Raw genomic sequence first — 72,089 nt, 5'->3', positions numbered from 1 at the left:
GCTAGTACAAACTAGGATGGGAGTAGAGAGAACGCTCGGTTGTGACCTTGCATCTGTAGTATGCCTTGTCAGTATGAGAGGATACTAGTGGCCGCATAGGGATCACTAGGGGGTCAGGGTCCTGAGAGACTACCAGGGTAACTCTAGTGTGATTTGTGCGATGACACTTGCCCGCTTACATAGTAGGTTTCCTACATGTCTTGTGTGCCTCTAGGTATAGATGTCAACCTATCTTGGAACCCTTGAGTTAGAATGCTTTTAGGATTTCCTGGACTTAGAGAGTATTTTGATATTTGGTTTGATATCATGTTTGGGACTTGAGACTATCTCCTTAACGCGATTGGAGTGGGCTATTTAGGTTCCACGCAATCGGGTGGTACTACTTTTTCACTCTTACCATTGAGATCTGTCTATAGTCACTGTGGCTAGAGCTTTCTTGTCTGCATTTACTTTCATTTTTTTTATGTATCATTATGATGGATGGTTATATTTCATGAAGGATGTTATATCTTTTATGATGGATGGATGTATCATGTATGGTGGATGGTTTCATTTATTTTATTGTATTTGTATCATGGATCCAAAGAAGATGATGTATTTCTATTCCTACATATGTATATTCTTTTAAGCCTTTCATACCTTGTGACATGTACAGTGGATGATTGAGCATTCTGAATTTAATTTGCCAAGAGGCATTTGGAACAAATGTATATTATTTAAATGGACATTGGACTTTATAATTATTCTTTCATATGGATGTGATATTTGATGGACTTAGTACTAATTAAATTTAAATGTGATTCAATGTCATGGGATCCTTAAGGAATATAACCTGTTATGTATGCTTTTAGTTGATGGTATGTTATTACTTCCACTACTATGTGTTTGATGTGTATGTTATTCTTCTTGTTCAAAAAAAAAAATGTTGGCAAACTTAGTAAAACTCTAGGTTATTTATTTTGGATCCCTTGGCGAGGCGTTACAGATGTACTCAAGTTTAATGATATCTTGATCTACCATATCTCTGATGTGGTGATAGGCAATTTCAATATGTTTTGACCAATTGTGAAACACTGGATTAGCTAATAGTTTAATACAACTATGGTTATCACAATGAATGATGGTAGACTTCAAGCTTCTCTGAACAGATCAAATAAGAACTTTCGTAGCCATGCAACTTCTCTAGCTCCAAAGGAGGTGGCTGTTTATTCTACTTCTGTAGAGCTTAGTGCAACTGAGGACTATTTCTTATTGAACCAGGAAATCATCCTAGACCCAAGACTAAAGCAACATCTTGAAGTACTCTTATGCTTAGTAGAATTGTCTGCACAATCTAAATCTAAAAAACTATGAAGATTTATCTCGACTTGATCATATCTAATTCCCATGCCAATAGTTCCTCTTAGATATCTTAGAATATGTTTAGCTGCCATCAAGTTGTGATATCCCCATTTGACATATAATTTAATAATAAAATAAGTATTATAAATTAGGGTCTATAATATTAAAAGAATAAATAATATATAGGAATAATATAATAATACTAAAATATAAATTATTATAGATCCTAATAATATAAATACTATCATATAATTATATATATAGTAATTAGATATTAAATAATATACTATTAAATATATATATATATATCCATATTATGATATAAATAAATAATATATATATCACGAATACTATTAGAATAATGATATCACGATAGATATGAATAATTGAACTTATATTGTATACTCTATATGTTAATATAATATATATATTAATATAATAATATTAATATAACTATTAAATATTCAAATAATGATTATATTAATAATATATCAATATAATATATATTAATATAATTATATTTATTATATTATATATTAATATAATTATATTATTAATATAATTGTTATATTATTATAAAAAGACACAATTCTTACCATCGAAATATATAAAGAGGGAATAAAAACTTTAGTAAAGGATCGTCAAGAAGAAAAAATATAAAATATATACACAACAGGGTTTAAAATATAATGGCTCTGAAACGGGTCACTACAAATGGTACCAGAGCAAGAAATCCTACCATCCTGTGAATTATATAGTGAAGTTTCCATTCACACAATAATATATGAATATGGTGAAATGTATTAGCAAAGAAAATCTTGCACATATTGGGAGAAAGATCAACACGGCTTTTCAAATAATACGAGATATGTAGACAAGCGTAGCAGAGAATAAGGGCATAAGAAGAGTGACCAAATATATGTCGCATAGGAGGATTAAAAGAATTAAATCCAACCAATCCCTCTAAAACCATTATAGATCCAACTAGTTGGAACATGGTTGTCAAAATCTCTGCCATCAGCAAGGAAATCGCTCTTATCCAAAGCATACAAATAGCTATTATTCCCCATATCTAGACTAGAATCACAAAATATAAATAGAGCATCAACACTCACACAAAGAACAATCATACACAAGGAATTTAACACAAGCCTAGGCCTAAGAGGCCTTGCTCCTATTGGCTTAGCCATAGATGGCTCAAGTTAATATCTTTCTGCAATGGAGGTGAGGAATATCCAGTAATGATGATGGAGTAGTAATGGTAGGCAGTGCAGGCTGCAATGAACGTGGATGTAGAAGCCAATTTTAAACACTTATTAATGACTTGTTGAGTCCTTTATTCCAGTTCTTCAAAACTTATTATGAGGCTACCAAAGTTTGGATGCAGTAATGAGAGCAGCCCTACGATGAACTCATCATTCTGCTTAAGCACAATTTAATTTGATCACTACCACTTGGAGATACGACAAAACTGCATAAAAAAATACAAACATATTTGGTCACTATACATTTCAGATTGGGACTGGATGTCAACTTCATACATAGTCACCATTTTCTGGAAGCAATTAATGTGTTCCATGCTTTATATATGGCCAAACTATCTCTAGATAGTCAACATAGGAGCAACAACGTTGAATGAGCCAAATTCCTGTCAGCCTAATAAGGCACCACATAATCAACAATTTTGAATACAATAACTAGTACAATTAACAACATTGAAAGAAATTCAGAATGAACGTGGATTAAGGATGCACACCAAATTTTTGGTAAATAAGAGCTATGGATGAATGACAAAATTCAACAATACTAGTGCTAGAGAATACTGACTATATTGAGATACAACACAAAGATGATGCTCATATTTAATTTGATGGATGATTCATGTCTACAGATTATACAATGAGCACAATTATGAGTTAGCCAAAGAGAATGACACATATGATACTAAAGTAACCCTCTCATGAATTTCAAAATCTATCCATCTATACATTGGATAAGAGGAGGGAGTTAAATGATTGATAGTAATTAAGATGAAGATTGAAAAGTCCTTTGAATCATTGTAGAGAAATAGAGAAGCTACTAAATAATGATAGTGTTTATCAATTACATGTTTGCATATGAATTGAGGGAGTAAAGAATTTGATAGCTCAGGCAGATACTATTAGACTTCGAGATGCATGACATACATTTGGATGGAAAACTAACACCTGTCAAACTACTTATCGAATCTCAAATCACCATATGGTGATTGATACTCTATAGGGGACATTAAAATAATATGACTTACCAATTAGGTTATTATTGTTATCTGGAATGAAAGATATTGGTAGAGCTGAGTGTGTGCTCATCAGAATCTAGAGAATAAATATCATCTTTCAGGGGTAATTATGTATACTACTAGTTGACAACATTCACTTGAATAATATCTATTAGGTTTTACAAACATTCTTATCATGGGTAATAATTTATTATTATTTATTCCTTAAAACCTCAACTCAACACATATTAAATGTTGTGGTGGTTTGATCAAAATTTGAAAAGCTATGATGGATGGATAGAAATTGTTGTTTGGTGTGACAAATTGGATAGTTCAGTTTGCAATTGATTTTAGAGAAAGCAATTTGGTGCAAGAGCACCCACATAAAATATTTTGGACGTGATTTTTGTACGAGCTGACTTGAGGAATTTATCTCGATTTCATCATTAGGATAAGATCATTTCTTGGGGTTCATTCAAACCATTGTGGGGTCATTCTTCTCCCTATTCTATATTGATCCAGAGTATTCTGTAAGTTGTTCTTCCTATTTTGTAATAATCTAGAATGTTTCATAGACCGTCCTAGCAAGTATAAATAGAGTTTTTTGGTTAGGTCAAGTTTTTGGATACGAAGTTAGGGGGAGAAGAAATTTGTAGGAGAGCAAGTGTATCTACTGTTCATTTGATAAATCAATTAGAAGAATTTTATTATCTATCTCTTGATGGTACTGGTTCCCTTTTGTTTTTGCTTCCGTTGAGTTTATCTCTAGATCATTTATGGTATCAAATCTTGGGGAAAGCTCCTAAGGCACTTGGGAAAAGCTTGTGGAAAGCTTTCAGCTTCTAAGGCAAATTGGATTTTGTAATAGGTTGAGGAAGGAACCTGTAAGTGTGTCCAAAAGACTAGGTTGAGTGAAGAGAACCTAGATAAGAGACAATGGTCAGAAGAGGAGATTTATCTCATGATCAGAAGATACTATTCGATGCATGGGTTTCATATTGGGATTTTTAGAATAAGAAGAAGGAAGAAGCAAGGAAAAGAGTGGAAGAGAAAAGAAAAAAAAGTGAAGATGAAGCTAGAATAGATCAAGAGATAAAAGAATGAATTGAATTCCTAACGCAGGAATTGAAAAAGCACAAAGAAAATTCAGTGTGACTAAAAGAGGAATTGTAGAAAAATATGGAAAAAGAAAATATAGATCTAGAGCATCAACCAATTCAAATTACAGAAGCATGTACTGAGACATTGGAAGAGAAGAGTTGTCTGTTGAAATAACAACCTGATCACATTGATGCTAATATACCAGATGACCATATCGATGCTGACATACCAAATGAACACGGTGAAGCAGATATACAAGGTGAAAAAATATATATATTATGAAACTTATGATACAGAAGTTCTTGAAGATAGAAAAGAGGTTAAAATGGTTGATGAGCATTATGATGAAATGGTTCATAAAGAGCTAGATGTGATGGTCCTTAATGTATCCAAGAAATGGCATTTGAAGTTAAGAAAGAAGGTGGTCTGGCCTATCAAAAGGATACTAGCAAATGGGAAGAAGACTTGTGATGAAGCTAAGAGGATAGAGGAGGCTCCAATAGTGATGAATTTGTCTCCAAGCATGGAGATATTGTACCATAAAGACATCATAGCAAAGGAGTTGGCAGCAAATTGGTGAAGTCATATTTAATGAGGTTCCATCTAATCCATTCATTGTAGGTTTGCAGGAGTTGGCAAAAGTTTACATATTTATGATAGTTGATTTGGATACTAGTCAAGAGTACAAATAGAAAATACCAAAGAATTGAAAGGCACAAAAGAGGAAGGCCAACCCAAGGGACTTGGATACTATTGTCCCTGGGAGTATGGTGGAGGAGCACCCACATAAAATATCTTGGACATGATTTCTGCACGAGCTGACTTGAGGAATTTATCCTAATTTTGTCATTAGGATAAGATCTTTTCTTGGGATTCATTCAGACCATTGTGGGGTCATTCTTCTCCCTATTCTATATTGATCCAGAGTATTCTGTAAGTCGTTCTTCCTATTTCGTAATAATCTAGAATGTTTTGTAAACCATCCTAGCAAGTATAAATAAAGTTTTTAGGTTTAGGTTTAGGTCAAGTTTTTGGATACAAAGTTAGGGGGAGAAGAAATCCATAGGAGAGCAAGTGTATCTATTGTTCATTTGATAAATCAATTAGAAGAATTTTATTATCTATCTCTTGTTGGTGTTGGTTCCCTTTTGTTTTTTGCTTCTGTTGAGTTTATCTCTGCATCAAAATTTCTAGTCAATCACATTAAGGAATAGGTATTATAAATTAGGGTCTATAATATTAAAAGAATAAATAATATATAGGAATAATATAATAATACTAAAATATAAATTATTATAGATCATAATAATATAAATACTATCATATAATTATATATAGTAGTTAGATATTAAATAATATACTATTGAATATTAATAGATACATATATATATATATATATATCCATATTATGATATAAATGAATAATATTTATATCACGAATACTATTAGAATAATGATATCACGATAGATATCTTATGAATAATTGAACTTATATAGTATAATCTATATGTTAATACAATATATATTAATATAACTATAAAATATTAAAATAATGATTATATTAATAATATATTAATATAATATGTATTAATATAATTATATTTATTATATTATATATTAATATAATTATTATATTATTATAAAAATACACAACTCTTACCATCAAAATATATAAAGAGGGAATAAAAACTTTAGTAAAGGATCATCAAGAAGAAAAAATATAAAATATATACATAGTAGGGTTTAAAATCTAATGGCCTTGAAAGAGGTCATTACACAAGTGAATCTTCTTTGGTGAAACCATGAATTGATTCAAGGTGTTAGTAGCATAGCATATGTGAGGATGAGTATTTACTAAATACATCAATGAGCCAATGATTTTTTGGTAGAGAATAGGATCAACAAGTTCAGATTTATCCATGTCATCCTTCAGTTTATGTAGAATAAGTTCCATAGGAGTAGAAGTTGGTATGTGGTCCATCATTCCAAACTTAGTTAGAATATCAATAGTACATTTTCCTTGGTTTAGAAAGATGTAGTTTTCCTTTTTCCAAACTTCCAATCCTAGGCAGTACTGAAGAAGACCTAAATCTTTCATGGCAAATTTAGCTATCAATTCTTGTTTGCATTTTCTTATTAAATGTTCTTTGCCTATAATTAATAATTCATTAACACATAACACCAGAATATACATATCATTTCCATCTACTTTGAAAAATAGATTAAGATAAGCTTTATTTTAGAATACCCTAGCTTTGTAAGATAATTGTCTATTCTTTCATACCACACTCTTGGAGCTTCTTTGAGCCCATATAGTGCTTTCTTTAACTTGCATACATGAGTATTCTTGTTGTTCAATATAAACTTCTTCCTTAATTTCACCATTTAGAAAAGTTTTCTTAACATCCATTTCATGGACTTTCCATTCTTTAGATGCTGCACTGGCCAAGATGGTTCTAACTAATGTATACCTAGCCACTGCAGTAAAAGTTTGCTCATAATTGATACCTTCCTTCAATGAGAGACTTCGTGCTACAAATCTAGCTTTGTATTTCTCAATGTTTCCATCAAGAGCATGCTTGATTTTGTATAGCCATTCGGAAGAAACTACTGATTTGTTTTTAGGTCTAAGTATAATGTCCCATACATAATTTTTTAATATTGAATTGTATTCTTGAATCATGGCTTCCTTCCAAGGTAGACTTGATAATGCTTCTTTAGTGTTAGAAGCTTTTGATTTGATAAGTTATGTTACTAATGCAACATAACAAGACTGAGTTCTTTCTTTCTTGCTTTCTTTTAATACTTCATCAAGTTCGACATGATTTTCTTCTATGAATTTTCTCGCCCAAAGTGGTCTTTTTTTATTGTTGTTATTTTCAGCATCGTCAGAAGAAGGTATAGGAAATGAAGTGTCGTTCTCCCTCTCATTCTCTATTGGATGATCTTCATTTGTCTCAATGGTAGGTTCTATGAATATCTCATCATTATTTTTAGAAAGGTTGAAGGCAACATCTTCTTCCAATTTAACATCCTTGTTGATTTCAATTGTTCTTTGACTTGGGATATAGACCCTGTAGCCTTTTGAGTTTTCACTATACCCGATAAGAATTCCTTTCTTTCCAGATGGTTCTAGCTTTCTTCTCTTTCCTTTAGGAATGTGTACATAGACTAGACAATCAAATATCCTTTGGTGACTTAGATCTTGTTGATGCTTGTAAATACTTCTTCTAGAGTGGTATTGTCTAAGACTGAGTGCAAACATCAATTTTGAATGTAAATAGCAGTGTTAGATGCTTCAACCCAGAATGAAGTATGAAGGTTTTGATCGTGCATCATAGCTTTAGCTGATTCAACAATTGGTCTATTCTTGCATTCTGCAACTCCATTCTGTTGAGGATTATAAAGTACAGAAAACTCCCTCTTAATCCCAACAGTAATGCAAAAATATTTTAAAAATTTAGAGATGTACTCTCCTCCATTATCTGATCTTAAAGTTTTGATTTTCTTTCCTAACTGATTTTCTATTAGAGCTTTGAGTTCTTTGAATTTTGAGAGTACTTCACTAGATTCCTTTTGTTTTAGGAAATAGATCCAAGTTCTTCTAGAATAATCATCAATAAAGATTACATAATAAAGGCACCCATTTAGAGAGGGTACAGACATGGGACCACATAGGTCAGAGTGAGTGAGTTCAAGAATTGCTTTAGATTTATGAACACTTTTGGGAAAGATTTTCTTAATATTTTTACCTAGGGTACAACCTTTGCAAAGACCTAAGTGATCTGATTTTAGATTAGGTAATCCTTTGAAAATATTTCCTATTGTTGATAATGCTTGGAAATGTAGGTGACGTAGTCTCCCATGCCATATTCTTGAAGACTTTGAGATTTCATGACTTAGTGCAAAAAAAATTTGATTACAGAGATTATATAAACTCCCATCTCTAACACCAATAGTGATAGCTTTCTTGATGTTAGTTTTTTTTCAGACAAGACAAAACTCTGTCTACTTGAAAAGCAATTTTGTATCCATGATCAAAAAGGCCAAATATAGAAGCTACATTTCTTTTAATTCTAGGTACATTTTTGAGTTGAAGAGTAATGCCAGAATCTAGTTGAATAGAGAAAGACCCAATACCTTTAATTGGATGTGTGGAGCTATCCCCGATGGTTACCTCTTCTAAGTGGCATTCTGAAGAGTTTTTGATTTTGTCTCTAACACCTGTTATGTGTCGAGATGCTCCACTGTCTATGATCCAAGTATTTTTGTTTGAGTTCAACTCACTGGAGAGTGCTAGATAAAATGCATGATTTTCTTCTACTTCCTCCTTTTCTTCTTTTATTAATGCTAGAGCAGCTTGAATTCTTTTATGTTTAGGGAAAACATTATGAGAGTGACCAATTTTGTCACATTTAAAACATCTCACCTTTGACCAATCTCTTTCCTTATAAGGTTTGTTGGATTCTCTCTTATTTTGATTGAATTTTTCTTTCCAATTGAAACTTGCTTGAAGTGCATGAATGTCTCCCTCTTGATTAGGCTTATCCCCCTTGAGACTAATCTTGATTCCTCTTGAGTGCATTCATACTTGAGTAATTCAAATTTTTGAAACTCAAGTTGAGATAAAAGTTTCCCAAGATAGAGGAAGTCCCCTTAGGAAAATCATGGTAAGTTCTATATCATCAACTTGACTTCCAATTATGGAAAGATGGTCTTTTATTTCAGAAATTCTTAGAAAATAAGAAGTAATAGTTGCCCCGCTGTTCATTTTTATGTATAATAAATCATGTTTTAATGTCAACAACCTGTTAGTATTATTTATTTCAAATGTATTCTTGATAGTGGAGAACATTTCAAACGTTGAAGAAAGGCTAGAAATAGACGAGAGAATATGATCTTTGACAGAGTTTATAATTATTTTCACGTCTTTATTGTTGTGCCTTTTCCACGTTGTTTTGTCTGGATCATTTTCTGGAATAGTTTTATTTGTTTCTACACATTCTTCTAATTCCATTTCTCTTAGGATTATCATGACATGAATCTTCCATGAAGAAAAGTTTGACGCCCCCTCTAATCTATCCTCTAACCTTACATGGTTAACCATTTTTGAAGAATTTTAAAAAAATGGTAACGTCTGAATAAAATATAAATTTTATATAAGTTCTAAATAATATTCCTTATCAATATGGCTCTGATACCATGTTAATTTTATAGGATCCCTGATAGAAATAATAACAAATTTATATCAGGATTTTACTTACTTGATTATCTTGAATGTTACAGGTAGATACCTTCAAATATGTTTCTCATATGTTGTGACTAGAAAGTCGAATGCTGATAGTAATGTATTTGTAATCTGCAATGTTTCTTTATTAATCCTGGGACCGCAAGTATATTATGTCTTTCATATTGCCTTGTCCACCGATGAGAACGAAGAACAATTATATATATAATTGTGAGGAGTTGTGACCCCATAGGGGCATGACTCTAGGTGGCCAAAGGCCATGTAGGGTCATGACCCTACGTGGTCATAAACTAATGTTTTTTTAACCATTAACATACAATGGTTTAATCATGCCCAAATATATGTTGGATAATGATCTTAATACTTATCGAAGGCAATACAAGTAAAACCCAATCCCTGATCAGAGATGATGGATAATTCTGAAAGTAATCCAATGCAGTTGAAATGACAAAACCCGATGTGAATCGGTAACAGCAATAATATGCTTGATTTGTGATATTGCTATCACGATTTAACTATGTGATTTTGAGTCAAACTCATTGACCCATATTTCATGAGTAGTGACTCAACATGAATCCATCTCTCATGAGAATAAATGGAACACTTAGCACTCATTGGATCTAGGTAATGCTCACATGGGTGAAGCACTGCGACTTCCCGGGAGGTAACCCATCCCGATACTACTCTAGCTTGAGCGCGCTTAACCACAGAGTTTCCTCCATGGTTAAACCCAAATCTTGCAACCTCATTTGCAAAATCTTCACCAAGCGTTGTACCTTATGAACCATTCATTAGAAAGCCCCTTAAACTCATCAGTTGATTAGAAAGCCCCTTAAGCTCATCAATAATGCTATCTGCAATGTCAGGATCGTAAAATTAGGAATGAGCTGATAGAAATATCAAACTGTTTTTATAAAGGGCATCCTATTAAATTTGTAGCAGGGCAGCCCAATTTTAATGAAAATAGCAATCAGCAGATACAGTCAATTAAATGGTTGGAATGTGAAAATATTCCATCAGAACTAAATGATATCAATATAATGAAAAGAATAAGCAAATCTCAAGGAACTCTAATAGGATTCGAAGTAAATAATTATAAAACAAGTAAGATAAGATTCTTAGTCTCAATAATAACAGAACAAAGTGAACCCATAAGTAGAAAAATCATAATGAACAGATACACACACATGTGTGTGTGTGTGTGCGTGCGTGCATGCGTGGGTGCGTGCGTGCGTGTGTGTGTGTAAACTTTTATTGAATATATAGGAGAAATAAACAAAATAAGTAAAATAATAGGAGAAAACTTTAAAAATATAAACATAAAGAATAACCTAAAGGAAGCATTAAGGATCATCAAAAAAAGGGAGAAAAAGCTAGAAGAAAATAGGGAAAAAAGAAAATCAAAGAACAAAGAGAATACAAACAACCAAGACCTGAAGGTAAAAGAGGCAGAGCAAGAAGACCAAAAGGTAAAAACAGGAAGAGTAGAAAATACAGAGTATAGATGGAAGACAAACATGGATTACCAAATTTCAATGGATAAATATAGAAACTGCAAACACTGTAGAATAGAAAAGGAAATGCTAGAAGAAATAGAGCTCAATGCGAAAAAATTGAATATGCTTTCCCATGAGGTATTGCTCCTACATAATGATCTGGAAGATTAATTTATCATAGCATATATCAATCATGTAGAACATAAAGGCAAGGCAATCATGAGGTATGAATCAGAAAAGAATATAGAAAGAGGAAGCAATACAAAGACAAAACTATTACAAGAGATATATATCGAACAGAATGCAAAAGATAGCAATAGAGAGATAGCTATGGAGAACAACAAAATAATGGCATTAGAGGAAAATATTAATCAAGAAAAAAATCATATAGAAAAGGGAGAAGCATCAATGGGAAAATATCATCAAAGCCCTTGTATCCCGCCAACTGAATCAACTCAATGAAGCAATGTTACCATCAGGGAAAAATCAAAGGAAAAAAGTTATAAGTCTTGGCAAACACCTAACAATGGGATGGATATGTTTGATCTGGATAAGGAAAAGATAAGTAGTATAGAAGACAAAAGAGAGATAGAGTTATTGATACTAGTAGAGATAGAAACCATAATCAAAGAAACAGAACAAAATAGCAGTCAAACAAGAAAATTAGGAGAAGAAAAGGAATACTAGGGAGAAGAAAATTCACCATGGGAAGAATTCAGAATCATAGAGGAAAAATCCCAGAAGGAAGAAGGATTAGAAAAGACTTTCCATCCTTTAAATGCTACAATGTCCAAGATGGTTCTAACTGATGTATACCTTGCAACTGGAGCAAAATTTTCCTCATAATCGATACCTTCCTCCTGTGAGAAACCTCGTGCTACAAATCTAGCTTTGTATTTCTCAATGCTACCATCAAGTGCATGCTTGATTTTGTATAGCCATTTGGAAGAAACTACTGATTTGTTTTTAGGTGTAAGTACAATGTCCCATACATCATTTTTATATTGAATTGTATTCTTCAATCATGGCTTCCTTCCAAGGTAGACTTGATAACACTTCTTTAGTGTTAGAAGGTTGTGATTTGATAAGTTATATGTTACTAATGCAACATAACAAGACTGAGTTCTTGCTTTCTTGCTTTCTTTTAATACTTTATCAGGTTCAACATGATTTTCTTCTATGAATTTTCTCGCCCAAAGTGGTCTCTTTTTATTGTTGTTATTTTCAACATCATCAGAAGTAGGTATAGGAGATGAAGTGTTGTTCTCCCTCTCATTCTCTATCAAATGATCTTCATTTGTCTCAATGGTAGGTTCTGTGAATATCTCATCATTATTTTTAGAAAGGTTGAAGGCAAAATCTTCTTCAAATTTAACGTCCCTGTTGATTTCAATTGTTCTTTGACTTGGGATATAGACCCTGTAGCCTTTTGAGTTTTCACTATACCCGATGACAATTCCTTTCTTTCCAGATGGTTCTAGCTTTGTTCTCTTTTCTTTAGGAATTTGTACATAGACTAGACACCCAAATATCCTTAGCTGACTTAGGTCTAGTTTGATGCTTGTAAATACTTCTTCTTGAGTGGTATTGTCTAAGACTAAGTGTGGACATCGATTTTGAATGTAAACAGCAGTGTTAGATGCTTCAACCCAGAACAAAGTATGAAGGTTTTGATTGTGCATCATAGCTTTAGCTTATTCAATAATTGATCTATTCTTGTGTTATAGAACTCCATTCTACTGAGGATTATAAGGTACAGAAAACTCCCTCTTAATCCCAACAGTAATGCAAAAATATTTAAAAATTTTAGAGATGTACTCTCCTCCATTATCTAATCTTAAAGTTTTGATTTTCTTTCCTAACTGATTTTCTATTAGAGCTTTGAGTTCTTTGAATTTTGAGAGTACTTCACTAGATTCCTTTTGTTTTAGGAAATAGATCCAAGTTCTTCTAGAATAATCATCAATAAAGATTACATAATAAAGGCGCCCATTTAGAGAGGGTACAGACATGGGACCACATAGGTCAGAGTGAATGAGTTCAAGAATTGTTTTAGATTTATGAACACTTTTGGGAAAGATTTTCTTGATATTTTTACCTAGGGTACAGCCTTTGCAGACACCTAAGTGATCTGATTTTAGATTAGGTAATCCTTTGAAAAAAATTTCTATTGTTGATAATGCTTGGAAATGTAGGTGACATAGTCTCCCATGCCATATTCTTGAAGACTTTGAGATTTCATGACTTAGTGCAAAAAAAAATTGATTACAAAGATTATATAAACTCCCATCTCTAACACCAATAGTGATAGCTTTCTTGATGTTAGTTTTATTCAGGCAAGACAGAACTCTGTCTACTTGAAAAACAATTTTGAATCCTTGATCAGAAAGGCCAGATATAGAAACTAGATTTTGTATTCTAGGTACATTTTTGAGTTGAAGAGTAATGCCAGAATCTAGTTGAATAGAGAAAGACCCAATACCTTTAATTCGATGTGTGGAGTTATCCCCAATGGTTACCTCTTCTAAGTGGCATTCTGAAGAGTTTTTGATTTTGTCTCCAAAACCTGTTATGTGTCGAGATGCTCCACTATCTATGATCCAAGTGTTTTTGTTTGAGTTTAACTCACTAGAGAGTGCTAGGTAAAATGCATTATTTTCTTCTACTTCCTCCTTTTCTTCTTTTATTTATGCTAGAGCAGCTTGAAGTCTTTTATGTTCAAGGCAAACATTATGAGAGTGACCAATTTTGTCGCATTCAAAACATCTCACCTTTGACCAATCTCTTTCCTTATAAGGTTTGTTGGATTCTTTCTTATTTCAATTGAATTTTCCTTTCCTATTGAAACTTTCTTGAAGTGCATGAATGTCTCCCTTTTGATTTAGGCTTATCCCCCTTGAGACTAATCTTGATTCCTCTTGAGTGCATTCATACTTGAGTAATTCAAATTTTGGAAGCTCGGGTCGAGATAAAAGTTTCCCAAGATAGAGGAAGTACCCTTAGGGAAATCATGGTAAGTTCTTTATCATCAACTTGACTTCCAATTTTGGAAAGTTGATCTTTTAGTTTAGAAATTCTTAGAAAATAGGAAGTAATAGTTGCCCCACTATTCATTTTTATGTATAATAAATCATGTTTTAATGTCAGCAACCTGCTAGTATTATTTATTTCAAATGTATTCTTGATAGTGGAGAACATTTCAAATATTGAAGAAAGGCTAGAAATAGACGAGAGAATATGATCTTTAACAGAGTCTATAATTATTTTCACGACTTTATTGTTGTGCCTTTTCCACGTTGTTTTGTCTAGGTCATTTTCTAGAATAGTTTTATTTGTTTCTACACATTCTTCTAATTCCATTTCTCTTAGGATTATCATGACATGAATCTTCCATGAAGAAAAGTTTGAAGCCCCCTCTAATCTATCCTCTAACCTTACGTGGTTAACCATTTTTGAAGAATTTTTTAAAATGGTAATGTCTGAATGAAAAATAAATTTTATATAAGTTCTAAATAATATTTCTTATCAATATGGCTTTGATACCATGTTAATTTTATAGGATCCCTGATAGAAATAATAACAAATTTATATCAAGATTTTACTTACTTGACTATCTTGAATGTGACATGTAGATACCTTCAAATATGTTTCTGATATGTTGTGACTAGAAAGTCAAATGCTGACAGTAATGTATTTGTAATCTACAATGTTTCTTTATTAATCCTGGGACTGCAAGTCTATTATATCTTTCGTATTGCCTCATCCACCGATGAGAATAATTATATATATAATTGTTAAGAGTTGTGACCCCGTAGGGCTGTGACTCTAGGTGGCCAAAGGCCACGTAGGGTCTTGACCGTACGTGGTAAAAAATTTATGTTTTGTTAGCTATAAACATACAATGGTTTAATCATGCCCGAATATATGTTCGATAATGATCTAAATACTTATCGAAGACAATACAAGTAAGACCCAATCCCTAATCAAAGATGATGGATAATTACGAAAGTAATCCAATGCAGTTGAAATGACAGAACCCGATGTGAATCGGCTAGAGCAGTAATATGCTTGATTTGTTATATTGCTATCAAGATTTAACTATGTGATTTTTAGACAAACTCATTGACCCATAAATCATGAGTAGTGATTCAACATGAATCCATCTCTCATGAGAATAAATAGAACACTTAGCACTCATTGGATCTAGGTGATGCTCATAGGGGTGAAGCACTAGGACTTCCCGAGAGGTCACCCATCATAGTACTACTCCAGCCTAACTTAACTACAAAGTTTCCTCCATGGTTAAACCCAAAGCTTGCAATCCCATTTGCAAAACATTCACCAAGTGTTGTGCCTTATGAACCATTCATTAGAAAGCCCCTTAAGCTCATCAATATTGGTATCTACAATGTCAGGATCATAAAATTAGGAATGAGCTGATAGAAATATCTAATTGTTTTTATAAATGGCATCATATTAAATTTATAGCATGGCAAACCAATTTTAGTGAAAACAACAATCAGCAGATACAGTCAATTAAATGGTTGGAATGTGCAAATATTCCACCAAAACTAAATGATATCAATATAATAAAAAGAATAAGCAAATCTCTAGGAACTCTAATAGGATTCGAAGTAAATAATTACAAAACAAGAAAGATAAGATTCTTAGTCTCAATAAAAATAGAACAAAGTGAATCCATAACTATAAAAATCATAACGAACAGATCTATCTATAAATTAACCTTTATTGAATATATAGGAGAAATAAATAAAATAATAGGAGCAAACTTTAAAAGTACAAACATAAAGAATAACCTAAATGAAGCATTAAGGATCATCAGAAAAAGGGAGAAAAAGGTAGAAGACAACTTGGAAAAAAGAAAATCAAAGAACAAAGAGAATACAAACAAGTAACACCTAAAGGTAAAAGAGGCAGAGCAAGAAGACTAGAAGGTAAACACAAGAAGAGTAGAAGATGCAGAGTATAGATGGAAGACAAATATGGATTACCAAATCTCAATGGATAAATATAGAAACTACAAAGACTATAGAATAGAAAAGGAAACACTAGAAGAAATAGAGCTCAACGTGAAAAATTTGAATATGCTTTCCCATGAGGTATTGCTCCTACAAAATGATCTAGAAGATCAATTTATCATAGCAGATATCAATCATGCAAAACATAAAGGCAAGGTAGTCATGAGGTCTGAATTAGAAAAGAATATAGAAAGAGGAAGCAATACAAAGACAAAACTATTACAAGAGATGTATACAAATCTAAATGCAAAAGATAGCAATAGAGAGATAGCTATGGAGAACAATATAATAATGGGATTAGAGGAAAATGTTAATCAAGAAAAAAATTATATAGAAAAGGGAGAAGCACCAATGGGAAAATATTATCAGAGCCCTTGTATCCCACTAGCTGAATCAACTCAATGAAGCAATGTTACCATCAAGGAAAAAAAAAATTTAAAAAGTTATAAGTCCTGACAAACACCTAACAATGGGATGGATATGTTTGATCTGGGTAAGGAAGAGATAAGTTGTACAGAAGACAGAAAAGAGACAGAGTTATTGATACCAGTAGAGATAGAAACCATAATCAAAGAAACAGAATAGAATGGTAGTCAAACAAGCAAATTAGATGAAGAACAGGAATACTAGAGAGAAGACAATTCACCATGGGAAGAATTCATAATCATAGAGGAAAAATCCCACAGGGAAGAAGGATTAGAAAAGGCTTTCCATCCTTTAGTTGTTGCAATGGCCAAGATGGTTCTAACTGATGTATACCTTGCAACTGGAGCAAAAGTTTCCTCATAATCGATACCTTCCTTTTGTGAGAAACCTCGTCTACAAATCTAGCTTTGTATTTCTTAATGCTACCATCAGAAGCATGCTTGATTTTGTATAGCCATTTGGAAAAAACTACTTATTTATTTTTAGGTCTAAGTACAATGTCCCATATATCATTTTTTAATATTGAATTGTATTCTTCAATCATGGCTTCCTTCCAAGGTAGACTTGATAATGCTTCTTTAGTGTTAGAAGGTTCTGATTTGATAAGTTATGTTACTAACACAACATAACAAGATTGAGTTCTTGTTTTCTTCCTTTTAATACTTCATCAGGTTCAACATGATTTTCTTCTCTGAATTTTCTGGCTGAAAGTAGTCTCTTTTTATTGTTGTTATTTTCAACATCATTAAAGTAGGTATAGGAGATGAAGTGTTGTTCTCCCTCTCATTCTCTATCGGATGATCTTCATTTGTCTCAATGGTAGGTTCTGTGAATATCTCATCATTATTTTTAGAAAGGTTGAAGGCAACATCTTCTTCAAATTCAACATCCCTGTTGATTTCAATTGTTCTTTGACTTGGGATATTTTGACTTGGGATATAGACCCTGTAGCCTTTTGTGTTTTCACTATACCCGATGAGAATTCCTTTCTTTCCAGATGGTTCTAGCTTTTTTCTCTTTTCTTTAGTTCTGCGCACTCAGGCTGGAATAGTACTGGGATGGGTGACCTCTCGAGAAGTCCCGATGCTTCACCCTTGTGAGCATCACCTAGATCCAATGAGTGTTAAGTGTTCCATTTATTCTCATAAGAAATGGATTCATGTTGAATCACTACTTATGAAATATGGGTCAATGAGTTTGACTCAAAATCACACAGTTAAATCCTGATAGTAGTATCACAATTTGACTTGCTGTGGAAATTATCTTACTTATCAATATGTTTGATCTTAACCATATATGTTTAAACTATATGTATACATATATGTACATATATACGTATGTGTGTGTGTGTGTAAGACAGAGATAACATATTCAAATGCTCAATATTATTCGACTAAAGCTAAACTTTCAACAAACCTAGTCAAGGTTGAGGCGGCCAAATCTGGACCATTTATTTTGTTTCAATCCTAGCCGCCCATTGCGATTTGAAGCCTATGTAAAGACTCATTTCTCAATTATAAGGAAGCAATTTTTGAGATTGTTGTTAAAGAGGTACCAAGATAATTAAGTTTTTGTTGATGGTTTCATGGTGATTTAGTGTTTGGTGCTTCCATGGTTTCATTGTTCCCTCATTTAGAGTACATTTGTTTTCAACTACTTAGATGAATGAGATTGAGATTAGTGATCTTGAAATTGTTTTTCTTATACCTTTTGTTCTTAGGCAATTCCTAGGCATAGTGCAAGGTTGATTATGAGCCCTTATGTGGATGGATATTACTATCTTTGATGCACATTTTCATTATGATGGTGTTCATTAGGATGTGAAAATCCTTTGCACAACCCCTTGGAGATTGCACTGACTTCGTGTAATTGTTGAAATTGGTGAACCAATGTTTGGTAGATTTCATCATAGCAATATTTATCTTTAAAATTCTCTCAAGATTCGAGTAGAACACCAAAACTCTTATCTCATTTGTTATCTACATATTTCATGAAAACTCCAACAAAAAGCACTTTTGTTGGCATACCATTCAAATAGCTCCCATAACTAATATTATCAATAATTGTCGTAAGGAAACGACAAAAGTTCCTCCATGATACCAGCATGTCACATCAACCACTGAGGTTATCCACCATCAACATCTAACATTAAAGAATCATTTGTATGATATTTTTCAATCTTAGCATAAACATGATTTTGGTCATCAAAAGATAAGATACCTTGGTATTTTATTCTACATTGCTAGGGTCATAAAGCACCCATCAACATGAGCATCATTTAAATTTTCAAAACCCGAATCTTACAAATTTCATTATCTTCAAATTAACATTTATCCTTCAATTGTAAAGCTCAAAACTAAATCACCAATTTAAATCATCCCAATCAAAACAACTCAATTTAATGAAAAGACCATGCATCACTTTCTTTTATAAACCATTTAATACCAAAGAAAAACTAGAAAAAAAAAGTCAACAAGACTAAGAAATAATTTAAAATCATTTACGTTAGAACTTAGTGTTATTCAACAAATTTAATAAGAAGTATAATATAATTATTATTACATTTATTTGACATTTCTATAATGGGCATAATCTAAAGTCATTTGTAGGTACTTTATATTGATAGTCACAAAGACTCAAACATAGACTCAAACATATGAAGCATTTCTAACTATTCCATTGTATAGATAATGAAAAATATTACACAATTTAATCCACAATAGCCTCTAGTCATCATCAAACATAACTTCGTACTCTAATCATCGCCACACCACCCGAATGCCACAAATGAGTACAAACCACAATTATCGATTGACACCCAAAAACCATGATATACAACATTAAATATGTAACATTTATTTTCTGAACCATAATTTTTACCCATGAAAACTCGACATGTGGGGAATATACAACATGGAAATATATATCAGTGTCACTTTTAACTATTTATCAGTGCCAAAATTTAATCTAATTTGTATGTCGAGTTTAACTAATTACGCGTCAAAAAAATTAAACACAAAAAACATGTGCTAATCGTGATAATTTCGTAGGCAAAACCGATCAGTAAAAAAGACGTGTCAATATGTAGATTATGTTGGTGCTAAAATCTTCAAGAATACCAAATACTCAAAATGTGATTAGCCTCATCCTCTGCTTTCAATTTTCACAATTATTGTTTCACTTCATTAATGATATGCATTCCAAAAACAATGTATTGAAATCTTCAAGCAATACCAAGGAACTCAAAATATGCTTTAAACCTCATCTTCTGCTTTCAATTTATACAATTGTTACTTCACTTCATTAATTACCAAAAACAATGTAACAGAGCTTTAAAATGAACATCACGGGCATGTGCAATCAGTTCTATTATGAAAGAGTCTTGGTGAGTCTCTGCGAAGAAACATTGATAAACTTCCGATACACCAGACGTTAGAAGTCGATTGACCCCATCCCTTCTTACACTCTCATCACATAGGCAGATCTCAATCTTAATTCTGCTCTCAAATGATAATTCCTCGTTCAAACTTCAGGCATGTTTTTCTCTCTTGGAATTGCACGGCTTTGAAAGTTTGTTATCTGAGCTTAAAACGTGTTCCATGCATATGAATTATTATTTAAAAGCAAACAAAATAAAATGAATATGACTCAATTAACTTTAATGTTAATCCCTTAGAACTAGCAAAACAAGGAGAATGCTGTTTAAGGAATCATGTAAACTTTTAGCATCAACCTTGTCAATCATACCGCACCATGTGATCCATTATCGGGATGAAAAGAACCAAGGGAATAATATGATTCAAGAAATTATTTTGAGTATTTTTACTCAAGTGTAATCTAACTTGAAATTTTATGCTCCCGACTTTGCCTCTGCTGAATCCAATTTGTATCAATATGCAGCATAATGTTCACATAAAATTATTTTTAAAAGGAACCATATTTTTGCTTTCGTGGGAAAGTATCGACCATATGGCAGAAGACTACAAGAGAGAAATGGCCTTTCACCAAAGATTGATGTTACCAACTGGCACATGCAAGCGGTAAGAGCCATGTCAATATGTCAGGAAATAGCAATACGAATTATGAGTACCCTAAAATAAGTACGTAAAGCGCTGAAAGTGAAATTGCACCGTCTCCCAACTTGAAAATAAACCTTAGGCTTTTTACAATAGTTCATTCAGAAAGAAAGAGCTTATCGAAATTAGAGACTGAAATAAGTTGGACCTAAAATCCAGGATAATCCGGAGCTGAAACAAAAATATTAGCTTAATGTCTAGGATCCAAACCCCACAAAATAAAACTACCACCTACCCCCTTTCTGTAGCAGAGCAATGGGGGATATATAACACAAATCTTGTTTGTCCTGCTACGAAAATTGGGTACAATCTGGCCCAAGCCATTGGGGAAAGCATGTAAGTTTTTATGTGCAAAAAGCTATTTCAAATAACGAACACACTATAGCATCCCTTGAGGACATTTAGAAAAGAACTTTATAATACAGTAATCAATACCCATACTCTAGAAATACAGAGCATGCAATAACATAATACGTGCTTATGTTGCTATAATTCTGCCTAATGGCACAAAATGAAATCCTGTATTATATTACAGAATGACTTCATAATACTCAGTAATCAAGAGATCCAGTAGACGTGATCGCAGAACCTAAATTACGCGAGTCCTGTCTGGTTACATATTCCTCAGAACCACTGCTTGTCTGCCGTTGGGTGGGAATTGAGCTCAGTAGTTCCAACCCTTCCTGACTCATCTTCTGTACTTCTGAAGGTGTGAGTATTTTAATGAACCAAACATTGTTCACAAACTCCCTGGCACATGCAATGTCAAATTTCAATATATTAATAAAGTACTAGAGTTTAACTAATTAAATTAGATGATGGAAATTGGCAATTGAGAGTTGGCAAATGAAAACTGATCAAATTTCAACATTAATAAACTATTAAACTTGACTGATTGAGAGCAATGAAAAGCACAACTCAATTAACCAACTGTATCTCAATTTAGCATTTAATGAGTGTCAAGATAACATACTCCCAAGGATCATCTCCAAGGAGAAGTGCATCATTCTCCTTATCAACAAACACAAGCTGCCAGCCTGATCTTAAAGGGTCCTCAAGCTGGCCTTCTAGGCCAAACATGCGGGCAAGTTCACTTCGCAGTTCTGGATAACTGCTGAAACGTGTGACATCCAAAGATCTCCCAACTGAACCTTGTTTGTATACCTATCAAAATACCAATAACTTGCTTATAGTTCATTACATAAAAGTATTCATTATGATAAACAAGATATGCAATGACAAGAGCAAGAAATCACCTTTATGAAGGTTCTTGTAGGTGGATTCATCTGTCCCAGATCCTCTGCAGAAGACAGAAGTCCACTTTCATCCAAACAACTAGAGACACCCATGTTTGAATTCAGTGGAAAATCTGAACCAGATGCACAAGTAGGTGGATTGAAGAAATTAGAAACATTAAATGGCATCGTCACCTCAGTCCTCAAGTTTGACAATGTGCTTGGAACAATCAAAGACGGTGAATCTATGTTGACGCCAAACAAAAGATGGCTCTGAGAATCGGGATGTAGTCCATCCTGCTCTGAAGGACAGTCTCTTGACGGAAAATGAGACAAGGGCATAGAAGGTGTGGGAATATGCGACTGTCCTAAGGATTCAGTTTGAGCTGTAACACATTGACCTCCAGATGGAAGAGGGGCTTCGACTTGTCCACCTGAAAGGCAGGATGCCAAATTATTTGATAACCGCTTTTGGACCCATGAACCAGAAGAAAGCTGACATTCTCTAGAAATACCAGGTGTTAGGGTTCTAGCAGGCTGCTGCACTACAGGCTGGTTCTGAGTGGTTCTAGGCAAATTCAAATAATGAGAACTTTCTTCTGCAGTCAAAGAGCTCAATATATTTTGAAGAGGAGACATGCTTGAACTTGTAACAGTTGAAGAGAAATTTCCATTAGCATCTGTAAATACTGATGGTGAACACATGGACGAAGGCAAACTAAGCGGTGACTGAGATTGAGATGACGGAAGCTGTTGCAAAGCACCACCAACATTTGGAATTTGAAAAGACTGCTGGCACTGTTGTTGCTCAGACAAAGATTGCTGTTGATCATTAAAAGAATGTTGCATCTTGTGCTGCAAAATTTGTTGTGGAGATGAGCTTTGCTGTAACTGCTGCTGCAGAAGATGGCTTTGAGGTAACTGTTCTTGTAAATTCTGAGCCTGCTGCTGAAGGATATGCTGTTGCTGTGGCTGTTGATGTTGATGTTGATGTTGATGTTGAAAAACCTGCCTCGGTATTTGGGGACTTGCTCTACACTGAAACTGCTGAGACGGCTGTTGCTGCTGTTGAAACTGCAACAGCTGTTTTGAGGGATCAACACTCCTCATTTCCTGAAGTGCTGCAGCAGCCATTGCCTGGTAAACATCTGATTGCACCCCCAGTACAGAAGAATCAAATCTCTGTTGCATCCAAGGATTCACACTCATTCCTGGGAAATTTAATGCCTGAAGAGTGCGCTCTCCATTATCTCCTCGCATCCACATAAAAGGTGTATTCATGCTACCATCATCTTCCTTAATACCTGCACTTCTTAGAAACCTCCTGTATCAAAGCATGCCCAATAATGCAAAAATTGTGCTGCATTTGTTACTCTTGAGTCTAACTGCCTAAAAAAGCATGGAAAAGGAAACATAAAACATCACACAATATTTTATAAAAAAGTTACTTGGTTAAATATGAAGAGTGAAATGAATCTTCATCTTGGCAACATATAGTGCCTGTCATATGTGATAGCAGTTCGCAGTTCACATTCTCCACTAAGTGAACATATCCATTATACCATTATAAAAGTTGCAATAGAGGCAAAATGTAGATTCAATTAGGGTTCAAATACACTTCTCTATTTTAGTGTTAGTTGTCACTCTAAGAATGATGCCATTGGCACTTCCTGATATTGCAGTCAATGTCTTGAATCTCTCTTATCAGTGACTTGAAAACCTCACTTCTCTTTTACAGATGCCTGTTATGTTACTAAAGTTTACCTAAAAATGTTGTCCTTAAATAACAATTTTCTTGACACCTTGCTTCTATTTGATCAATAACCGACTGTCTCATGCATCTTTATATGCACATTTTTAGGACATTTACATGATCTATTTTGCATGGTGCTTCCAATATTTGATAGTCTACACATACATGTGCAGACAGTCAATGATTGTACGTTACAAAAATGTATCACAAAACCACCTTAAAAGTGCATATAAATAGAATAGTCAATTAAACCTGACTGATGTACCTAAGAAGAGCAAAGCCATCAATCCTTACGCTCAAATTTAAAAGATGAGAAGAAAATTTTGTAATATGCAGTCTTACCTTAGCAAGGTATATCGTTATTGCCTTAGAATGCTTCAACAAGAGAAAAGGCTCAAACAATGAGTGGTTTATAAGATGTGTAGACCATCAACAATTGAAAACATATTATGAAATATATAATATAAACTACCCACAATTATGCATAAATATGTATAAGACATAATAAACTAATAATCAATGTAACCTACAACATGTGCCTAAGGAAAGCAAGTTTCATCAATACATGAGAATGTTGTAATGTGCAAGTCTTCCATCATGAAAGTCTGTGCCTAAATATGCTTTAAAAAATCTAGCAGTTTACCAAACAATGGTTGGTTATAATAATGTAGTTATTAACAATAAACAATCATGAAGACATTTGTGAGTGCAATAAAAAATTGATTGAACATTAAAGATCGTGATGATGCATAACACGAACTGCAGTCATCTCTTGCAAAATTATGTCATCATGTGTGTGCAGTGTGCATGCATGCACACTTAGACAAGGGAAATTGTTTGATGAGAGGTGACTGCAGTTGTTTCATGCATAATAATATTCTCCAATATTTATTCACCACTTTTATTGCACTAATTCATACCTGTATATTGTCAATGGCTATATTAAACATCCACTCTTTGATGAAAGAAACCGGTTGTATCCATCATGATGACGCTAACTAACTAACTAACTAACTATATATATATAGAGAGAGAGAGAGAGATTGCCAAAAAAATTATGAGAGGTGTCTGCAGTTTGTTTCTTGCATCAAGATGATCTTCAATGTTGCTTTAAAAAAATTATTGCACCTATTGTCCCTTGGTATTCGTAATAATATAATATGTTTATTTATTCTAACATTAAAGATCATCTTGCTGTAAGAAACAGACAGCAGTAACCGAGTCAAGATTCTTTATATAGATATATAAACAGTGTATAAATTGTGAGAGACCATTGCATCTTGTTTACTGCATCATAATGGTCTTCAGCAATCATTTAACATTCTTATTGCTCTCATTCATTCCCTTTTCCTACCCATATATCCGTGTTGATTACATCCTTATAAACTACATACTGATTGATGAACTATTTCTCTTCTACGCATGTGTGGACAAACTTTGTCTAAAAACTGTGAGAGAGATAACTGCAGTTTGTTTCCTGCATTATCATAACTTCAACATGTTTTACTGCACCACCAATTGTCTCTGACTCTCTGGAATAACCTTTATACTATGCAGCTTGCCGCCAGTAAGCAAAATAAATTGCTTCTTGTTCACACCCCAACTACCGTGCACTCTTAACTTGCTCAAACTGGGTAATGAAATAAACTGATTACTATTCACATCCTAGTTACTGTATGTTCTCAACTTGCTCATACTGGGATCTCAATGATCAAAAGGACAAAATGTGTTATTTTTCGTGTTCTATTTCTGAAAATTTAGCAAAATAAGCCAATATATCACCTTGGGACATTACACTGCAGTACCAATGCTCAAGATGTATTTAGTGGAGATCCTTCCCAAAGACGGTTTGTATTCGAAGTTCGTTAAATTTGATGCCTATATGAATCTGAAATTTAGAGACCAGCTTAATGCCTCCTAAGTTCTACTGTTCACATGTATCCAGATTTCAATGAGAAACTGGAGGTATCATCATGCTCAAGCTTACTACCTGTTTTAAACAAAGTTTTCTACCCGCATTGTCTAGACTGAATTTGGCAACAAACATCTTCATATTGAAAATTTCTGGGTTCAGCTTCTCCGACTAAGATCCTGATTCACTTCTATTTAAAATATTTGGTTGTATTTCTCAAGGTAAATTTTCTCATTCAATTCTCGTAACATTGCCAAAAATATCATTTTGAAACCATTTTTTTTCTCTAGCCTTCCAATACCTTCACCTTCACACCCACCTTCCTCCTTTTAAATGCTCCTCAAATGTCCTCCCTTCCCTTCCACAATATTAAAATTATCAAGGATATATTCAGCCTATTGCTTCTCACTTGCAGCCTTGCAACCTTTGGATGGTTCTCTATTCTAAGCATTTATTGCAGAGTGTTCATTGCACGAAACTCCAAATTACTTACCTTTAATATCATTGATAACATGTTCTTTTAAGTAACAAAATGAGAGCAATCATCATCTTCTGTGAAACAATAAATATGCTAACTTTGCTCACAAGTCCAAGCATTCCTCCAATCCAGATAACTAAAAGACTATCATGATTTGACATCGTTGATAAGGTGTTCCTTTAAGTTGCAAAATGAAAAAGGTCATTATATTTTGTGAAAAAATACATATGTAAAGTTTGCTCACAAGTCCAATCAATCTTCCAATCCAAATAACTAAAACATTATCATGATTTGATCAACTTTGGCAAAAGCTTGTACCAAAATTTTGAACAAGTAATTTTAAAAGTGCAAGAGGCGAGGCATTATGGGGCCAAGGGTTAGGAAAGCTTCGTTCAACATTTCCAATTGTTGACAAAAAGGCATTGAAACACCCCCTCTTGAATTGTATAGTCAAGTCACTCTTGTTCCCTACTCACCTCCATTGCTAAAGCTCAAATCATTAGTCACCCTTTACATTTTGATTCTCCTGAAAAGCTTTTTAACTCTTTATATTTCAGAAAGACCTCATCTTTAGTCTTTGTAAACCAAATCCAAGTTTTCCTTGAGGAATCATCAATAAATGAAACATGGAAAAATGTATCCTACAAATTAAGTTGTTGAAGAACATTGGCACACATACCAATCAGCCAAATCAAAAACCCTCTCATTTATGTGCTCAGTACTATGGAAAGCAATCTTGTCGTGCTTGCCAAATGCACCGCCCTTGTAAACTCTTGGCTTCTCTATGTTTAAGTCAAGCAATTCCTACACTATATCCTTCAAGAGAGGTGCATGTTTGTTATGTATCAAGGCTCTATGTTTGATCAGACTGACAATCAACTTGAAAAGTCACCCTCTCGCTTACCTTTGGCTAATATTCAACCACGATCCTAGCAATGATATAGCATAATGACTAGTAGTTGTTGATCCTCAAACTCACAATTCAGATTATCATGGCCAACATTGAAAGTAGGTTCTTAGTTAAACCAAGAACATATAAGACCTCATGGAGTTCACAAACAGCACCATAAAACAAGATAGCTAGCATCATCACCAAACTCCACTTATATACCTGAAATGCATTAGATACAAATCACTCGTGCTTCTGGCACTTAGTATGTTTCTTTAGCAACATCTTACACTTAATGTTCACACTATAATAGCGAATGGTCAAGTCATCATGCAACTCATTTACTATCTTCTCTAATGCATGTGATCAAATGATGCTTTACATATACAGGGCAATTCCTTTGCTTTGGCCAATTTTTTGTTACTAGCTAATATCTGTCAGAGGTGCAACCATATTTTCCACAAAAAGCCACTACATCAACTTCCTCTGGTAGCATTTGCAATCTGCGCATCTAAGGTGTAAATTTAGAAATGCCCTTCTGATGATCACTCTCTGGGTCAGAGAGTAGTCATGACAACAGCTTCTGAAACAAACTGACACTTAACAGATCCGCCAGAATGACTTAGATCAGCAGCCAGTGGCAGGTGCAGATCAAATCGTCAACCTTTGCAAAACTTAGAGCACCACACCTTATAGCTACAGGCCCAAATCATTTCAAATAACCTTATAGCTACAGGCCCAAATCATTTCAAATAACTTAAGCGAAGGCACTGATATTCTCTGACAAAACCCTCTCAAGTGCTCCATTCACTGGCCTGGAAAATTTCAGTCAATGCATTTGATACCATGTTAAACTTTCAGAACATGATGAGAATAATTCAAACTCTTGATAATTAACCCAGGTTGTAATTTAAAACTTCAACCAATAGAGCAGGTCTGAGTGCAATATCCTGCCTACACACTGCTGAAGATATGAGCAGAAAACACTCAAAAATCTATCTTCTGTCAAATGAAAAGAACTACACTGTTTCCTCTATCTTTTCTACTCAATTCCCAAGTGTATGCCTCGGACTGTTTTATAGAGTAACAAACACCCATTTCAATGAAGTGTCAGGGAAAAACATTTTGTCCATAAAGTAGAAAGTAAACAAAGCAAAAGACAGAGAATGCCTTGTTCTAGTCTTCTAGAAAGAAGAACTGCTAATCTTTAGAATTGATATAAATACAACATTATACAACCTGTACTCAGCAAGGATAGAAACTAAAAAGGAGAAAAAGGAGAAAGACAGATGCTGATTTCTGCACCCTGTTGAAGGATAATAGCAACCGAGTGGCACATTTGGAAAACTAACAAAGGTCATTTGGTTATTTGTTTATTACTGCCATCACATGGCCATACATGACAGCTGTTGATCATTTCCATACTCCTTGTGACCTGTTTGAGATACCTCCATAGGAATACAATAACCTTTACACAAAGGATAATAGCAACCGAGTGGCACATTTGGAAAACTAACAAAGGTCATTTGGTTATTTGTTTATTACTGCCATCATATGGCTATACATGACATTTGTTGATCATTTCCATACTCCTCATGGCCTGTTTGAGATATTTCCATAGGCATGCAATTACCTTTACACTTTTATCTTTCATTGTTTATGTCCTTCCCAATCTTGATTAGCTGTTGTGACTGAAAAGTACACTTATGTATCATACACCTAATCTGGTCAGTTATGACAGCCAGGTGATACAGTTTGGTTATTTCAATTCTTTCTCCCTCTTTCTCTAAAACTCCCTTCAATGAAGAAATGCCCTTGAATACTTAGATAGCTTAACAAATACAGATCACTGTGATCAATCAAAACTGAAATGTCTTCTGAAGACCAGGTACAAGCTAACTGACACTTCTGTGTGTATTAAAAAAATTAAATTGACAAACTAGATGGACTATTTGCTTATTGTTCCTACCACTTAATTCAAACTTTTCTTTTCTCAACAGGCTAGACTAGACATGCAATAAAAAAATGTTATACATTTTCACTTACTGTGACTCAAGAACAAAGGAAATACCCAGCTCGTAATATGAATGCACAAAGCAAATACACAAACATTGGTATTTGTTTTGCATAAAGGTATGACATGAACCTATATCTATCAACAATAGAAAGCCTGACATTTTTCACTGAAAATTTGAACATAATGCTTGAAAATTAAGATTTGCATTGCCAGGATAGTATTCATGTTCGAAAGTGAAACTGCACAATAAGACTAATGGTCCTTATTTTGCTAAGTTACCAGTTCAGATTCCAGTTTGAGATTGAGGATCGAAATATTTTTCAAGGTGGGTTCAGGTTTGGTATGGATTCGTCCATACAAAAACATGACTTTTTTTTTTATGTGCATGTTTGAAGGTGGGTTCAGGGTTGGTATGGATTCGTCCATACAAATTAGTCCATACACCACTATGCTAATAGTAAACCAACATAAGAAAATACACCAACAATATCTATGTTTCAGTTTGGTAGGATAGTAATTGCATCATTTAGCCATACAAACAACATGATACACTTGATTGGTCACATGCATGGAACATATTTCCATATCAACCATATCAAGGGGACAGCTTGAGAATGAAAGGAAACATCAAAAGATAAGTGCAATTGTATTTAAACACCCCTTATTTTTTCCCCCTCTTGTTTTTTTCCTGAAACTCTCGATTCACTATTATGACGTGTCGTGCAATTAGAGTCCCATTGACCTAGATTGATCATCAATGGGTGTTATTATAATTCATTTCTTGCAAGTGGAACATTTACACTGTATCGTAAGTATTAGTAACCAATGCTAAATTCATGAACTGGAAAAGATGATGTCCAAGACAATTTCTATCTACTCAACCTCAACTCTAGATAAGCACTAAACACTACAAAAACCTTAGAAGAAATTTAAAATCAAGATACTACCAACATTTTGAAGTGGATTCTGTGTAGCACACTGCAACACTCGCATATTAAAAAAAATGAAATTATACCATGTAAAAGCTTACCAAATCTGTATTTAATTCAAAGCCAAACAAAAAAGGAATTTAGATTTGAGAATTTACCATGAAGTGAAGTGATTCCCTGGGGCCAAGGACGTTTTAATCTTAGAGGGTACGGCGATGGATACATTGGAAAGGTTGCTAGAGGTTCAATCTCCCACAGAGATACGCGTGGTTGCCTTTCACCTGCTGTTGACTCATCCCAACCAACCTACATTTAAATATATTTTTTAGTGTTATTTATGATGCAAAATGTTTCTAAATCTGTTGATAAGTCCTAGGGAATTATATCAATTTTTCTATTTGAAAACACTTTCTCAAGATCATCAATGTTCTAGCTTGCATGTTACAAGAGACACAATCACACTAAAATTTAAAAAAGAAACTACAAAAATAATATAAGATGCAAAGTCAACATAAATCCATGGTATATCAAGACAATTTAATAAGGCAATCAGTTCCACCAAAAATCTTTCTATTCATTACCACTCTTTCCAGATCATCAATGTTGAGGCTTAAAAGTTACAACAGACACAATGACCATAAAATTAAAAATAGAAATCATGAAAAAAAAGAGACCCTCTAATAGGATCCAAAATAAAAATAAATCCATGGCATATCAAAACACTTGAATAAAGCAATCAGTTCCACACAAAATCTCTTACTATAAAACAATCCAGCATATTACATGACAGAAAAATCAGTTTTGCTTGTAAAGGTATATACTTATATAGCCATTGTCAAATCCTAACATAAGCCTGAATCTGGGTCTGTTTCACACCCAGCTCAGTACATCCAGGAACTTCAATAGGGGAGCAAAAACAATGTGGGTGTGTCCAAGACAAACCCAACCAAAACCTGGGCAAACCTTGGCAAATTCAGCAAGATAAAACAGCCTTTTTTATCTTTTTAGACTGAAAAACAGTATTTATACCCAGGGAAACATGAGGGGGGTGAATACATGCAGAGGCAGGTAGCTGAGGCATTGTCAAAGGATAATGCTGTGCGGGAGCAGTTTATCTGTCACATCTTCAATGACAGACATCTGAATTAGGTCCTCAACTTCTCTTGTGAAGTAGTTCACTTTGTCACCCACTACAGCAAATCCAAAGAGAAAAAAAGTATTTACAACTATTTCAGAGTGATAGCAATTTTATGAACTGATACCAAGGGCAACAACATGAGGGAGGTAAAAACGTGCAGAGGCGGGAAGCTAAGGCATTGTTAAAAGGAAAATGATGCACAGCGGCAATTTTTCATGCACTTTCTTTCAGTCTTAAATGACAGACATCTGAATTAGGGCCTCAAATTCTCATCTAAAACATTTCAGTCTGTGTCCCACTTTGGTAGTGTCAAAAGAACTTTCCAATAATTGATTTGTTATTATCTAAGTTACCAATTCTTCTTGGAAACCTGTGGGTGCCGATTCTGATGCGGACGGGTTCCACATGCGTCTGGAAACCCTGTGGAAGCTGGCTTCCAAATGCATCCGGAAGCCTATGGCTGGCTTTCTGCCAACTTCCACAGGGCTTCCGGGAGCATCCACAGCCCAGCAACCAAAACACGAAGACTGATCACAGCATCCTAATATGTTGCAAATGATCTTTTATGTGCTAAAAGTATAATGGATGTACAAAAGCCACTCCGGCATCATGTCTCTTTGCAATTACAGAACATTACGCACCATCAGACTGATTCCTTTTACAGTTAATTATACTTGTTATAAGTTTGTCTGACCCAAACTCCAAGGCACTGGATAAACATTCAATATGATTAAAGCACAACATTTAAAATTAAATCAAAACTTGCATCAGGATAATCAAAGCATATAACGCAGAGGCATTGTGTCAGTAAGAGTATAATTCTGGAAAAAACCAGTCACAGAGTCACATTAGAATCAACTTTAAGACCACAGCAAGTATATGGAAACAAGCGATCGTATTCATGCTGCACCTCTCAAGCAAAAATCAAAAACAGATTATATGAAGCTGAAATTAATAGTGACCAATATATTCCAGACAAATCAAATACATAACAAACTCTTCAACTCACAAAATCAATATATGACCAATATGTGACTAATTACTCCAGCATCATAAAATCAAATACATAACAAACTCTTCAACTCACTAATTACACCCAATCTGCCTGTAGCTGGAAATGCGCCCAAGCTGTTTGTTAATAAAGTTGATAGCAATGAATTCCAAAGACCAAATCCCAAGGGAATGATGTTTAGAATGTCACAAGAGAGGATAGACGTCCTCTAATGCCAAGAACAGATCTGTAACTCACACATCCATGTTCTTCTCATATTCTACCGTGCCTAACAATAGCTACAAGCTCTCCTTTTATTCCTACTTCATAGGGTCGACCACTTTACACAAGTAATGTGGGATAAATAAAATTAAATAAAATCAAAGAAAAGGCTAACAGTTGCACAATTGGACACTGCTAAAGTGAGGACATTACAGTCCACCCCCCTTGAAATTGCTTTTCCTCAAGCAATCTCAGTCATGTTTGTTGTAACACCTGCTCACTCTCCCAAGTAGCATCTTCCTCTAGCGGATCTCTCCATCTGACTAAATATTCTTTAATCACCCTGTTCCACAAAGTCCTCTCCCTAGTATCCAGAATAGCCTTAGGAATCAATATGAGCTTCCCCTCCTCATCTAATGGTGGCAAATTTGCAAAAGACACAACTCTCTGACCGATGCCTTTCATAAGCCTCGACACATGAAACACATTATGCACCGGATTGCCCTCTGGAAGCTCAATCTCGTAGGCAACCTCGCCCACCCTACGAATCACTCTGTAGGGCCCCATAAAACCTAGGCTTTAACTTCTCTACTCCGCTCTTCTTGAGTGATGACCATCTGTATGGTTGTAGCCTCAAGTAAACCATATCCCCAACCTCAAAGCTACACTCTATCCGATGTTGGTCAGCATACAATTTTTGCTGATTTTGGTTTTGTTGTATATTCTCCTTGAGCACCCTCAAAATATCCTGACTATCCTACAAGAAGTTTTTTGCTTTGGGCACTCTACTATCCCCCAAAACCAGATCCATTAAACTAGGTGCTTCATAACCTTACAGTACCATGAATGGAGTCATCTTGATGGACATATGATAAGTGGTGTTATAACAGTAATCTCCCATATGTAGCCATTTGACCCAAGCCCTCTGTTGTGCAATGACTGCAATCACATAGTTCCTCAAATATCCTTCAACCCATTTATTCACAATCTTTGTCTGCCCATCTGTCTACGGATGATAACTAGTGCTAGGTGTAAGATTTGTATCGCACAATCCAAACAATTCCTGCAAAAAAGCACTCATAAATTTACTATCCCAGTCACTAACAATGAAACTAGGTAGCCCATGTAACCTGAATATCTCTTTGAAGAAAAGATCGGCCACCTGTGATGTTGTGTAAGTGGATGGAATAGCAAAGAAGTGAGCAAACTTCGTCAATCGATCAATTACCACATAGATGCAATCTCTCCCCTGTACTCGTGTAACCCGCTGATGAAGTTCATAGAAATACATTCCCATTTCCTATCCGGAATGGGCAAAGGCTGTAACAACCTTGCTGGATATGTGTGCTCTCCCTTATTCTGTTGACAAACTACACACTCCCTGACATGCTTTTGAACATCATCCTTGAGCCCTTTCCATGTAAACCGCTCACGGATATGCCTATAGGTCTTAAAGACCCCTGGATGTCCAGCTGTATGTGCATCATGAAATGTCTTCATTATTACCTCCCTAAACTATGATGAAGGAATCAAATATATCCTACCCTAGAACTTGATCAATCTGTCCATCACCACATAACGATCAGCCTGTATGGTGCCTACAATCCAAAAGCCCAAGTGTCCCTCGCATACTCTGTTGTAATCTTATTTCTCCAATCTCCTATAATCTCACCAAGGGCACAAATATGAGGTCGCCAAGATAAAGCATCTGCCACCACATTTTTCTTCTCTTTGACAAACTCAATGTCAAAGTCATAAGCCTGCAACTTCGTAATCCACTTCTGTTGTCTATCATTCAAATCTCGCTAACTCATGAAGTATTTGATGTTGTTGTGATCAATCTTGATAACAAACTTCCCCCCAACTAGGTACGACTGAAACTTGGCCAATGCATGCATACTAGCCAACATCTCCTGATCATAGATGGAATAGCTCCTCTCCACTCCACGGAGCTTCCTACTCTCAAAAGCAATGGGATGCTTCTCCTGCATCAAGACTGCCCCAATCCCATCACCTGACTCATCAAAATGAAGCTCAAATGGCTTCGTGAAGTCTGGTAGACCTAATACTGGACATGATGACATCACCTTCTTCAAATGATCGAAGCATCTCTAAGCTTTCCCTGTCCATACAAAGCATCAAGACTGCTCCAATCCCATCACCTGACTCATCAAAATGAAGCTCAAATGGCTTCGTGAAGTCTGGTAGACCTAATACTGGACATGATGACATCACCTTCTTGAAATGATCGAAGCATCTCTAAGCTTCCTCTGTCCATACAAAGGCTCCTTTCCTGGTAAGGTCTGTCAAGGGTGCAGCGATCTATGAAAATCCCTTAACAAATCTCCTATAAAAACCGCAAAGACCAAAGAACCCCTTAAGTTGTGTAAGGTCTGTAGGAGTAAGCCAATCAACAATAGTTCTATTCTTTCGAGATCTACTCTAACTCCATTTGCGCTAATGATATGCCTAAGGTATAGTAACTCAATCGACCCAAACTCGCACATATATTCCTTGGCATATAGTGACTCTCTCTCCAAAATGGATAACACCATCTCAAGATGTTGTAAATGCTCCTCCCGAGTCTTACTAAAGACCAAAATGTCATCAAAAAAAAAAAGGACAAATCTCCTAAGTTGTCCTCTAAATACCTGATTCATGCAACTCTGAAACGTAGCAGACGCATTGGTTAGCCCAAATGGCATAACCAAAAACTCGAAGTGGCCATAGTAACACTAAAATGTTGTCTTCTCAATGTCCTCCACCCTCATCCTGATCTGATGATACCCTAACTATAAATCAATCTTTGTAAAAAAGCATGCACCATGCAGCTCATCAATCAACTCATCTATCCGCGAGATGGGATATCTATTCTTTATGGTCTTCTTATTTAATGCCCTGTAATCAATGCACATGCGCATCATCACATCCTTCTTCTTTACCAATACTACTGCTCAAACAAAGGGGCTCTTACTAGGCTTGATATGCCTCATCTCCAACAAGTCCTTGATTGCCTTCTCTATCTCATCCTTGTGTTTCTTAAGATGACGATAGAGAGTAATCATAATTGGTTTGGCTCCCTCCTCGAGCTCAATAACATGCTCTATCCCCCGATCAAGAGGAACCCCATGCGGAATCTCGCCAAATACCTTAGTGTGCCTGTCAAGTATCTCCTAGATATCTGGTGGATGACTCTTCACCTATGGTTCCCGTGAAGCTGGCATAGTAAAACATTCTGCTGCCCACTCTATGTCATTATGCCGAAAAAGTCTCTGCATTCTCCTCAGGGAGACTACTCTACAACTCCCATTTGAAAGTCCTCTAAGTACAACAATTCTCCCCTCATGCTAAAACCTCATCTCCAATTTTGCTTGATTGAGTGTGAACTCGACTAGCGAGGCCATCCATGTCATGCCGAGGATGACATCATAGTCTCCAATGTCTACTACATAGAACTCATCCTTCAACTCATAGCCATCTCCAAACCTAATGTGAAGATTAGATATCTTCTGAGTGCATAATAATTTGTCCCCATTAGCTACCATGACAATAAACCCAGCATACTCCTCGGTCTATAAACCTCTCTTGGCTACCAATGGTGCATCTATTAAATTATGTGTAGCCCTAGTGTCAATAAGCGAGATCACTTTCTACCCTGGGATAGTACCTCTGACCTTAAATGCGATTGCCTTATGAGCCCCTGTTAGTCGTGCCAATGACTTCTCATCCTCAGGAATGTTGCTCTCCTCTGTAGTGCTATCTTCATCTAATCAGAGTGTTGATCCTCTCTCCTTGATTGTGACTCCTCTCCTGAGAAATATTCCATTTGATTTGCCTTAGCCTTGAGAGGACACTTATGAGATAAATCCCAAAGCTCTCTGCAATGAAAACATAGCTTCTTCTTTCTCAACTAATTCAGGGTGTCATTATCCAACTTATCCCTTTTTGGCTGAGCATCCTTGTGAAAAGATCTTTTGTCCTTCTCCTTGTCCTTTTCCATATATGAATCCATGTGTTGAAATCTGCTCCTAAAAGAAGAAGGTGCTAAGTCACGAGCCTTTTTAGTGGCCTCCTGTAACGTAGCTGGGTCATGCCCCTTGACTCAACCTCGCAAGGGATCTGAGAGTCCATCCATAAACGACACTACTAACCTCCTCTTTGAAATATCTGTGACCAACATAGCTAACCTTTGAAATTCATTGATATACGTCTCAACTGATCCTCGCTGCTTGAGTTGTGCCAACTCCTTAAACTGTAACTCGGGATCCCTAGTACCAAATCTCTCGATGAGCTTCTTAGTGAACTCCTCGTAAGATGTGATCTGATTATGCCCCAATGTTACCATGCCATGGTGCCACCACTCATGCGTCAGTTCATCCAAGTGAATAGCCGCACACTTTATAGCCTCCTCCTCGAGCATAGGATTCAACTGCAAGTATGTATATACCTTCTGCACCCAAGCTCGTGCAGTCATCTTCCCTAAAGCATCATAATAAGGTAAAGAAAGTTGGGAAACTTTCTTTCTCAGCTCAAAGTTTTGATTTCTCCCTCCTGATCTGCGCATGTGTCTCATCCTCAAGTCCATATAATCTCTAAGGGAAATATCCCCCTAAAACTCCAATCCACTAGCCTCCTAGTCCCTCCTAAACTGATTTTCTAACTCGGTGATCTGGGGTTCATTAACTGGTCGAACTGGATCTCCAGATGGGACGGTGGGTAGAAGAGGTCTCGAGCTCACTGTTCGAGTTGGGTGTGCAACATGTCTAACGTTGGGAAACTTTCTTTCTCAGCTCAAAGTTTTGATTTCTCCCTCCTGATCTGCGCATGTGTCTCATCCTCAAGTCCATATAATCTCTAAGGGAAATATCCCCCTAAAACTCCAATCCACTAGCCTCCTAGTCCCTCCTGAACTGATTTTCTAACTCGGTGATCTGAGGTTCATTAACTGGTCGAACTGGATCTCCAGATGGGAAGGTGGGTAGAAGAGGTCTCGAGCTCACTGTTCGAGTTGGGTGTGCAACATGTCTAACGTTATCAACCTCATTCCCATTGTTGCCATGTCCATTATTACCATTAATGTTATTCTCAGGACCGTTGTTACCTCAGCCTTCATTATTATCATTGCCCCTATTGTTATCGTTTCCCCCATTGTTATTGTTTCCATTGTTGATATCACCAGGATTAATATTGATGCCCATCGGTCTAGTCATAAGCTACAACATCATATCCATTCGCCTATTCTGCTGCTGTTGCATATGCTGCCCCTCCTTTAATGTACCCAGTAACCATCTGAACATTGCATCCTCCTGATTTGGACCGATATTCCTGCCTCCACCTAATCCTGTATTCCTATCATCTCGGTCACCCATACTGTTGTCTTGTTCAAAGAATATCTCCTCTATGTTTGTACGATTGGATCGTATGTCCCTCTGCACGGATGCACTAGCATGCTCGCTTTGCAAGATTGAACTCCTACTTTGTCTTGCTCTGATATTGCAGAAATTATAAAGCCCTTGTCACATTCTCAAACATAACTGCTTAGCACCTTTTTTAATTTTTGCTTCTAGTGTTTTGACATTTTGTCAAACACTTTTCCCTCCATCCAGCTGTCCCAAATTCCCTATAAGACCTCCATAGGATGGCACGACTTATAGCTCTGATACCACTGTAATGGATGCTTGGAAATGCCCAAGAACTAAACCAACTAGTGATAAAGATTTTAATGTTTTCTGCATAGATTTTGAAACCACATAACATGAACAAGAAGGAATTTATACAAACTGAATATTGAACTACTGTTGAAATATTATTAATTTTTAAACTAATAAAATTAAATACATAGCAGACTCAATGATTACTCCAGCATCATAAAATCAAATACATAACAAACTCTTCAACTCACTAATTACACCCAATCTGCCTGTAGCTGGAAATGCTACCCAAGCTGCTTGTTTAATAAAGTTGATAGCAATGAATTCCAAAGGCCAAACCCCAAGGGAATGACGTCTAGAATGTCATAAAAGAGGATAGACGTCCTCTAATGCCAAGAACAGATCTGTAACTCACATCCATGTTCTTCTCATATTCCACCGTGCCTAACAATAGCTACAAGCTCTCCTTTTATTCTTACTTCATAGGGTCGACCACTTTACACAAGCAATGTGGGATAAATAAAATAAAATAAAATAAAATAAAAGGCCAACGATTGCACAACTAGACAACTGCTAAAGTGGGGACATTACATAAACCCAAAGGGTAACTTTAAACAAACACAGCCAAGCTTGTATTGCAAATATGATAACAAAGAACTCGTTGAGAATTCTTCAATAAGAAAAGGAAGCCTGACTACTCTTTAAAAAGCCATAGTTACGAAGATACATGTATCCTAACCCTTGTTCCTCACCTCCTATACCAAAAAATGCATAGCTATCCCAAAGACTCATCCACAGACATCTTCAAACATTACAAGATTTCAGATTAAAGTTTTTTTTCATCCCAACACATCTATTGTAAGCATTCCTTGGAAACTGAGATGCTTCCTATAGAGATATCTGAAAAAAGCTGCGATGAACTTTCATAAAGTGATGATATGTGGTGTATAAAAGCTAAAAGCCTAAAAGAACTAGACAAGTACACTTACTGAGGTCCACACATGATGTACTTTCTCATGTCCTGCAAATCGAAGCATAACAAGTACCTTAATACTGCAGAAACTCATGCTTTCATCAAGGTTGCATGGGTACGTGGGTACGGGAACGGGAACGGGTACAGGAGCGGGTACGGGTACGCATATTTTTCAAAATAGGGGACGGGGGTACGTGTGCATGCCTAATTTTTTCTATATAATTAATATTTTATAGAAAATATAAAAATCAAAATATCTGTCATGAGTCATGACATTAAGCATTCAAAACAAGAAATTTGAAAATATGAGCCATAAGTCAAATGTATATATATGCTATTGCTGAATGTTTAAAGTATTTTTCATAATACGGGACGGAGGTACTTGGGTATTTCAAACTTATTTAAAAATTAAACTTTTATATTTATAAAAAATCTGATTTTATGAGTCATGACAATGGTTTTTCAAAACAAGAACAGTGATAAAGTTTGCAAATGTAATGTACTGTTTTCAGTTTCAGATTTGCTATATGTTTGAAATAATAATACATGATAAATGCTTAGATGCATAACAAAGAAGGCAGACTTTAAACATGAACAAGAAGATCCTAAACCATATGACAATCACATATTGCAAATGATAAACTTTTGACTTGAACAGTGATAAAGTTTATAGTTAATGAGTATCAAAGTTTCAAACTGATTTGGTATTGAATTAAGTTTGATAAACAAGCAGCTAATACAAAAACAAAAAACCAAAAAAAAAAATCAGAATCTTAATCAAGGTCCTTAGCTATGATGCTCTCCACCGAGTATCCGGTACGTGGGATACGTGTACCCGGTACTTGGGTACGTGGGTACGAGTACCAAAGGTGTGGGTACGAGTACCCATGCAACCTTGGCTTTCATAGAAAATTTAGCATTTGGACTGAGGCCAACTGAAGAGCTATCATTCATAGCATCCATGTGGAAACAAGTTCTATATCACAAGTTTAGAAATTGATCTGTTTCTAAAGAGTTGACAACATTATTCATCAGTATTTATGAGCACCAAGAGTTAATTGAGTCACTCCAACCCCTCTTGAGAAGTAATACACTCTAATCTAATCAGTTCAAGCAGATTCACCAAACTAATTACCTATACAATTTTCCTTGAATACCCTGAGAGATTGCCCATAATCACCCATAAAAGAAAACTTCAAGAAGGGATAAAAAGGGTTTCAAATATCAAGTTAGAGAACTATTCAAATGATCACAACAAAACAAAACAAAATTAAGCTCACCACAAGCAAAGCAGCATGCTCTTAGAAGAAACCTGAGTAAAACCCAGACAGAGAAACCATGCAGTATGCCTGTAAAAACTATGTTTCAGTCTTTAGACCTCTACAAATGACATGCATAAATTCTAATTTCTAAGCAAATCCAAATGGAACAAAAGAGAACAAAAGGTTTGAATATCAGTAAACTGATTGCTTAAGAAGTCAATTCAGAAGCAAACACTGGACCATTTTATTATTCACAAAACCAAGCTAGAATCAAATATAAATGGAAGTATCATTAATACACTTTAAAACAGCTTAGCAGTGGTCAGAGTTGACTTCAGCGAAATAAATTAGTTAATGTTCCATTTTGACTAACGTTTGTGGAGCTAGTAATGGAGAAATCAAGTTAAAAAGGCCTCTCAAGTCTTCTATTTCTGATAATATTATATTCACAAATGACTATTGTGCATTTTTTCATGCAAGGGAGAAAAGAAAGTAGTTGTAATCTCTTGTAGGCCTTCTCAAGATTTCAAACTTTCATCTGTGGCACAAAACCGATTAATATTTTGCCTTGATATTGTAGATGCATATGAAGTGATAGACACAAGTGAGATAAGACAATATACTGTTGAGGAAATTAAAGCTATACAGCAAGAAAAAGTCAGTTTGACTGGTATTACAAGCTCGCACCCTAAGCTGTGCAAGAAGTGGGCTCAGTCTGCAACCCTTAAGTCTATACATCAAGTAGTATATTCCTCCCAAAATAGTACCTTAAGTTTGAAAAGATAATGATGGTGAGGTCAAATTTGATATTACTATCAAAATCTAGAGAAATCTCATAAGAAAGAAAGCACCTGATCTATTTATTAAAAATCAGGAATCTATATCCAGAAATCCAAGTTTCAGAACAATAGGACATTTACAAAACCTACACCTGAAATAGGAACCAACAATAGAATCATTAAATAGCTTCAAAATGCAAAAAGATGACTTTTAAATTATATTGATTGCACCCATCACCCTTTACATCAGCCAAACAACCTCTATCTGAAAAACAGCAGTCATTTATGAGATTAAAAGGTTTCCTTATGTGTGCCTGATTGCAAACAAAGGGATAACATACTAAAATTTGTTTATATATTCATTTTTGCACTCCATTAGTTATTCTCACTATTTAATACCTTTACAGAACGCCACTGTGAATGCGGCCAACGAACAGGATCCAGGTCACCCATGCCAGTTATAGTGCCCATGTATCTACATTAAACATATTATCAGTTCCAAATCAAAAAATCATGTCCTTCAGAAAAGATACCAGTCCTATAGAAATACAATTACTAAAATCAAATGGACAAGTACCAATAAAATAAGAAAAAACAAAGCATGTATCTAAGAAACCAAGAAGGGTATTAAACATTACCAGATCACACATATAGCAGTAGATGAACTATAAATTACACAAAGGTGTTTCATTATAATTTATAACTTAAGGGAAAAAAAGCAGGTATATTAGAAACCAAGAAGGAAATCAAACATTACCTATTCATGCACATAGTACATAAGATGAAATACGCATTACAGAGTGACTTTTCAGACAGGAAAGCTTGACAGGACAGTATCAGACAGGCTAATCAAATCTTCAAATTCTTCAGTGATGCAGAATATGTGACAGCATGTTCAAAGTGCCAATGGCATTCCCATTTAGAATATTAACATCCAAATTATACAAAAAAACAAAATTATGCAGTTTGTGACAACATGAGTACAATAAAACAACAGTGAAAAGAAAATGTCTCAAAATTAACCTAAACGTGCACATGACAAAGAGAGTAGCATGAACTTCAAGAATGAAGCCATTACTCAACAGCATCTCACACCATCTTAATTCATGGAGATACTATCCTCTTTCTTTTCCACCAAATAGCATGGTGAAGGATGTGAGAACACTCAAAGCCCATGTATTAACATGCCAGAAAGAAATGGAAAGGACTACTGATAAGCAGCAATAAGTAAAAAGCGACTATGATAAGTCTCCCGTTTATCCTCATTAGAATTGGAAATGCACTTGATCCTTAGCAAGCAGCATTAAACTCTAACATGCATTTAATCTGGCAACAACCTACAAGCAACTACTAATCACTATATTGGCTCTTTAGCCTCAAAAGGTTAGATATGTGTGAATCATGCCTGATGCTGAGCATTGTGCAACACCAGCCAAACTAGAGTTTGTCTCAGCCATATATTATTCTATGGTGGGCCCCACTACCAAGACAGGTCACAGAAGTAAGGACCCCTAAGTTGATAGAAGATGACAGTATAGGATAACAGAAAGCCCAAGGCTTGCAGTGCCAAGTGGCCTAAAGAGCTCACGGTCTTGTCGTGTTGAGTGGTCTACCAATCAATTGGGCCCACTTAGCTAAAATAGATAGAGCCCCGACTCCTATCTGAAGTAAAGGGGAGTAAAGAGTGCTCTTTAGCCTCAGAAATCTGGAACAAGATTACAAACATCTGGTACTATATGGTCATTAGAATTTAGAAAACATTTACAGCGCAAGTCCAATTTTACATTGTAATGCTGTATGTATATCAATACAATTATATTAACAGAAGATCAATGTAACAAAATGAAGGATAACCACACCAATTAAAGAACTTCATACATAGTAAGGTCCATAGAATGCCCACCCACAAAAAGCCATGTCAGATGTATAAGTTTTTGTCAAACAAACTGAGTAAGCTACCTCATCCAATATCAAGAAAACATTCAACAAAATCTTCTGTGCAGATTACTCAGACACTCTTTGGTAAAAGTCTGCTTGCAGACGTGTGCTCTAAAAAACATAGTATTAGTAATTACTATAGCAGCAGTGCACCCTAGCAAGCATCATTACAAAATATCAAGACATCCATTAAGAACTTTTGTCCCACATTCAAATAAGCATATCTATTCCCTGAAATTAGTTGCAGTCAACTCTTTTCAAGTTTGCACATGTGATACTTAGTAAAGTGACCTTATGATTTAATATTAAAACTTAGATTTTAAGTCTTATTTTCAAAATCAATGTGATCCTACCATTAGGAATAATTCATTGTCCTCTCTCAAAGCTTAAAATATGCCCATAAAATCTTAAGTATATCTATGTATGAAATTCTGAATATAATTTAATTGTCTAAGCAAGATAAATGAATCACTGATCACTTTATTTGTCAATATCAATTTGACCAAGAATTGGACCATGTCATGTTGATCTAAATCTTAGTTGCCATTGGTGCATTAACTACCCCTTCTGGGTGGTATCATCCTCCCATTTAACCTTCACTTTATTCATCAGGGAGGGCTAGAGGACAACCCTTCACCACCTAATTGATAAGTACATTACCAATGGAAGTCATTTGGCGATTGACCTATGGCATGCTTGTCCCCTTCACTTGTATTTCTCCTTGCTAGCAACAAATGTGATCGACCTACATCAAACTTGAAATAGGTTGTCCCTTGTGAGATTTTGAGTAGTTTGAAAGAGAAGTAATTGAAGGTTGAAGGAATTTGGCCAATGGCAAATTCTAATCTACCATTAAATCCTATAACGAATAATAGTTAATGCAACAAGACCACCATATCTTGTAAGGGCATAAGCTACCCATTCAAACATCGCAAGACCAGTATGCAATCCACTAGAAGTCTTATTCTTGATTTCACCATTTGTCACTTTAGGGCCTAAGCAAAACTTGATTTGTGTCCAATGCAATGACAAAGTTATGCACCTCAATCTGCAAACATGGTTAAGAAAAAATGCAAGATCTTTCGACTACAAGAATGTCAAAATTATGAACTGGCAACTCACTTCAACAAAATCTCTGTGAGATAAATTTATTAAATATGGTCAATGATTGGAAAGGTAAAGCCCATTCAAGATGTGTACCAAGTATTTGAAGTATGAGTACTCATGAAACATGGGTCATCGAGTTTGACTCAAAAATCACACAGTTAAATCCTGATATTCACATCACAATTTGACTAGCTGTGGAAATCATCTCCTACTTATCGTATGAGAACCTTTCACATATTAAAAACCAATCCATAAGACATTACGTCACACTGAATCCTTTCTATTATCCCTAGTCGCAGCCCAGGCCCTTGTGTTTCTACACACACAATATTTTTTTTAAATAACTATATTCCATTGACTTTTCCCCCTAAATGCTAATACCTTCCAACTGTCCCATTCAACACCAAGAACAAATTCATGGAAAACATGAAATTTTCTTTAGAAAACCTCACTACTTAAAAATATATCCCCTTGCCACAATTGCAATCACCACAACCCAAGCCTGAATAAATGCCCTAACCACTTGAGAAAAATGCCATAAAGCATTTCACCTACAAGATCATTCCACACCTTAATATCCAATCCAAAAAGACATAATGGTGCACTGTCTCATATCTCCTTATCCCTGGCTGCAACCCAATCCCTTGCATTTCTTCACTTGAAATCATTTAATGTCTAACTCTATACCAAAGACATCACTCCTTAAGTGCTAACACCTTACAAAGGTCCCTTCAAACACCAGGAACACATTCATGGTGAACATGGGTCCTTCTTTAGACAACCTTATTGACAAAAAAAATACACTCCTTCACTCCAATTGAAGTCCCCACACACCACCAACTGGTTTGCTTTTACACACACACACACGCACACACACCTTTAATAAAAGCATATTTTTTCCACCTTCCAGATCTAATAAAATGTGCTATCATTTCTCAGAAATGTTATGCCAATGTGGATTACCAAGGGAAGATGATTTATTTTAAAAACTAAACATCAATGCAACATATAGTAGTCGTTAAAGATCAGCATAACAAAACTACAAGGATGCTAATAGAGTAGAGAAAAATCATGACATAAATCCTGTATACCCTACCTATGCAAGCACTATCAGTGCACCACTTCTTCTCATGCCTATTATCTAAGCCGTGTCACCAACAGTACTAACTCTGACTCAAAGACTGTTTAAAGTTATACTGATATATGATGTCATGGCTTAGCCAGCTATCTCTGAAAAACCTTTGCTCCATGTGACATAATAGGGCATTTTCACATGGATGTACTCAAGCTTGGGACTTCAACGGTGATTGTAGCGCATGGCTAAAGAAAGGCTGATTGACAGGTATACTAAAGGAGACCTTAACTATTACAATTGTGATTACTTGGAGAGACCTAATACCCAAGTGAGAGTGACTGCCATGAAAGGAAACAACAGAGGGTTCAAATTTCAATATCCTCATACTTTGAATAGAACATCATAAACTCCTATAGCGGCTCAACCCATCACAAGTTTATAAGGATCCAAATATTTCTGACTCCAGGTGGTCTTCCTTGAGAAATAATGTGCATTCAAACCAACCCACAAATAAAATTTATATTTATTTTTTGCAGCACTCATATAACTCTCTCCTCTGATTAAAGCATTTATTTAGGTATTGGTATTTCCTTTTCACATCATTAGTTTAGGGAAAGTTATTGCCAAACTTCCCCAAGTGCTCACTAGTCAGAACCTCTTTGAAGCATCACAATGCACCCCTTCAAAAAATTTAATCCCAGCAATGATATCCCCAACCTTCAAATGACAACCCTGTCATGATGATAACTGGCATTGAAGTGTCAGAAAGTCAGAGGGATAATGACACTCTTCTACTACAATCTTCTTCTAACCAGAAGAATTCCTAAATTGCCCAACAGTTTGAACCTACCAGCTGCCACACTAGATACCACTCAAATCAAAAAGAAAACAAGAATTTAGTGAACAGACCAGCACACACTCCATCTTGACGAAAATCAATGGAAGCATCCCACAAGTTGCTCAAAAGAGCAGTGCCCTAAGGGCATTAAAAGAGATTCTTAAACATATGCATAGGAATTCTAATCAACTGGATACTACAGCAAATTGGCCCAGTTTACTTGAGAGTAAAATTTCACAATGTATCTTCAAATTTCCAACCGTATGGAAAAGACTTGGCCATAATAGTTCCCTCCCCAGAACAAAATTGGTTTAAGTAAATTAGAGCCAAGAAGATGTGGACACTTTTCCATCCATACACAAAGTGTTTAAATTCATAATCTATTTCTTGATTTTGTCCTGCATAGATTAGCTCACGAAATAACTTTTGCTATTGAACTTGAATAGTAAAGATGGCTACCGTGCTGGAAAATTAATATACAAAAAATTATCACATGCACTTTCCATCATTAACCTCAACTTCAATTAGAGCTGAACATGTACTAGTATAGATATCTTAAATAAATCTATCTAAAGAAATGCCAATAGACATACACTACAAAATAATTATAATTTAATTTACTACATCTTAAATAATTTATATTTCCTTTATCTTTAGTTTTTTACTAACTTCAGCTTTTTACTTTATTTTCTTAAAAAATGGATGATTTATATCTCCAAATATTATTATTTACACAGATATTTTATGTGGTATTTATTAAATTGTTTTTAAAAGTATATTCTATTTATAATAAGATTTAAACTTTTGACATGTAGATGGTTGTCAAATTTAACCTAGAAGAATAAAAGTTAACATTAACACGCTCACACCATCCCAGTCCCCAATCTGCCATTTGATAATGCCTATCGGCATTAAAAATTTGCATGCATCAACTTATATGTCTTACAAAAAGAAATCAAAATCTTACCGGCGAACACTTGACTCTTCTGTCTCAAATAACATCCTAAAGCGCATCCCAATTGAAACACGGGTATGATAAACTGCTTTAGCATATTTGGCCAGTGGAATAACAAATTCAGATGGACTTGCCCTACACTCACAATGTAGAGAGATTAATTATAATGAACACCAAGTAAAAGAATACATAATGCAGGTTAGCTGCAAACTCTGGGAAAATGTGCTACCTTGGATTATAGAAAATAGTGAATCGACTATTTGTAGCAGCAGCATGAGCAGCTGCAGCAAGAAGTCCTATATGCATACTATCACTTGAAAGCACTGATGAGGGCATAACAGTCTGTGGTCTGTTTGCCCGCCTGATTCCCAACAACAATTGTCCTTTCTCATTCCTGGTAAGTCATTTGACATTTGAGAAGGCAATAATTTAAAAGCAATTATAAGTGTCACTTAAAAAGCAGAATTAGATAGCTAAAACAAAAGAAAAGACAAACATATTATTCATTCAGCTACACTGCACGATCAGTTCAAAAAAAGGATAACAAACATAAGCTAAATCAGACATTATAAAGTGGAATTGAAAATTTACCAAATAAAGAGGACAGAATCTCCAGCAACAAGTCTCTTTGCACTGACAAAAACACTCCAGCCTGTTGTTAGAAGATGTCTTTTAGGTTGTCCTGTAGATTGAACATAATGTCAAACAATTTATCATAAAAGCAGTCAACTTAAGAAATATATATTTGATGGCATTCTTGTTACACACCTAAAAGAAATTTAATCCCAATGAGATTAATAATAGCATTAGAATCACTTGGCCAATAGCCTTAATACAAAGTTATACATGTATGTCTGTGCCCATGTATGCATTTATTCATGTTCTTTGAAAAGAACATTAAAACCAAAATAGTTACTTTACCAGAATAACACTTCTTCTATTTCACATGTTCTGTGTATCAGATTGAATGAAATAGCACAGAACCAGCAACTAGACATGGAGCCAAAAAGAAATTATTAAAAACAAAAGCTGGCCACCAATGATTGAAGTGGGTCAATGGGACTCCAGAGCACAGCAAGATACAATATAAGGGTACTTGGCTAGAAAAGACTCCCCAAAACAGAAAAGGAGACCTGACATAAAAGAAAATAAAAAAATTTGGGAAGTTACACACAAATAGTACACTGGCAGCAATTTCCATTGGTATATCGTTATTGAGAAAAATAACATTAGATATATTGGAATGTTTGATTTTTTAAACTTCCATGCACCTTCCCAACGCCAAATTAAATGTGTAGTTATCGTGCAATAAATTTTGAAAAAAAAATATTGACACTCTTGAGCATCAAAAACACCAATAACCTAGATGCCTATGATCATTTTTGCACGAGGATAAAAATACTGAGGACAGTTGTCCTTAATTTGTAACCATTTGTAACATTCAATTTTAGAACTCGACCTAATCCCTTGAGTAGAGTTCCAAGTTGTTAATCTAGCTGTCAGATGTAAAGATTCTGCTAATTCTTTGCTCTTTGGATCAGACTTTTAGTTCAGTTTTGAATGACTGAGAACAGTTTTCTAAATATTATGAATATTCAGAGTATTTGATGAAGTTATAACTTATCTTGAATGCAGATCCAATGCTCTTATTATCAATCTGAAAATTAGAACATCTCAGACTCAGTATTCGCTGGAAGTAAGATGCTTATAGGAGCAGACTGCTGTGTATTGTGTGTCCCATAAACTGCATTTACAACCGAATATATATCCTTTCTAGAGGGTATGTCCCTCAATGGACATAACCCTTAACTTGGCACTAATTATAAATTTCCCTAAGTCGGCGATTTAAGAGACCAAAATAGTAAGTCAGCAATTTAAGAGACTCAAAATAGTAATTAAGTGTTAGTTTAGTAAACAACCAAACAAAGGCATCTCTTAGAAATCACCGGCACCTATAGGAGAAGCATGTATATGTATTAAGTGCCAAACATTAGATATATTATCAATAAGAGAAGGTACGGTCTGTACTAGCAGACCTGTAGGATTATCTTGGTTAGAATTTTAACACTCCCTCTTGACCTGATAATCCTACAGAGAGATATTATACCTAGCAATCATCAAAACAGATGAGTAAGCAAGAATTAATACTCTATATTTGTCTATCTCTTATGTGGTATCATAGAACACATGATACAAAGTCTATTACTTAAACCTGTGATATGACAAATCACTGCCACTAGTGATATTATATAGGATAAATCTAAAGAGTAATCTCTTCATTTATCCAAGTTATGATTTCATAGAAACTAGTATTTCCATATCACAAAACGATCCTGAATTTTAAGATCTACCAAAATATAGGATAAACTCGAAGAATACTAAAATTCTTCCTTTATCCAATTTGTGACTAATGAACATAGCAATGTCAACATCACAAAATGATCTTGAACTCATCTAGATCTTACTGTAGATCTCTACTGTTTAGCACATTATCTAAGAGATCGTCACCTCTCATAATGTTTTATACGAGTGTTCATTATTTTCAGAGATCACTCTTAAAATAATGAATACAAATGGTGGATCCCATAACAGTCAATAACCTGACAAAATAAAATTATTTGATTAATAATCAAGAGATTACAAATGGATTGCAACTCAACCATACCGAGTCTCCTCCTGAAGTGTTCTATCTTCACTCTAGATAGAGGTTTGGCGAGTATGTCTGTTGTTTAAACCGCAATGCAAATGTATTCCAATTTTACAAAATTCATGTCTACCATATCTCTTACATAATGGCAAGGAATTTCAATATGCTTGGACCTGTCATGGAAAACTGAATTCACTGAGAGCTTGATGGAACTCTGATTATCACAAAGAATAATCATAGGATTCATGGCTTGCCCAAATAATCCTACAAGTAACTTCCTCAGCCAGACTGCTTCACGAGAGGCCATTGCTGCTACAACGTATTCAACTTTTGTGGAGCTCTGAGCTATTGAAGACTGCTTTCTGCATATCCATGATGTCATAGCCGATCCTAAACTTAAACAGCATCCTAAAGTGCTTTTCCTGTCTTAACACTTCCACCCCAATCTGAATTGGTGAATCCATGCAAATCTAAAGCAACTTTCTCGTATTTGAGTCCATAATTAAGAGTGCCTTGTAAGTATCTCATAATGTGTTTAATAGCAACTAGGTGAATCTCCTTCGGTTCACACATAAACTGACTTAAGGCATTAACAGCATAGCAAATATTAGGTGTTGTATTTACTAAGTACATAAGGGACTCATCTGTCTATAGAGAGTAGAATCTATGGAAGGTGATTCTGCAGCTGCTTCTTTAAATTTATGTAAATTAGTCTCCATTGGAGAAGACATAGACTTGCAATTCCAAATTCCAAATCTCTTCAAGATATCTGATGTGTACTTTCCTTGATTAAGTATGATACTGTCAAAATTTTGTCGTACTTCTAATCCTAGGAAGTAATGGAGAAGCCCCAAGTCTTTCATCTCGAATTCTCTAGTTAGATCTTTCTTGCACTAATCTATAAGATGATCATCACCTATGATTAATAAATCATCAACATACAATATCAGGATTACCATATCATCTTTATCTCTTTTATAATATAAATTTGGATCGACTTCATTCTTGGAGAATCCTAAGCCGGTGAGATATTTATCAATCCTTTCATACCAAGCCCTGGGAGCCTGTTTAAGCCCATAGAGAACTTTCTTGAGCTTGCAAACAAATGTGTTAGAATCATGGGTTTCAAATCCTTCTGGTTGCTCTAGATAGACTTCTTCTAAAATCTTTCCATTTAGGAATGATGTTTTTACATCCATCTGATGTACCTTCCATCCCTTTGATGCAGCAATTGCTAAGACTGCTCATATGGAGGTAAATCTGGCAACAGGAGCAAAGGTTTCTTCATAATCAATCCCTTCTTTCTGAGAAAATCCTCTAACTACAAATCTGGCTTTATATTTCTCAATACTACCATCAACAACATGCTTTATTTTAAATATCCACTTGGAAGAAACAACAGATTTTCTTTTAGGTCTTGGAACAATTTCCCAAACATCATTTTTTATAATTGATTGATATTCTTCTGTTATAGCTTCTTTCCAGGGTGAGTGTTTAATAGCATCAGAAGGATTGATTGGCTCTGTTTTGGATAAATCACTCATATTTGTTATATAACTAGAGAATCTTTTAGGTCTTTTACTTTCTCTAACTGTTCTTGAAGGTGCACAAAGTCTTGAGCTGCTTCAACTGTTTTTATGGCCCAAAGGGATCTTTTCTTTGAATTTTCTTCAAGGTTCATATTTTGAATTTCATCTTCGATCTCTTCTAAGTTCTCCCTCTAGGATCGATTCACTATTTCTTTCAGAACTCAATAAAGGAGAAGGTTCATTAGAACTTATGGCTCTTTTGAATGCAAGATCTTCCTCAAAGATTACATCTCTGCTAAGTTCAATAGTTTTCTATCCAGGTATGAAAATTCTACATGCTTTAGAAGTTTCACTATACCCTACAAACATACCTTTCCTCCCAGAGGGTTCTAACTTGGTTCTCTTTTCTTTTGGAACATGAATATATACAGGACATCCAAAAATTCTAAGATAACTTATATTGGGTTTTATTTTGGTAAATACTTCTTCAGGGGTTTTATCTTTAAGATAGGAGTGAGAACTTTTGTTTTTAATATATACAGTAGTACAAGAGGCTTCTACCCAAAGATAGTATTCTAGATTTTGGTCAAAAATCATAGCCCTAGCAACTTCTATAACTGTCCTATTCTTTCTTTCTGCTACCCCGTTTTGTTCTGAGTTATAAGGAATAGTGTACTCCCTCTTGATCCCTGATTCTTTACAAAACCTTTTAAACAAACCTGAGGTATATTCTCCTCCATTATCTGTTCTAAGGGTTTTAATTTTATGTCCTGAAAAATTTTCAATTAATGCTTTGAATTCTTTAAATCTTTGTAAGATTTCTTCTGATTCCTTGCATTTTAAGAAATAAATCCATGTTTTCCTAGAGAAGTCATTTATGAACAAGATATAATACCAAAATCCTCCAAGAGAAGGAACGGGCATAGGTCCACATGAATCTGAATGAATTAATTCTAGTGCATTATTTGTTTTCCTAGCACTATCATGAAAGGAACTCCTAGTGCTTTTACCCAAAGCACACCCCTTGCAAATACTAGGGTGATCTTTATTTAATTTGGGTAATACAGTAACCATTTTTTCCATAGTTGATAAAGTTTTAAAACTTAGATGCCCTAATCTTTTGTGCCATATTTCATTTGAATCTTCAGCTTCATGAACTAGGGCTTGAATGGATCGACTAGATTTTGTATTCAATTCATACAAATATCCCCTTCTTTGACCAATTAACTTTGCTTTCTTGATGTAAGAGTTCTTAGCCCAAGTTAATACTTTGCCATCCATGAAAGCAACATTGTGTCCATCATCTTCAAGTGCTGTAATTGAGATTAGGTTTCTTTTAATCCCTAGTACATCGAGTACACCTTTAAGAAGAAGAGTATTTCCTGATTTTAGTTTCAAAGTACAATTTCCAATTCCTTCAACAAAATGTGCAAAGTTATCACCAATGGTAACTTCACCGTTAACTTTCTCTAATAAAGAATCTAGAGTTTCTTTGTATCCCGTTATATGTTTAAAAGATCCACTATCAATTACCCATGCTTTGTTTGAAATTTCATTTGATAGAGAGGAATACAAAGCACGGTTCTCAAGATCATAAGTATCTTCTTCTCTAATGACATTTGTACAATTTGCTTGTTGTTTGGAATTTTCAAGACAATTACATCTATAGTATCCAAAATTTTCACATTCGAAACATTTTATTTTAGATAGATCTTTCTTGGGCTTTCCATTCTTTTGATTTCCCTTTTTCTTCTTGAAATGCTTCTTCTTGCCTTTATAGGAGTTTGCATTAAGAACATGAAGCTCTTCATCTTATACTTTTGGTTTCCCTCCTTTCTTTAGTTTTTTGGATTCCTCTTGAAGACAATCATTCTTGAGTTTGTTAAAGTTTAGAAACTAATCTTTGGCACTTATTCCTTGTGCGAATGTTTCCCATGAATCTGGCAATCCATCCATAGCCATAAGCGTTAATTTTGTGTCATTAATGATGGTTCCTATGCTTGATAGTTCATCTCTAATGCCGGCAACTCTTAGGAAATAAGAGATTATTGATTCTCCTTTCTTTATCTAAATGTGATTCAGTTGCCTTTTGAATGCAAGAACCCTAGTTGCATTGTTTACTTCATATGCATTTCCTAATGCATTCATCATATCAAAGGCAGACTGACGTTTCGTAAGCATAGGTACGATATCATTTTTAACTCCATCTCCAAGATGATTTGAATAGCTTGTCTATTTCCATTGCTCTATATGGATTTGTGAGGTTCAACTAGGGGTTGTTTGGATGCTCCATCAACAAATTGTTTTATATTGTTCTCTTCAAGAATCATTATGATTCTAAATTTCCAGGCTTCAAAGTGTTATTTCCCATCAAACCTGTCATCAGGTCTGATTTTATATGCCATTGAAGATAGGAGAAGATTACTAAGTATATATAAAGTCTGATGACTGAATTTTGCAGAACCCTAGGATAGATAACTTGGCTCTGATACCATGTAAAGATTCTACTAATTCTTTGCTCTTTGGATCAGACTTTTAGTTCAGTTTTGAATGACTGAGAACAATCTTCTAAATATTATGAATATTCAAATTATTTGATGAAGTTATAACTTATCATGAATACAAATTCAATGCTCTTATTATCAATCTGAAAATTGGAATATCTCAGACTTAGTATTCACTGGAAGTAAGATGCTTATCGAAGCGGACTGTTGTGTATTGTATGTCCCATAAACTGCATTTACAACCGAATATATATCCTTTCTAACTTGGCACTAATTATAAATTTCCCTAAGTCAACGATTTAAGAGACTCAAATTAGTAATTAACTAACTAAATGTTAGTTTAGTTAACAACCAAACAAAGGCATCTCTTAGAAATCGTTGACACCTATAGGAAAAGCATGTATATGTATTAAGTGCCAATCATTAGATATATTATCAATAAGAGAAGGTACAATTTGTACTGGCAGACCTGTAGGATTATCTTGGTTAGAATTTTAACATCAAATAGCTAGAATTTCTAATAATAAACCATATACAGAAAGTCATACCAACATCCTTACATGCATTTAATCTTTTGCTTCATTTTGATAAACCGTGACTCATAACATCCACTTGAGCAATCATAAATTTTGTTGAACTACCAGTAATGATCAAATCATCCACATAAATAACTAGAATAATGATGTCATTGTCAGTAGTCCTGATGTACAGATTTGAGTGTAAGGAACTCGATTTGAGTTGAGTCATAAATGTTGAAATATGATTGAAAGTGTTGAACTACCAGTAATGATCAAATCATCCACATAAATAACCAGAAGAATGATGTCATTGTCAATAATCTTGATGTACAAATTTGAGTCTAAAGAACTCGTCTAGAAGCCTTGATTTTTGAGGTACTTATCAATTTTCATGTACCATGCCCAAGGGGTCTGCATTAAAGCGTCAAGAGCTTTCCCTAATCTAAGAACTTGATGTTCTTTACCAACAACCTTAAAACGAGGAGGTTGCGTCATGGAGACCTATTCTTGTAGGTCACCATTCAAGAAATCACTCTTGACGTCCATCTAATGGACCTTCTAACCAAATTGAGTCGCCATGGCTAGGACTAATCTGATTGTGCTCGTCTTTGTAGTAGGATCAAAGGTCTCCAAATAATCAATATGCCCTAACGGTGAGAAAGGCCCTTTGTAACTAAACGAGCTTTGCACTTATCAAAAGTACTGTCAAATTTGTATTTGATTTTGTTAACTCATTTGCAGCCAATGGGTTTCTTCCCTAGTGGAAGATTAGAAAGGAGCCAAGTGTTATTTTTCTTTAGCAGGCTCTAGTGTTTAGATGTCATAGCATGTTCCCACTTTGGAATTCCTTTAGCCTCGAAATATGTTTGAGGTTAAATTAACTCAAGTTCCTCATCAAAAGACTCTAGATTAAACTCAAGGGAAGCATTTACAACTTTGGCTGATCTTGCAAGAGAAGCTAGAGGTGTTTGTACAAGGATCACTCATAGAATTGGAGTTGCATGAGCTATGGGAGCCCTCCCATAAGCTGGACCTAATGAAAGTCTAACTACCAAATCATGTACCTTCAAAGCCTGATATGTTGGATCAGGAGCAAGAGAAACAGGCATTAATGGCCCTCATTGCTCATCAAAGACTACATCACGACTATACAAGAGCGAGATATCGCAGTGTCAATCAAGCAGTAGGCTTTGTGAAGACTACTATATCCAACAAGCATGAGTTTTTGACTCTTGGCATCCAACTTGGTGCGTGATGCATCAAGGATTCAAACAAAAGCAAGAGAGCCAAAAACTTTCAAGTGACTGATTCTACGCTTGCAACCTGACCAGGCCTCTTCCAGAGTCTTATCTTTGATCGCCTCTGTGGGTGACCAGTTCAAAAGATAAATTGCAGTGATAACTACATCTCCCAGAACTTCTTCAGAACTTGTCTATGTTCGAGCATGAAGCGAGCCATCTCACTGATTGTTTTGTTTCGTCATTCAACTACACTGTTACGTTGTGGTATATGGAGTGTGATTCACTGGCGTTTGATGTCAAGAGTATCCAAGAAGCTAGAGAATTCATTAGAACAAATCCCCCCCCATTGTCTAGCCTAAGAGTAATAATAGATTTCCCAAACTCTTTTTCAACTAAAGGTTTAAACTTTTGAAATACTGGAAATGCATCTAATTTCTTTTTAAGAAGATATACCCACATTTTTTCTACTGAAATCATCGACAAACAACAGAAAATACCTGGACCCAAGAACAAGAGTGGCCATAGGGCAACAGATATCGGCATGAACAAGCTAAAGTACCTGAGAAGCTCGCCATGAATCGCCACTGGTGAAAGGTGTGTGCGATGTTGCTTTCCAACCTAGCATGCATCACAAACTCCAAGTTGTTGAGTCTGAATCTTTGGCAATTTGAGGACAAGCTCTTCCCAAGCAAGTTAAGAGAGATACTGTACATCAAAGTGTCCATATTGTTGATGCCAAGTGTGCTAACAGAAGACCGCCAAGCAACTATAGCTAAGTCTTGAGAATCACCATAATTAGTAAGTCGGAAAAGACCATGATCCTCAAGACCCACTGCAACAATAGACTAAGTTGCCCTATCAGTGATGATACACTGATGTGAACTAAAGGTGACATCCAATTGTGGAAAATGTCACAATTGACTGAGAGTATATTTAGTTTCATCCCTAGAACGTACTACACATTGAGGAAAATGAGATTCCTCCCAGCAAATTGAATCTGAATTATGCCTTTGCCAACAATAGTGTACTCTTCTCCACCGCCAAAAATAACAAAATCTGAGTAACGCTAGTAGTCAGTGAACCAATTTCTACAGCAAGTGAAATGACAAGAGGCACCAGAATCAATGTACCAGGAAGACCACTTCACATGATATCCATGTCTTTTAGCCATGAAGGCGTAAAAGGCAGATTCCATCTGAAAAACTTTCAAGTGGCTAATTTTGGGCTTGCAACCTAACCAGGCCTCTTCCAAAGTCTTGTCTTTGACTGCCATTGTGGGTGACCAATTCAAAAGATAAACTGCAGTGATAACTACATCTACCCAGAACTTCTTCGAAACTTGTTTACGTTTGAGCATGTAGTGAGCCATCTCGATGATGTTTTGTTTCGTTGTTCAACTACACTGTTATGTTGTGGTATATGGAGTGTGGTTCACTGGCATTTGATGTTGTGTGTATCCAAGAAGCTAGACAATTCATTAGAACAAAATCCCCCCCCCCCCCCCCCCAAATTGTCTAACCTAAGAGTAATAATAGATTTCTCAAACTCTTTTTCAACAAAAGGTTTAAACTTTTGAAATATAGGAAATGCATCTGATTTCCTTTTAAGAAAATATAACACATTTTTCTACTGAAATCATCAACAAACAACAAAAAATACTTGGACCCAAGAACAAGAGTGGCCATAGGGTAGCAAATATCAACATGAACAAGCTTAAGTACCTGAGAAGCTCGCCATGAATCGCCATTGGTCAAAGGTGTGTGCGATGTTGCTTCCCAACCTAGCATACATCACAAACTCCAAGTTGTTGAGTCTAAACCTCTGGTAATTTGAGGACAAGCTCTTCCCAAGCAAGCTAAGTGAGATAATGTACATTGAAGTGTCCATATTGCTGATGCCAAAGTGTTCTAATAGAAGAGCGCCAAGCAGCCATAGCTAAGTCCCAAGAATCACCATAATTAGTAAGCTAGAAAAGATTGTAATCCTCAAGACCCACTACAACAATAGACTTAGTCACCCTATCAGTGATGGTACACTGATGTGAACTAAAGGTGACATCCAATTGTGGAGAATGTCGCAGCAACAGACTGACTGAGAGTAGATTTAGTTCTATCCCTAGAAATTGGAAAAGACCGTGATCCTCAAGACCCACTACAACAATAGACTTAGTCACCCTATCAGTGATGGTACACTGATGTGAACTAAAGGTGACATCCAATTGTAGAGAATGTCGCAGCAACTGACTCACTGAGAGTAGATTTAGTTCCATCCCTAGAACGTAGTACACATTGAGGAAAATGAGATTCCTCCCAGCAAATTGAATTTGAATGTTGCCTTTGCCAACAATAGTGTACTCTTCTCCGCCACCAAAAATAACAGCATCCAAGTAATGTTGGTAGTAAACCAATCTCTACAGTGGGTGAAATGACGAGAGGCACCTAAATCAATGTACTAGGAAGACAACTTCACATGATACGCAAGTCTTTTAGCCATGAAGGCGTAAAAGGCAGATTCCATCTGCTCAGTGTGCTCTCCACTGTTCACTTTTAACTGCGAACTTGATTGCTTAGATTGGGCAGCTAAGTGTTTTCGACATTCAACCTTCATGTTACCAAACTTGTGGCAATAGTTGCATTGAATGTTCTTCCGAGAGCCTTTTGAAGCTGGAGGAGAAGACTGTTGACACTTGCCTTTATCCTTCGAAAAGGATTTAGCAACAAAGGCTTGCTTTGTGGAGGTAGAATTGGAACTGTTACTTTATTGTTTCCACCAATCTTGTTGAAGCAGGAGTGTGCAAAGATCTGTGAATTTCATTTCAACACTAGAAGAAGTGATGTTGAGAGTGTCGATAAAATGCTCATAGGACTTGGGTAAACTCCTGAGAGTGATGACCACAATGTCCTCTTGCTCCATCTTGCAACTAATCACGGATTTCTTGAATCCTATTCAAGTGAGCCTGGAACAATGTTTGCTCATCCATGATAATAGAAAAAAGAGTGTTCTTTAAAATGAAAGCTCTGCTTTTGTAAGAAGTCTCCTGAAGATTCTTGAGATGCACCCATATCTCGACCACTGTCTTGCCGGATGGAATCTAAGAGAGTTGATCATCAGCTACGAATAATTTGAGAAGCATCACCACCTCTCGATTATTCAAATCCCATGTGTAACCTAATCAGTACAAGGGGCAATCAGATGTTGTGTAATACCCAAAACAATCTAAACAATATTCTAATATTCAAAAATTGCTATTATCCATTGTTTCCAAGTGATAATTCCACCCATTGAATTTTGAATTGCTCTCGAGCAAAATATTTGTTAGAGATGCCATAATACATTTTCCAGATGAAAAAGTGAAACTCTGTGAAGGCACATACTCTGAGGCAAAAAAAACAAAAGACCTAGAAAAATTGAAGGGGTACCTAGAAGAGAGCTCGATATACCCAAAAAAAATATGTTGTCAGTTTCTAAATCTGTTGGCTCGAAAATTGAGGCACCCATAAAACCTAACAACCCAATTGACTTTCAAAAAACCCACCAAAATTTTATTATCAAAAGCAAAATTCGAGCCGAAAAATTAGGGTTTTCGAACAAAACCTTAGTGGGCGGCAATGGAGGGTCATGGTCGGATTAGCATAAAAAATGGAAATCGTAAGCAAAAAACGGCTGATTTTTTCCAAAAAAAAATGACTTTCTAGTAGAGATGTTGCTGAAGGTGACGGATCCTATACCAAAAGATGGCATTTTTGTTGCAGATATAGGGAAAAATTGCTGCAAAAAATGGCTCGCGATTTACTACTAAAAATGAGGTAGAGAAAAATGACGCAAGCAATAACAGACACAAGCAATAATAGAGGTCTCTAAAAGGATACAAAAAAACAAACACGAGCAAGCTGAAGTCGCATTTTTGCATATTGATGCTTCGCTTCGCGAGTTGTAAATTTATCCAAAAAACCTTAGCGAAATTCCAATCACAAACCAGAAAAATAATCCAAGCTTTTACAGATCCATGTCTCTAAAACCCTAGTCGAAACTAGGTATTAGGAAGTAGGTAAAAATATAGAAGAAAATAGTTTCAAAAATAATGTTTAGATAATTTCAACAAGAAATTATTTTCGAAAAAATTCAACCTTGCTTTGATACCATATTACGAAGTATTTAATATTTAAAGAGACCGAGAAGTCAATATATACAAAAGAATGAAACAATGTTTCTTTAGGAAATGATTGTAAAGAATAGAAATTTTCTATTCTAACTAGAAGAAAACAAACAGTTATCTACAGCCTAACTAAATATTAGAAACATTCTATATTTACAATAAATTACAAATATATAACCATTAACTAATAATAGACGCTATCTATTATTGTAATATAAACAAACATTGATATTTTGAGCAATGGGAAGGCAGCAATTAATTTCTTATGTACTTCACAAGCACATCACAAATAAAGCAAAATTTGATAATCGACTATATGTAAGACATATGCTTAAGTTAAAAAGGAGATATATTTCAGCTACTGTGCATTGCATATCACTATCCTTTCAAATCATGTGGTAGTACCACTATAGCACAACTAATTTGAAATCGCAACAAAGAGGGTTGAAAAATTATATACAACTGCATCCTTCATCCTATTAATGTAAAAACATGTGGGTTGATCAGAAACAACATGCTTACACCAATAAATCATTGAAACTTGACAATAACATTTTAGTTGACATTATTGTTCCTCTTGGAGGGTGTGTTCTATTTCACTTTATGTTCTATTTAGTCTCATTATTAAATATCTTAGACCATTTCTTTGATTGACAAGGGACATTTTATGATTTAAGAATTACATTTGAAAAGTAATCCTATCGAATTTGTTCTTTTTTCAGTACTCTCCCTGGTCATATCAAGCCCCTATTACATAGACAACCAATTGGTGAAACTGAAATTGAAATTGCAAAATGATGTCCCTTGACTTATAAAAAAAAATGATTTGCTCAGACTCCTATTCTAAGATTTTTTTTGTACTGAAATACTTCAATGGAAAGTGGGAGATGTATATAAGTAACAATCAGCTAATGCTTTCCCAAAATTTGACTCTAGGACTTAGATAATCACCTTGTAAGATGAATTTTTGTTAAATTACCCATTTTATTCCATGCATCTCTCTATCCAAATAGAAAAGTATGCAGCAATGCACATACGAAATTTTCAGAGACTGTCGTGCAAAGGTAGGAGAAAGGTCTTCCTTATCTCCAAATCTCATACTTTAACATGAATGATGATAAAAAAGAGTCCAGTTGTTTAATTTAATCCAAGGGATCCCATTCTTTTTCTTTCTTGTTATTGTGTGCCGCAGCTAGGCTGGAGTTGTATATCACTATGATTCATCTAGTTGAGCTGTTTGGTTTGTCTCATATCTCACAGTACTTGCTCTGTCTACAATCTGGCTTCTCTGTTGTACAAGGTGTCAGATCTTACAATCCTGCCTTTATCAATATGAAAAATAACCAAAAGCCAATTCAAACAACCCACATTACTCCGATGATTAAATAACTCATAAGACATTTTAAGAAGAACAATTTGAATTCAATACTCCTTTTCACAGATTCTTATTTGTTAAATTACCCATTTTATTCCATGCATCTCTCTATCCAAATAGAAAAGTATGCAGCAATGCACATACGAAATTTTCATAGACTGTCGTGCAAAGGTAGGAGAAAGGTCTTCCTTATCTCCAAATCTCATACTTTAACATGAATGATGATAAAAAAGAGTCCAGTTGTTTAATTTAATCCAAGGGATCCCATTCTTTTTCTTTCTTGTTATTGTGTGCCGCAGCTAGGCTGGAGTTGTATATCACTATGATTCATCTAGTTGAGCTGTTTGGTTTGTCTCATATCTCACAGTACTTGCTCTGTCTACAATCTGGCTTCTCTGTTGTACAAGGTGTCAGATCTTACAATCCTGCCTTTATCAATATGAAAAATAACCAAAAGCCAATTCAAACAACCCACATTACTCCGATGATTAAATAACTCATAAGACATTTTAAGAAGAACAATTTGAATTCAATACTCCTTTTCACAGATTCTTATTGTGGCATTTTGTGCCCCTGTCAAAGAACTACTTTTAAATGGATGTATGAAATTCGCCAAACGAGCTTGAAACAGGTAGCCGCTTGCTGCGACTCCAAAACAAGATATTAAAAGATGATAATTGCAGGCTTACTATAGAAGAGAAGGCCACAAACATGTAACGTAAGAAACAAGAATAACCAGAGAATAACAAACCTACAGACTTTAAACTTACGGAAGAATCTCAGTAGAAAAAGCGCACAGAATATTTCAGATAGACCCAATATATATTGGCATTCATATAAATACCAAACTTACTTCAAATAATTTCTAGAACAAGGTATCTCAAAATCAACTCACTTATTCCAGTGAAAGAGAACATAAATATTTATAAATATAGTTCTTAAATCAATTAAAAACAATTTAATATGTTTTACTGTTTTCAATTAAAAGACTAATCTGGTACTTAACCCCGAAAGATATGCCGAAACTTCCACTCATTATCATGAAGATCTCTGGCAATTAGTTCCTGAGCAGGTGGCTGCTGATTAAAATCCTGAGGACAAAATGTAACAGAAAGCAGGTATCCAGCAACAAAATTAATACAAAATGGTTGTAAATAAAATATCATTTGTGCTCCTTAAAAACAATAATCATGTCTGTTTGAAAGCTCTTGAAAACCTGAACATAAGAAGATCAAATATAAGAGAAAGCAAGATTTAAGGGAGGAGATGAGTCATACCAGAGGAGGGAAAACTTTTTCTGCTGCTCGGCGTGGAACAGAGAAACCACCATGTGTACTAGTGTCACTTGCAGTTAAAGTTTTGCAGAAATAATTAGTTGGTTGTTTGCTTGGTGTACCCAGGTCAGATGAGAGATATGTGTCTTTTTGCTCTTGCTGCACAGCATTGTTAGCTTTTAGCTTATCATTTAACAGCACAACATATGCATGGCATGCCAAAGGTGGCATTTAGAACAAATGCCAAGTTGCAAAATTCATAATGACTTACAGCATTCAATGGTTGCAATGTCATCTGAGCATATACTTCATCTGTCTCCACATCTGCCTGCCATCCATGGAAGTACTATTTTATCAAACCTCTGGACATTGCCAACTTACAGAATCACAAGGAATGATGTATTAATGAGTCCAACATAAGATGAAAATGCAGTAAAATCTCACATGCATAGTGACATTGTGAAGCTGACAGACTAACTGAGGTGGAAGATTTGGATAATTCGGTATGTGAGCATCGACCTCTTTGTTTGTTGACGCAGCCACCTGAAATAATTTTTCAAAAAAATTGAACTCAACCAGTAGAAATTGCATTTTTTGAAGATTGGGTACAAGCATATAATAGACAGAAAATAAGCATATATTGACCTACTTTCTTCAACCACTCTGTTGACCATGTTTCACATACCATACATAGGTCTTGAGTTTATAAAGCCAGAATTTTACCTGCTCACTGTGGCCCTGTGGAAAATAGACAACCCTGCTTCCAACAGCAGGTAAGGACACCAGAGGTCCAGCACAGGCATGCCAAAGCTCTGAGTTAAGACAACGCCTTTCTCCTGTTGAAGGAAGGTGAATAAGCAAATTGAGTATATCATACAGATCATATAACTGAAATTTTACCATAAAGCAAATAAAAACATGCAATTCAATTGCTTTCAGGAAATAGAATACTCTATATTCTATATCTTCTAGCAGCAATTTAATCTCTGGTAATGGCAGTTGCCAGAATGTTATTTACACATTTCTGCTTGATACATAAGCAAAATGTTAGATTCAAAGGTTTGAGTGACAAAGAATCAAATGGAAATCTAAAACGAGATCTTGTGGCTCAGCTTGTCTTGCCTCAGAGAGTCGGAGGTATTTAACCATGAACCATTTTCAAGCCAGGCTCCTCAAAGATTTCAACCACACAAAATAGCGAGGAATCAAACACCTCACGAGCAAAATGTTCTCTTCTGAGAAAGGTTGAAATCTTAAACCTGATTAAAGATTGGTAGAGCTCTTAAACACGTTCTGATAAGGAACAATAAGTTCTGGAGAAGGGTAAAATTGGAAGAAATCAAATAAAGCTTATCAAAAGTGTCGTCTCCTTACAAAGCTAGCCTCGTAAAACTGATAATATGCTTGTAGAGCTCAGGGAAACATCTTCAAACCCACCCTAAAAAATAGAGCATAGAATACATTATATTGAAGACAGCATTCTCTGAAAGCAATTGAACATAATACAATTGGCCAGTGTTCATGACAGAGATGTGGGCATGCACACAATCTTCTAAAAGTTCTTTCAAGGCTTCCTTTCCACCAGGAAGTCAATAACAGAAAGCTAAAATAAGATCACTAGCCTTAGTTAAACTTTCAAGGGATGAATTAGTCTGGGACTTGTACATAGCATTTGAAGACAGAGAATGCATCCAAATTTAATCCAATATGCCTTTGACGATAGCTAATAGGAATTTTAAACTCCAAATGTTAAAATTATCCAGCAAAATACATCCTGCTAAATTTAAGAAAACTATCACATAAGATAATCGCTAAAACACATTTTCGGGAGCAGACTGAAACAGTACTCTTTGAGAAAATTTGAAGCCCACGGAATAAGGAAAAAAAACACAAAGGTTGGACTTAACATTATAAAACTACAAGAAGGCTTTTAAATGTTTTAGGGGAAATTCTGATAACTAGAAAAGTGATTGAATGCAAATATATAAATAAAAAATTCAGTTAAATGAAATTAAAAAAGGGAAAATTGCTCGCCTAAAAGGACAGATGATATGGCAATTTTTAGTAACATAAATTAAATAGACCCTACAAACTTAACGCCTGCTTAATAAATGGGCTATTTATAGTAGAGAGTGGGCCATTTATACTAGAGGATCATACAGTGTTAAAGGACGTCATGCAGTTCTTCGTTTATCCCTGATGCCCTCATCTTACTAAGACAAATCAGGACACAGTTATCATCAAGTGATGTGTTGCAGAGGTGAGCATACAACCATTCAGCGAAAGTAAGGCAGGGAACTGTGTAGGCAGGGTTAGAGTCCCATTCATGTACGGTTTACCAAGTTATTCTCCTTAGACACCCATGCTGGAAGTATCAAAAGAGGGCAAGTGGCTGAGTGACAGAGCACCACGGTGGCAATTAGAAGTTCTGGACTTAAGTCCTAGATGATCTATGCAAAACAAACCGTTACAAGATTACAACAACATTTGTTCCCTAAACACAACCCATCCGTACAGAGCGAATCTATTAAGAGAAAAATTAAATTCGTGAGACCTCTCAGAACTTTTACTTTATGAAATATTCAGGGAAGAGGTCCTCTCAATGGGTGAAACATTAGTTGAGACAGGGCATCGCCGTGTAAACGACATAGCTTCTTTTGAGTTGGAATAAATCACTGGAACTCGACAAATTAGGAAAAACTTGAATACAAATCATGCATGGCCTTCTGTATTGCCACACGTTTAAGGATCCTAAACAAGTTGCCAGGACTTGGTTAATTGTAGCTCGTCTAATCTTAAGGGAAAGTAAAGTCGAAGTAGCAATTTCCCCAGGCGGTCAGTGTTGGATAGACACCCGGATACGATGCCGTGCTTGATTGTTTGTTAGCCTTCCTAATTTGGGATGCTTGACAGGAATCAACAGAGCTTTCAACCGCAAGGTTTGCGGACAAGGTCAAACCGCAAGACAAACAGACATGGCATATGGCATTATACTTTCTTCACTGCATATAGGACGAGATCGACCATAAATAGCTCGTAAGAAGCGCAATGAAACGAAATACACGAGGTTCATTACCTTCCTGGGCCTGCTGACCGAAGCCCGGAGACGAAATCCTCATCTCGCCTTAATTAAAAATACACAAACTGGATGCCCTGCTGTCAGATTTTCAATAATGACTACCCGCAACCGCAAACAGACTAGATTTAATAGTGTTTTACGGGCAATCCCTCAAATTCGTACATATTTGCACCCAATAACCCCGCCTTCTCCAGAAACCGCAGAGCTTACGCGCCCAGATTTACAACCGCCAAGCAATATCCTACCAGAAAGTCTGTGCTTCCGCAATGCAAGGTCCCTGCTCGTCCATCCCTTCCGTTTCTTCCAACTTCCCAACCCACGACCTCCTGAAAAAGCAGCTAGGCCTTTCTCAAGCTTCCAAACAGCGCATTACCAAAAATCTCCGCTACAGCTGAACCAAAACAAGCTCATACATACAGATCCCTCGTTCGAAACCCCTGTGCGCCACAACGAACATATCCAGCCTACGCTACAAAGCACACCTACAAAACTCCATCCGCACCCCCTTATTCCCCATCTCTCACAAACTCACCACTCCTTCCCACTTCCGGCCTCCGAAACCCTCAATTCCTGCACCGTCCACGCACAAAGCCAGCTCCAGCAGCATCCACACCCTGAAAATCCAGTCTCCAGCTCGAGCACCGTCACGTAATCTTCACACCGGAACAGCTCCACGAGACTCGATCCGAGGGCAGCTTAAGCGGCGATTTACTCATTGAAACCTTCATAAGTCCCACTCCTTCTCCTCCTCCCCCTGTATTTCCCCCTCATCGATCACCTTCCAGCATCAACTCCTTCCACAAACCTGCACGCTGAACTCACCTCAACATTCATCAATGGCGGCCTCCCTCTTCCCCTTCCGCTTCCTCCTCCTCTTCCTCTTCCTCTTCCCCTCTCCGTCTGAACAACACCAGTTCCTTTCCTCTCCCCTTTAAAATTTTGGGCCAAAGGCTGAGCAGCTGCAGAAATAGTAGCAAAAGGCAATATTTGTGTGTGTGAGGGCTCTTTATTGTGGGCCGCCGGATCGGCCTGCGGAGGCACCCTGCGCCGTCGATCTCCATCTGCACCCTTTGCGGAAGCTCCTTGATGTTGATGGGACATGTGCCGCTAAACTATTAATTAGTCTGTGTCAGGGTACGGAAGGGGGTTAAATTATATATACGAGAGCACGGTGCCTTTGACGGCTTCTCCTTCTTTCTTCTCCTTCCCTTCCCTCCCTTTCATTTCTATTTCATATGATTTGACCCCCCGCAGTAAAAAGAGGAAAGAGGGGGTATTCGAATGCGCGCACTAAGCGTGGTGGTTATAAGGCATTATGGGATCCAAAATCTTTTTAAATTACAAATAATTAAGGTTAATGGTGGTGGGAAGAAAGGGACCATTTTTGTGTTGGTGGGGTTGAGTGAGGGTCATTTCTAGTGTTTTCCTTCTACCATGGGGTTGATTTTTGGGATGGCGTCCTAATAATGGTGACGGGATTGGATCTTTTGTGGAATGTGCAAAATGACTCTAAACCTCTGCCATCTAGGTATATAACTACATCTACATTTGGTTTTATATTGTTGTTGTATCTATGTAATTTGGCAAGTTTACTTTTTGGGGGTGTTGTGTTTGTTTTTATAAATGTGAGGTTCTTTGATAAGGACTTGTGTCATTTTCGGGATTTGTTTGTATTGGGAGTACAAATTGAGAGTTGTTCCATCAATTGAGAGTGTGAATTGAAGTTTGGATAAATAGTTGATTCTTTTTGTGATTTGTTAATTTATTGGGGTTGGAAGTGTGAATTCGAGTGTGTATATATACTTGGGGCATTTGTTGTGATTTGTTGGTATTGGGAGTATGAAGTTAAGCTGCATGAGTAGATGATTGGTGGTGGGTAGGAGTTAATGTTTTGGAGTATATATTTCTACATATGATTGGCGACTCTTTTCAAAAGAAAAGAAAAAACTTTTTATGATGAGAGGTTCTCTTCTATCATTTCGTATTTTATTTGTATTTGAAGTACAAAGTTCAAGTTGTTTTGTCAATTTTTGTGACTTATTGGAGTTGGGAGTGTGAATTTAAGTTGTCTAAATAGTTGATGTCTTTTGTGATTTGTTGGTATTAAGAGTATGAAGTTAAGTTGCATGAATAGATGGTTTTGGAGACTAAGAGTTGATGTTTATGAATATATATTTCCATCCATAGTACAACAACTCTGTTTTTTTTAACATTTTTTTAATAAGAGATTCTCTTCTATTGTTTCTTGACTTGTTTGTATTTTGAGTACAAACTTAAAGTTGTTGTACCATTTTTTGTGATTTACTAGGGTTAGGAGGGTAAGTTTAAGTTGTCTAAATAGTTGATTTCTTTTGTGATTTGTTGGTACTTAGGGTATAAAGTAAGTTTGTATGAATAAATGATTCCTATTGACTACGAGTTAAGCTTTTTCTCATCCCTTTCTTTCTGTGAGAGGTTCTTCTAAAATGACTCCTGTCATTTTTGTGATTTGTTTGTATTTGGAGTACAAATTGAAAGTTGTTCTATCATTGTTTTGTGATTTATTGGGGTTGGGAGTGTGAATTCAAGTTGCATAAATAGTTGATTTCTTTTGTGATTTGTTGGTATTGAGATTATGAAGTTAAGTTGCATGAATAAATAATTTCTAAGGACTAAGTGTTAGTGTTATGGGATTATATATTTCAACTTACAATATGAGAACTCTTTTCTTTTCCTTTTCTATTTTTTTAACGAGAGGTTCTTCTATAATGGCTTCTATCATTTTTGTGATTTGTTGGTATTGGGAGTACAAATTTAAAGTTGTTGTATAGCTTTTTGTGTTTTGTTGGTACTGGGAGTACAATTAAAAGTCAGTCTATCATTTTTGTGATTTGTTGGGGTTAGAAGTGTGAATTCAAGCTGCTTGTATAGTTGATTTATTTTGTGAATTGTTGGTATTGGGAGTGAAATTATGTTGCATGAATAGGTAGTTGATTTCTATTGACTGGAGTCAAGGGTTGATGCAGGAGCATCTTGCATGAGAAAATTATTGGGAAAAAAAAAATTGGAGGAGAGAGAAAGTGACGAAAATTAGAGGAGAAATAATAAAAAAATTAAAAAGGGAAAAAGGAGAAAAGAAAGAAAAAGAGGATTTCTATTTTCGAGGTACATAGGTGGCATAATAGAAAAATAAAAATAAAAATAAATAGTTGTCATTACATTAATCGAGGTGTGTAGGTGGCATCTTAGAAGCTTGTGGAAAGTTTCTTAAATCTTGCATTTAATATTTGTTGTGATCCATAAAGGAAATGTAATTTTCTAATTGGGCCACATGGTGGTGCTTAGTTGTAATTCTAGAAGGTTATGGAAGTTGTAGAAGGTTGTGGAGGAATTCTAGAAGGTTGTGGATAAGTCATGCATGGGGTGGTAAGTGTCTATTTAAGCAAGGCATGTGAGCATTTCTAATCAAGCTCAAGGAGTAGCTTGAAAAGTGGAAGCTTGAGGAGGAGTAGCTTGAGAAGGAAAAGCTTGAGAAGTAGAAGCTCGAGGAGTGGAAGCTCAAGGAGTAGCTTGAGAAGTGGAAGCTTGAGAAGTGAAAGCTCGAGAAGAAGGTGAAAGCTTGAGAAGTGAAAGCTCGAGAAGAAGGTGAAAGCTTGAGAAGTGGAAGCTCGAGAAGGAGAAGCTCGAGAAGTAGAAGCATTGGAAGGAAAGTTGGAAGGTGTGAAAGAGAAAGAGGAGAAAGTGAAGAGTGAGTTTTCCTGAGTCTGGAAATAGAGCGCCTAATGTGAGGCAATTTACACTTGGATCTTGGATAAGGTTTGTGAGAAGAGCTAGTGACTGTGGTTTAGAAACAAGGAGGTTGCTTGGTGGTTTGTGAGCCCAAGTTGAGATCTTGGAGGTTTCTACCAAAGTGTGGATCTGGACTAGCTTGGGTTTGGATTGGATCTTGAGAGATCTTGCAAAAATGTTATTGTAATTGATATTGGATTTTCAAGTATAATAAAAGAGTTCTTTGGGAAGCATTTTATTTTCTTGGTCTTTATATTGTTGCATTCTTGGTTGTGAGTTGGTAAGGGTGGTGTGGCCCTTCATCAGTGGTATTAGAGCCGTCCTTCATCAAGGGTTCATGACTATCTATTTTACCAAAGTCGTTAAACTTGTGATTGAGCATTTATTTCAATTAGAGTGTGAGAAGTATTTCTTTCAACTAAGAGTTAATGTTTCAAGGGTATAGATTTCCACCTATTATATAGAAACTATTTTCTTTCTTTCTTTTTCCATTATTTTTTAAGTGGTAGGTTCTTTTATGACAACTTCTATCATTTTTATAATTTGTTGGTTTTGGGAGTACAAATTGAAAGTTGTTCTATCATTTTTTGAGATTTATTGGTATTGAAATTACATTGTGTGAACAACTAAGTTATTTGACTAAGAGTTAAGGGCTTATAAGATATCTAATTTACCAAAGTCAATATATTTTTGGTAGAAGTAACTTACTTTTTAAATTAAAGCCACATAAATTAACTAAGAAGAAAGGACTAAGAGTTATTAATTCAAATCAAATTTTCCAAATTTAAAAGTTTTTTCACCAAACGTTAGGGATTGGAAAGTATATGTTTCCACCTATGATATAACAACTTTCTTTTTTTTTGTAAAAAAAAAGGCAAATGAGAGGCTCTATAATGATTTTCATGATATGATGATATTGGGAGTACAAATTAAAAGTAGTTACATGTGATTTTTGTGATTTGTTGGTATTGGAGGTGTGAGAGGATGGATTAAAATTTGTTCTATAATTTTTGTGATTGGTTAATTTTGGGAGCATGAAATTAAGGGTCAAGGGACATCTATTTTGCCAAAGTCGTCAAATTTGCGGTAGTTATTTCTTTCCCCAAAGAGTTAACATTTCACGGGTATATATTTCCACCTATAATATGACAATTGTTTTCTTTTTTCTTATTCTTTTTTAAATGGGAGGCTCTTTGATAATAATCTCTAGTATTTTCATGATTTGTTGGTATTAGGAGTACAAATTGAAATTTATTCTATTGTTTTTGTAGTATGTTGAAATTCGCAATATGAATTTATGTTGCATAAATAGTTGATTTCTTTTGAATAAGGGTTGAGGGTTGAGGGGCATCTATTTTGTCATAGTCACCTAACTTGTGACAAGTATCCATTCAACTCAAAACACCAAAATTGAAATTTCTTTCAAGTAGAGTTAAGGTTTCAGGGTATATATTATATTTCTACCTATGATATGACAACTCTTTTCTTTTTCTATGTTTTTAATGAAAGGTTATAGAACAACTTCTATTATTTCATGATTTGTTATTTTAGGAGTGCAAATTAAAAGTTGTTTGATTATTTTTGTGATTTGTTGGTACTGTAAGCATGAAATTAACTTGCATGAATCATTGATTACTTTTGACTACGAGTTAAGGGTATTTATTTTTCCAAAGTTGTCATTTTTGGTGTTGACAATACAAATTAAAAGTTGTTCTATCGAATATGCAATTCATTTGCATTGAGAATATGAATTTAAGTTGCATGAATAACTAGATTATTTGTACTAAGATTTACAATTATCTATTTTGTTGAAGTTGTCATTGTTTGTATTGGGGTACAAATTAAACTATTGTTCTATCATTTTTGTCATTTGTTGGTATTAGGAGTATGAATTTAAGTTGCATGAATAGTTGATTTATTTTGACAAGGAGCTAAGGGTGCCTATTTTTCCAAATTGAAGAAATTATTTATGTAGCTTCTTTGAACTAGCAGAATTTTATAATAGATTTTTGTTTGGGTTTTCATAGTTGCCTCGACCTCTTATGTTGGCAGTGGGCCAATGTCCTAGTAATGCAAAGGCAATTGATGCAGTCCTTCGAATCCACATATTCTCTTCTTGTTGTCTTCCTTGACATTGATTTAGAGGCTCACGACCTTTTACTCTTCCAATAACAGTAACATTGTTTACTTGATATGATAATATCAACTTGGTTATATCAAACTCACCATCCTCTCTTCTTACATGCCAAATCAAACTATCACAAAAATTTGCATTTAGTCATGCTCCATCTTCACTAGCACGTATTCAAGTTCCACCATTTTCCACAAACCCCTGCATTACATTATCTTTCTTGTTAACTATAAACCATGTGCCATCTCTAGTTGAGACCCATCTCCTATCGAGTTATGTAATAGTTTTAAACACAAAAATAATGCACATCCAAAACCATCAACCGAATTCGGTTTTTCGCAACCATAAATAACATAAAACTTAATGTAGGTCATCATTTCTCCTTCCATTATTAGGCTCCCCAATTAATGCCTTACTAATAATAAGTTGTCACTTTTTTCTTGTTACTATCAACTATTGAGGAAGATCGACTCCTTCTATATTTAAAATTCAACGCAGGTTATCTTCATTGACATAACCGAGCCTTCTCTTCCTTTTGTTATCGGATCCCCCAAAGAAGTCGAGTTCTCTCCATTTGCCATGTTGGTGCAACTCGTGCTTTGATGTCCATACAAGGTACTGATATACATTACACCACCTTCTTCACAATCAAATGTATTCATAAAACAACAAAGGAATCATCGAGTCTCCTCCTCCCATTATCGATTCTAATCAAGAATGGGTTTATTTGTTGTTTCGATT

The 72,089-nt window shown here is 35.4% G+C and overlaps 1 protein-coding gene across 1 annotated transcript; it reads right to left on the bottom strand.

The window, feature by feature from the left end:
• Positions 1-21,156: 21,156 nt before the first annotated feature.
• ARF6 (auxin response factor 6) lies at positions 21,157-65,586 on the bottom strand. The gene is made up of 14 exons (XM_089809204.1): positions 65,447-65,586; positions 63,094-63,206; positions 62,815-62,913; positions 62,642-62,698; positions 62,374-62,529; positions 62,103-62,187; positions 47,718-47,808; positions 47,356-47,520; positions 47,139-47,261; positions 41,613-41,688; positions 30,356-30,503; positions 22,241-23,523; positions 21,958-22,148; positions 21,157-21,734 (listed from the first exon to the last, which is right to left on the bottom strand). Exons 1-14 carry the CDS (start codon positions 65,487-65,489, stop codon positions 21,536-21,538), a joined length of 2,829 nt encoding a protein of 942 aa, XP_089665330.1. The 5' UTR covers positions 65,490-65,586; the 3' UTR covers positions 21,157-21,535.
• Between the last annotated feature and the right edge of the window lie 6,503 nt (positions 65,587-72,089).

This window comes from Cupressus sempervirens, chromosome 11 (genome assembly GCF_028749045.1).
Source record: "Cupressus sempervirens isolate cs-2001-9-10 chromosome 11, ASM2874904v1, whole genome shotgun sequence".
NCBI lineage: Eukaryota > Viridiplantae > Streptophyta > Pinopsida > Cupressales > Cupressaceae > Cupressus > Cupressus sempervirens.
The sequence above is the reverse complement of the archived record's forward strand: the minus strand, read 5'-3'. Positions and strand labels throughout refer to the sequence as shown.

What these genes read in the sequence shown, in the direction of transcription:
- ARF6 (XM_089809204.1), bottom strand. Translation starts at nt 65,489, where the DNA reads ATGAGGATTTCGTCTCCGGGCTTCGGTCAGCAGGCCCAGGAAG. An exon ending in GGGAATCACTTCACTTCATG is followed by an intron (nt 23,524 to 30,355) that starts GTAAATTCTCAA and finishes TAAGAAGTGCAG; the next exon opens with GTATTAAGGAAGATGATGGT. An exon ending in CTACAAGAACCTTCATAAAG is followed by an intron (nt 22,149 to 22,240) that starts GTGATTTCTTGC and finishes GTATTTTGATAG; the next exon opens with GTATACAAACAAGGTTCAGT.